At 38.9% G+C, this 72089-nt stretch overlaps 2 pseudogenes; both read left to right on the forward strand.

Annotated features, from left to right (window-relative positions):
* Positions 1-12161: 12161 nt before the first annotated feature.
* On the forward strand, positions 12162-16129 carry LOC150042569 (periodic tryptophan protein 1 homolog; annotated as a pseudogene).
* Positions 16130-16614: 485 nt separating this feature from the next.
* LOC150042570 (vomeronasal type-2 receptor 116-like) lies at positions 16615-19354 on the forward strand (annotated as a pseudogene).
* Positions 19355-72089: the final 52735 nt, after the last annotated feature.

The raw sequence follows: 72089 nt of genomic DNA on the forward strand, positions 1-72089 counted from the left end.
AAGAATAAAGTGGATCCAAATAGGGAAAGAGGAATCAAAACGACATGATTCTGTATTTAAAGAATCCTGTACACTCTATTCCCAAGCTTCTTGAGCTGATTCAAAACTTTGGAAGTGTAGCAGGGTATAAAAATAACCCTCAAAAATCAACTGCCTTCCTCTACACCAACAGTGAGAGGAACAAAGCAATAATCAGGAAAGCAACTCCTTTCACAATAGCCTCAAAGAAAATAAAGTACCTAGGAATTAGCTTAACTAAGAATGTAAAGGACCTTTTTGATGAAAACTTTATAACACTAAAAAAGGAAATTATTTCCAAACTAAGGGAATGGAAAAACTTCCCATGCTCCTGGATTGGAAGAATCAACATTGTGAAAACGGCAATCTTGCCAAGGGCTAGCTAGAAATTCAACGCAATACCCATCAATATCCCAATGGCATACTTTAAAGAAATAGAAGAGGCAATTCAAAATTTCATATGGAATAATAAAACACCTTGTATAGCAAAAACACTACTTAGCAGAAAGAACAGCGCAGGAGGAATTTCAATTCCAAACTTTAAACTCTAATACAGAGCTATAATTCTCAAAACAGCTTGGTACTGGCACAAGAACAGGCCTGGAGACCAATAGAATAGAATTGAGGACCCAGATATGAAACCACAGACCTATGGCCACCTAATCTTTGACAAGGGACTCAAAAAAATAGACTGGAGGAAAGACAGCCTCTTCAACAAGTTGTGCTGGCAGAACCGGTTAAGCACCTGCAGAAAACTAAAGTTGGATCGTTCTTTGTCACCCTGCACTACAATTAACTCCAAATTGATCAAGACATGGAGGTAAAAGCTGACACACTGAAAACTTTACAAGAAGTAATAGGAGATACAGTAGGCCTCCTTGGCACAGGTCGAAACTTTCTAAATAAAGAACAAGAATCACAGCAAATAAGAGAAAGGCTGGATAAGTGGGACTGCATTAAACTTCAGAGCTTTTGTTTTGCCAAGGGCATAGCTAGTAAATTAATTAGGAAGCCTACAGAATGGGAGAAGGACCATGTTACAGACAAAGGCCTCATATCTAAAATATATCAACAGCTCAAAAAATTGAATCCCTCCAAAATTAATCTCCAAAGTAACAACCATCCCATTAAAAGATGGGCCAAGACATAAAAAAGAGTCTTCGCTGAAGAAGAAATAAATATGGCCTGTAGACACATGAAAAAATGCTCAACATCTCTGGTCATAAAAGAAATGCAAATCAAAACAACTCTAAGATTCCATCTCACTCCAGTTAGAATGGCCAGGATCAAGAAAACTAATAACAACAGATGCTAGAGGGGACATGGCCAGGAGGGATCACTAGTACACTGTTGGTAGGAGTGAACCGTGTTCAACCACTATGGAAAGCAGTATGGCATTTCCTCAACAGACCAAAATAGAGCTCCCCAATGACCCAGCATTTCCACTACTTGGCATTTACCCAATCATCCAGAAATAAGGACATATTAAATCCATCAGCACCACAATGTTCATTGCAGCAGTATTTACCCTAGCAAAGATAGGGAACAAACCTAGATGTCCCTCAGCGGATGAATGGATCAACAAGATGTGGTAGTTGTACACAATGGAATACTATGCTCCTGTCAGAAAGAACGACATTGCCCCATTTGTTAGGAAATGGAAAGACTTAGAAAAAATCATGTTAAGTGTAGTAAGGGAGACTCGAAGGAACATAGGCTCAATGGTTTTCCTCATTTGCCATAATTAGTAGAAACCTTGGGCTCTCCTAGCAGAGATCTGCAATAGAGAAAAACCTTGATACCAAAGGCCATGTAATGTGTCAATAAATGAAAGGGTCTCTAGGATATATAAACATAAGCCATATAACGAATGATTGTTCTCCTTACGGTACTATGTTATCTCTTATCTCTTTTGTTGTCCCTTGGTTATCTAATATTGTTAGAGTATCTCGCTTTGTTACCTGATATAATGGATATATTTGTATTTGGTTATTTGAAATTGTATAGGGAAGGGGGGAAAACAAGATAGGGGGTGGGGGTGTGGAGGAGGGAAATGGGACCATGACAGGTGGAAGGGAATCAATGTATGTGAATTAATGCACCTTCTATCTGGCAAATATCATGTAACCTTCTATTAATTACAATAAAAACATATGAAAAAAGAATCTCTCCTTGAATAGTTGTTTATTAAACATGAAAAAAGCAAGCCAATATTACTTGACTTCTATAACTGTAACCTCTTGTATATGAACTTTACAATAAAAATATTTGTAGCATGAAAAAATTTAAATAAAGAAGGATTCATTCATACATCATATTCTTAGTTTTATATCCTTATCACACATCTGTGTATGCAAGTGCGCGCGCTGTGTGTGTGTGTGTGTGTGTGTGTGTGTGTGTGTGTGTGTGTGTGTGTGTGCCAGTACTGGAGCTTGAATTCAAAGCCTAAATTCTGTCTCTTAGCTTTTTCACTCAAGGATGGTACTTCACTCTTGAGCCATAGCTCCAATTTAGGCTTTTTGATAGTTAGTGCTAAATAAGAGCCTCATGATCCACTCTACCCAGTCTCCTGAATAACTACGATTACAAATATGAACCTCCAATGCCTAGCATTCAATGTACTTTCAAGGAACTGAATTCATTAGTATTATGTCTTTAAGAAATGTCTAGTATGAGGATGTCTTTTAAAAGAAACCACACTAAGGGATAGCAAAAATGATGAGAGGTAACATAGTACATTAAGGACAACAATCACACATCATGTGGCTCTTGTTTCTATATCCTGGAAGTCTTTCATTTAGCGTCATACTCTATGGTCTTATGTACCTAGGTTTTGTTCTATAGTAAATATCTGATAGGAGAGTCCAAGGTTTCTACTGATTATGACAAATGAGGGAAACCATTGAGCCTAAGTTCCTTTGAGTCTGGCTTACTTCACTTAATATGATTTTTTCTAAGTCTTTCCATTTCCTTACAAATGGGGGGATGTCATTCTATCTGATAGCAGCATAGAAGTCCATTGTGAATAAATAACACAGGTAGCATTGTACCACTTGAACCACATATTTCTCCTTTCTTTTTGCTAGTGAATTAAGAACATATATCCTGAGTAGCTAAGATTCCGTTTGTGAGCCAAAATCACCACTCAACATGCCTTTATATTCTATTTTCATTTCCTGGTAGGTTAAAGAAAATAATTCATAAAGCTAAAGCTTAAAAAACTCCATTTCTATGCTCCACTTCTCTTTCATCTTTGCCAAGAAATTGCACAATATTTCCCATTATCTTGAATTCTTTTTTTTTGCCATTCCTTGGCTTGAGCTCAGGGCCTGAGCAACATATTTGGACTTTCTCAAGGATAAAGCTCTACCATTTGCGCCTCAGCACCACTTCAGGCTCTTTTCTATGTATGTGGTACTGAGGAATCGAACCCGGGTCTTCATGAATGCTAAGCAAGCACTTTAACCACTAGGCAAACTCCCGCCCCCCCATTATCTTGAAATCTTATTTTTTTATATTACCACTTTGATATGCTCATAAATCCAGTCTCTTTACATAATTTTCTAATACCAAACTTGACATTTAAACAATATCACTCCACTCCTCCTACCCTTACTTGTGGAAAACAGTAGAGGTCCAAAAGTGTCCCAATTGAGCAGTTGTTAATCTCAATGATCCTGTAAGTGGTGCTAGAGATTTGGTCTCTCTCTCTCTCATATAGGAGTAGTTTGAAATATTATAGTTCCCCAAGAGGCTGTAGAAGGGATTTTTAAATGTTTTCCAAGCCTCACAGTGAACATTACATACATCAAACCCCAGACTCAAGTTATGTAAAGATCAGGTTTTCATTGATCTCTTCATAGCAAAAGTCAAGGCCAAAGCAAATTGGTAGTTCTTAAACATAAATCTGTGAACAGAGCACTGGAATTTACAAGTACTTCAATAAAGATAAATCTGTGAATAGAGTATAGAAAATTAGGAGTACTTCAAAGCTCACAATTTTGATGGATTGAATGTTTGCTCCTTTGCCAATGAGAATGTATAAACTTGACCCACAATGGGAATGGAACATTAATGCAGTGTATGTAGGATTATGTAAGGACTTGAAGAGAATTCTTCATGAATGAGATTCAGAAACTTATTTCAGCAGAGAAAGTGCTCTATTAACAGATGCACATCCACAAAACCTGTCATCCATTAACAACAGAGAAGGTTTTCATCAGATACCATGTATTCTATTACCATTATCTCGGAGTCACTAGCTCTACCTGTGTGAAAAATCTTGTTTTGAGACACTCCAGTTTATGTTATGTTGACATGAATCCTTTCAAAATGAAGGGCTATGATCTGAGCTGGAGTTGCATGCTAGACACAAGGTATTTAAGTGCTGTTCCTCTGTTGTAGACGTTAAGATGTATATATTTCTGGTATAGTATTTAATTTTTAATTAAATACCTGCAACCTCAAGTGAAGAAATAACATTGTAAGGAGAGAACTTGCACATTAGTACCTCAAAGAGTCCCACAGAGATAGTAGGAGTTTACATTTTCATTGCTTATATGCATGTCGGTAAAGTTTGTCATGCAAATGCCATGAAAGCTAGAGGCTTCTCATTTCATTGATAACATTAAAAATATATTCATAGGTAGATAATTTACAGTCCAACTAGTCATTCATGCACATTTGTATCTGGAATTATCTCCATAAAATGAAACAGTCAGTGTTCATGCTAATGTTCTGGATCACAGAGCTTGATTCTGAAAATCATTGCTTAATTTCTTTAATATAAAATATCTGAAGGAGAACGTAAATTTAGAAATTAAATTTATTCCAAATGTACTAAGCATTTCTGTGGAAAATATCACAGTGGAACCCTTTCAAAATATAATTTGTACTAAGTCACAGAAAAAATAAAAATTATAAAAAACGAATTGCAGCTTTTTTGATGGTAAAAATTACAAATTGGGGATATCTCAAGAAATTAAAACTATTTGTTCCTGTAATCATAGCTGACCAAGAGGATGATATCCAAAGAGCCTTAATGAAGACAATCTGGAGCAGAAAATTCCATGATACTCTTTTTCAAAATTTTTTAAATTTTTTTCATATATTTTTATTGTAATTAATACAAGGGATACATTATATTGGCCAGATAGAAGGTGCATTAATTCACATACATTGATACCCTTTCTCCTGTCTTGGTCCCCATTTAGCTCCCCCTCACCCACACCTCTCGTCTTGTTTTCCCCGCTTACCTAACCAATTTCAAATAACCGAATACAAATATAGCCAATATATCAGATATCAAAGTGAGATAGTGTAACAATATGAGATAACTAAGGGACAACAAAAGAGATGAGAGATTACATAGTACATTAAGGTCAACAATCACTCATTATATGGCTTTTGTTTCTATATCCTAGACGTCCTTTCATTTTGCATCCTACTGTGTGGTCTTATGTATCTAGGTTTTGCTCTATTGCCAATCTCTCCAAGACACTCATATATGCAGTTAACCAATGGTAAGCCAGAAGTAGATGGGTGGCTCAAGTGATATTAGAGAGAAAACAGGATGTGTGACAAGGTATAAATATGGCCATAAATGCAATCAAAGTACGTGGCATCTAAGGTAGAAAAATACGAATCAGTTAGGAGGCAAAAGTTCCCTATTTTATAACAATTGAGAAAAACTTTGTAGCATCATTGGATGTAGAGTTGAGTCAAATCTCTAACTTACCAATTTCTAGTTGCAGCAATACACTTATCTATATGAATAACTTCATGAATAAATAATTATGTCTGTAATCAATACCAAACATAAAATTTTACCTAACCCAGACCATACTTTTCTTCATTTCTGCAGATAGATAAGAAACATCAATCTGTTGGAACTATACTGCTTAATATTTCTATCTTAGCACTAATGTGCAAAAGGACTAAAATATGTTTGGGGAAATTTAAGAGAAGGAAAATTAGAAAAAACATAGGCAGAGAGTGGTGAAGAAACAAAATAAGCTAAGGCAAAGATGTGTTATGTCTGTAGACTTTACTACTCAGAAATCAGAAATTTGAGGACCATATTTGAACCCATCCTCAGTAGGTGTGTCTAAGAGACTCAATCTCTATTTAACATCCAAAATATGGCAGTTGTGGAGCTGTGGCTCAAGTGGTAGAGCACTGGCCTTCATCCAAAAAGCTCATGGAGAGTGTGCAGGTGCTGGGATGCCAGGGCCAGCACAAAAGAAATAAAGATAAGGAAGCATCGGTGACATATAAGATAAAGACATATATGTAATATATCAGGTTTATCACTGCCATTTTAGCTCCCAAATGTGGGCAAATACCCAATGACACACTTGTCACGCAAGCAGTTAAAAAATAATGAAAATGATAGAGGCAGAGACATGTTTGCTTAAAATACATGTGGACTAGGCTGTTAGAGTTTCTTAGAGCTCCAAATAGCCATTTTCTTATGCTTCCCCCATCCCATTCCCTCCTTTCAGCTCCCCTTCTCATCCCTTCCACGTTCTTTGTTTAGGCATTTATTACTGAGGCCCTCTATTCCAGGACAAGAGCCAAGGATATATACGCATATGAGTAAACCAAAACTTACTGAGTGCAGACAAAAGTCTATCATATAAGATCTTTTACAATGCCTGGTCATGCCTGGATCATGAAGCATATCTGACATGAAATAGTGTTACAGTGGTTAGTTTTTAATAGTAACTATTTGTCTGCAGTAAAAGAGAAGTGTGTGTGTGTGTGTGTGTGTGTGTGTGTGTGTGTGTGTGTGTGTGTGTTAGGGCATGTAATCAGAGGCCAGATACTGTCATTGAGCTTATTTTCTCAAGGCTAGAACACTGCCATCTGACCCACAGCTCGCCTTCCAGATGTGGACGGTTAATTGGAGAGAAAAGTGTCACGGATTTTTATGTTGGTGCTAGCTTCAGACCTTAATCCTCAAATACCAGCTGCCAATATAGTGAAGAATAGACAGTTATGAGCCACCACCCTAAAATAAGAATTTTTATTGATGTCCCCACAATACAAGTTACCAAACAGATCTTCTCACACCACTTGTTTGTGAGGAAGGAAATGTTTAAGAAGCCTTTTATTATAGAACTTATGCCACTGACTCTGGATTGTAGTAATAACATCAATTAATCCCCTGCAATGACAACTTGGATGGAGTGGATAAAGTAATGCTGGAAGTGAGGAGCTTACAGACATGGAAGGAAAGGAAACCAGAGTGCTCTCCTACTAGCAGGCAGAATAGTACCACAAACAGATTAAAAATAAAACAATGAAAATAAACTGTTTCCAGTGCATAGGGAGTAGAATGTCATAGTATTACAGATGGATAACCTAGACTTCCCTCACCTGCTTCCCATCTTGAGAACAAAATGGTAAATGGAAATAAAATATTGTGTTACTTATGGCTTGTATGCTCATCCCTGGTAGCATTACTGTTACTGCCATCTGTTTCCCGAGTGTAAAGAAGGAAAAACCCAGACATCACATTTCCATCCACATATGCTCAATATTTCATTGTAGAAAAGCAGCTAGTTCCAGCCAAGGACCTGACAGGAAGGGGAAGCTGGAGAAGACTGAGAGTAAAAATCAAAGGACACATCTCTGAAATATCTGTCCAGCTGAAATTCTGGGTAGAAGTTGCCCACACTGTCAGGTATATACGCTCATATATCTTTGTATAGGTGCAGTTTTGTCTTTGTATTGACACTGTAGCTCATCTTCCACCAAATCCTTTGGTGAAGCCACAGGCGGGATATGTAAAACTCTTTTATTACGGTTCCGCAGCTGTGGCTATGCATGCTGGAGAATACCACAACTTGGAAAACAAGTTTTCAGATGCTCCTTGTGCATCTCAGGTGATATGGATTTCCTCCAAAATCACAGTGGAGCCCCAGGAAGGAAGTTAACTTTGACAAATTTGGTTAAAAATCTGTGCCAAGGAACTACTTTCCTGAAACTGGATTGCATCAGAGGATGATGCATCAGATGCACATAGAGATGGCTAAAAAATTCTTTCCCAGTGACATGTCAACCAAAGTTATTAGGGCATTATACACAGATGGTCAGTTTGCAAACCAAATTGCCATAAGATCCACAGATTACTATTTGATTCAAGCTATTGGACAGAGGCCTCCACAAAAGCAGCCATATGCTATTGCCTAATTCAGCAATGACGTTGGTGAAACCAGCAATTTCATGTCAATAAAGTCATTGTCATAAATGTGTTGCATGTTTGTATTCTGAAATTGCTCATTCAAACTGTGCCAAGGCCAGCCGGCATCAAGGCAGGATTCCTGATTTAGGGGGTGAGGATGAGAAGAAAAACACAAGAAACACATGGGGTCAGGAGGTCTACAGCTTAAGACTAGAGCCTAAAGAGACTGCAGATTTGTATCGTAGCACCATTATTTTTGGTTCTAGTCTTATATACTATCTTAGAAACAGGAAACAACCAGGGGTTACTTTCATACAAAACAACAAGCAAGTATTCAGACATAGCACCCCAGCAAGAAGGGATAAAGACAAAAAGTTCACAGTACTGTTGACACTGCTCAAAGTTGGTAAGAATGGCATCATTCATTATGATACATGTTGTTTTTCATGGCAGCTCATCTCCTTGTGTGCTTAGCTCTAAGCAGTACTGCAGGTGCAAGCTCAGTCTGACTCCACACTCAGCCCCCAACAAAACTGGTAACTTTTACAGAACTTTCTACACACACAACTCAGTTTTATTTCATGATGTACTTGTCTGAAAACGTGTGATAATTGAAGAAAATATTCTCTATTACAAGCCTTAATATTATAGCTAACTATGATTTCTACTTATCAAAATATATTAGACACATTTTCAATGAAAATATCTCAATGGCCCTTGAAAAGAGATTTACTTCAGTATTGTAATCCCTTTCTGTACTTTCTAATGAGAATTCCATTCTATTGTAATAGCCTATTCATTGCATTTTGTATGATCATAATTGACAGTCACAATTTTTTGTGTATATATTTGTGTTTATATTTCTAAGACCTTGTCCATAACATTGGGTATGGAAATATGGAGTCACTGCTCTTTTACTGTTGGGATCAAATAGCCCAATATTAAGGACAGCATGCATCCTTTGTTCTTGACTTATCTCACTCAACATGGTTCCCTCTAGATTCATCCACATACCACCAAATGCCATTATTTTGTCTGTTGGTTATGTAGTATTCCATTATATATATATGTATAATATATATGTGTGTATCTATCTATCTATCTATCTATCCATCTATCTATCATATTTTTTATCCATTCATCTGCAATAGGGCATCTGGATTTTTTCCATCCCTTGGCTATTGTGAATAGTGCAGAGATGTACATAGCGGAGCAGGTATCCTTATCATATCCTGGGTTATGATGTTCAGGATAGAAAAGATACACTTATGAAAAGAAGAGGTTAAAATGGCAGAAATCATATTAGAAAATTCTCATCATCCATGTTCATAAAGGAAATGCCAATAAAAACAACCCTAAGATACCATCTTACCCCAACAAGAATGGCCAAGATTTTGAACTCAGACAATGACAGATGCTTGTGGGGTTATGGAGATAAAGGAACCCTACTGCACTGCTTGTGGGATTGTAAGCTAATTTGGCCACTCTGGAAAGCAGTGTGGAGGTTTCTTATAGGATCTTTTTATCACTTAAAATTTTAATTTTTCATTATTTTAAGTTAACCATACGAAGAGGTTATATAGAAAAAATACATATATATGTGCAATGGGTCTCATTCCCACAAGTTAGTTGCCATGCTTAATATCATAAAGCTCTTTATACTTCCTTGTGTAATCTACTTGAATCATGTTTAATGTTCCTTTGCCCTTAATTTTGGCAGCATTTGTTATTAGACTTCCTGAAAGACATCATGATCAGAGTGAGAAAAAATTCTATGTCAAGTAGAAGATGATGGAAAGAGAGCAGGTAAGAAATTATGTCTCCAATGAGCAACTAGTATTTCTCCATAGAAGAATTTTAGGTGGGTATTAGGCTTTCCAGTCTATGGAGTCACATCAAGGAAGCTATAATGATACAGAGTTCTTCTCCAAAGTAATGGTGAGCTAAGTCAGCTGTGGCAACAGTAGCAGAGACAGCCCAGCTGGTGGGCTTTGCATGAATTTAAATGGGTGGAATAGGAGCCCACTGCTCAGTCAGCCAAAGTCCAACATAGAAACCGTTCAACTATCCGGTGAGGACCAGTTCTACAGATCAGGGAGGTCTCAGTGTGAATCATGTCTATTTCCCTGATCAAGTGTTTTATCTTCCAAGATTGCTCTCCTACAATTCTCCACCCACTTCTGACACCTATCCAAGTTCCGTGGGATCCTGAAAAAAGCCAGGTCGGAGTGCAAGCTCTTCCTCCCATTTTGAGGCCTCCCATTAATTCAGCATTGTTGCTGGCCTGCTGCCAACGTTGCTCTCCCTTCCCCACCACCGCGGGGTCATTGCCACCTGTTGGGGTTGGGGAGGGGAACCAGGACATCGGGGGGCTGAGCAACCAACTGTATGGATGAGCTTTGATCTCCCTTTTTTCTGGTTAAATTCAAACTGAAGATACAGCTGAAGACCACATGCTAGGCCAATGTTGTCGTAGTTACTTTCCCTTACTCAGCTCATCTATTCTTTGGTTTATATCTGGAGAATTAAATCTTACTTGGTGTGAATTCCTAGATGTATAAATCCTGAGAGGAAACTAAAACTCTGCTTCTGTGGAGAGAATTTTACTTTTCCCTATTCTCTTTTGGCCATCATCTCCTACTCAACATTGAAATTTGTATTGCTAGTCTTGCAGCTTGAACTCAGGGCACTATCCTTGAGGTTTTCCAAAGCTAGAAAGGCACTATTGTCATCTCTGGGTCTGATTTACTGATCATAATAAAAAATAGTTCCCAGTTTTTCCATTTACAAAATTTGCAAAGGCTTTCTTTCTGATAGAAACATAGAAATCTATTGTGTATAAATAATATACATAGTCAAAGCACCACTTCCAGATTTTTCTGTTTCCATTGAAATGTCCAGATTGAGGTAATGTCAAAGAACACCAGGAGACCTCCACAGGTGCCAAAAGCAAAAGGGTCTTTATTGCAGGGCAAGCGCCAGCCTGGACTCATTCCAGCACATCCTAAAGTAGCAGGGCCAGCTGGGAGTGAATCTCAAAACGTGTGGGGAAGTGTTTTTTATTCATGATGGTAGGAGGTTGGGGGAGATCCCATCACAGTATACCCTGGATGGATAGAATTTCAACAAAAAGATCATTTGTGTTTGATTGGTTCAGAAGTCTTCCCCAAACCATTGTTTTTATGCCCATATTCTCTGCCTTCCTGTGGTTGTTGCAGGGGGACCTAATATTATGGTATGGCAGAGGACTTTAAGGAAACTGCAACTCATTGGCAGGGAAGCAAAACCTAGGCTTGAGCCTAGTTCTATATTCTTTGCAAATTTACAGCGTGTCATGGCAGCACTTTTAGCAGCTTTGTTCCTTTACAGGAAAGCTAGATGAATTAAAATAGTTCATCCTGATCCCTCACTGTGGCACCAAGGACTCAAATCCAGGGCTTTGTGCATACTATGTAAGCACTCTAGAACTAGGTCACCCTCCCAGCCCTCAACACTGTCTTTTATCGCACTCCAGTGACAATCTCTAGGAAGAATATTAAGAATATATGCTTCCAAAAATAAGATAAAGGTTAAGGCAGCACATGATTCATGCAAATTAATGCATGTGCTAAGGAAATTGGTATGTATTTTTTACAAGAAACTAATTTTTTGTGGTCTGAGTTCCCATTACATGCACACAGACATGCATATGTCTTAATAACATATGATGAGAATTTTAGAAATAAGTATAGATAGATAGATAGATAGATAGATAGATAGATAGATAGATAGATAGATAGATAGATTGAGATACATATCTGACATTATGGGCCTCAGTTCTAGTCAGAATTTCACCTGTGTAGATGCTTCGGGGATGTGCCTTTTGATTTTCACCCTCATTATTCTCCAGCTTTGATGCTCTGTCAGGTCCTTGGCTGGCACTACCTGCTTTTCTACATTGAAACACCGAGCACACATGGATGGAGATGTGATGATTTCTGGGTTTTTCCCTCTCTACACTTTGGGAAGAGAAGGCAATACCAGTGATGCTTCTAGTCATGAAGAGAACAAGCTGTAAGTAACTCAATGTTGCTTTTTCATGTACTGTTTTGTTTTCAGTATGAGCTATAGCTGTGAGAACTCCAAGTGCACACATGAATGTTCTGTGTTCTCTACTCTGAACTCCCATCCCTATGCACAAGTAGTAGATTACTTTCATTGTATTATCCTGTATCTATTGTGGAGTAATTTTCTATCTGGTGTTAGGAGAGGATTTGGGGCTTGCTGTCTTTCCAGGACTGTAACCTCCACATTTTATTCCAGGCTCCCTGTATCTCCTCCATACCAGCTGTCAATATAGAATACAAGGAAATGCAATTACAAACAAACTGAATTAGGGGCATGAGTTCTGTTCTAAAAGGCTGCAGACACATTTCTCTCCATGATGACCAGTGGTCTGAGATTTATTTGCTAATACTTACATTGTGAGGGTAGTTATAAAATTATTACTGTAGGGTGGTGGCTTATGCCTGTGATCCTAAGTACTAAGAAGGCTTCTGCCTGATGATGGAAGTTTGTAGCCAGCCTATGAGACTTATCTCCAATTAAACACTCAAATATGGAAGGAGACCTGTAATTGAAATGCCAAAATCCTAGCTTGAGAAAATAAACTCACAAAGAACATTTTGGCCACTCATTTAATGGTCTAGAACACACACACACACACTTTATTGTAGGCAAGTAATCACTGTTTCCAACTAAGCATTGCATCTTTATTTTGTCAGATATGCTTCACAATCTAGACATAAACTGTAATAAATACCTCTCACTAATAAATTGCTGTATAAAAATAAAGAACTTCAAGAAAAGAATATAATTTCAAGATAATCTGGAAATATATTCCTTGCCTGTTGCAAGATAAGATGTCATTGCCTCTATATTTTCATTCTTCTCAAACGCTTTTTTGACAAGTGTATCCTGAGATTGCCTCCCATGGTTTGAAGACAAGGTGGCAGTGCTAAAAATTATTCTCTTCCCTGGTATAGAAAATATATATCTTGGGGCTGGGAGTTTAGGCTAGTGGTTAAAGTGCTTACCAAGCATGCATGAAAACCCGGGCTCGATTCCTCGGTACCACATACATAGATAAAAGCTGGAAGTGGTGCTGAGGCTCAAGTGGTAGAGCTCTAGCCTTGAGAAAGTCCAAGGACAGTATTCAGGCCCTGAGCTCAAGCCCAGGACTGGCAAAAAAACAAAAAAAAAACAAACAAAAAAAAGAAAATATATATCTTTATATGGTGCTGCTATATTTCCTTATCTTTATTTCTGTTCTGTTGCTTTTGGGATTTTTATCTTGCAAGACTGTGGTTTCTCTTATTCAAATGTTCAGTTTCTGAGCCAGACTGTGTTACATGGGAGAATTGTCTTCATGATTCTTTCTTGTGGTGGTCGACGCATATTTTTGACATGGCCATGTCTGAAGAGAGTTACAACATATATAATGCTGTGTATGTTGTGGCCCATGCCCTCCATGAAACCTTTGTTGATCACACAGAATCGACACTGATGAGTAGTGGGAAAGGGATGCTGCCTTCCCCTACACAGGTAATTCCCTTTGTTGGAACAGCAGAGTCATATTTTTTTTGTTCATTTCCTGTCTGTTTTTTTCTGGTAAATAATTTAGCTTTTAATTTATGCTTTATTTTTATTTTTAAATTTTTATTGTAAAGATCATGTATTATCACATTTATTTTTTAAAAGTATTACCCTACCCCCTTTTCCCCCTTATCCCCCATTCCTACTGTCCTCTCCCCAAATTGTAAACTTCATTTCTAACATAGAGTGTACTGAGTATCATGTTTGTATTTGTCCACAACATTCTGTAAGGGGACTTTATAGAGAATTAAATGAAGTACTTTCAGATCATTTTTGTAAAGCTCAAGAGCAGCTTCTTTCCTTTTTATTTTCTTTGTCAGTCTTGGGGCTTGAACTCTGGATACTTTCCCTGAGCTCTTTTTCCTCAAGGCTAGAGCACTACCATTTTGAGCCACATCTTTCACTACCAGTTTTTGAGTAGTTACTTGGAAATAGCATTCTCAAAGGGTCTTTTTTGACTGGGTTGGCTTCAAATTTCAATTCTCATATTTTAGCTTCTTGAGTAGCTAGGGTGATAGAAGTGTGAGACACTTGCAACTAACAGAAGATACTTTTGTTTGTTTAAATATTTGAAGGTACTCCTAACCTGTGTTCATGTGCACTTGAAAACAAAATTGACATAAAAGAAACGAATGTCACATCCCATTTAATTTTTTGTGTTTCAAATGAATCAGTATGCACAGAGTTATTATATTCTAAATTAGGTATCTGGTTGTAGTGTTTGAGTTTGTGTAATATTATCTGCAAATATAATCTGTAATTATATATACCTTTAATAAGCCTAAAGTAATTACAGTTTATTTTCTTTTTTATAGGTCATGGGGCTTGAATTCAGCCTGGATAGTGTCCCTGCGCTCTTCATCTCAAGGCTACTATAAGACCATTGGGCCAGGGCATTACCCCTGAGCTCTTCACCTCTAGTCTACCACCCTACCCTTTGGCCAAGCCCCACTTCCCATTTTCTGGGTTAATTGGAGATAAGAGTCTCAGGCTCGCTTTGAACCTTAATTCTCAGATCTCGGCCTCCTGAATAGCTAGGATTACAGATGTGAGACACCACACATGGTTTAATAACTGCACCCTTTTTTAAAGAGTATCCAGTTTCACAATCTTGCTGGAAACAATTATATTTTGGATGAAGAAAGAAATTAAAGGCAGAGTATGATATTTTCAACATTTGGAATTTTCCAGAAGGTCTTCAACATAAAGTGATGCCCCACATGGTCATCAGCTGTTATTATCAGAATATAGGGTAGAGTGGGCCTTAGGAAGTAACAAGGTGGGTTTGATAAAAAATCATCATAATTTCAATTATACAGAAGTAAGCGAAAAATCTGAAATTTATGCCCCTCTTTCTCATTTATGCCCCACCATTGTACATTTAAATATATCCAACTTCAAAAATTTTCTATTCTTGAGTCTTGGGTGGAAAGGACCAGTAAGTTTGGGAATGTTGGTGTATAATCAAAGATAAAGCCTGCTTTAACAAGTTTCCATCTTTGTGACAATATTCCTGAGTATAAATTTATAAAGCTGAAAGGTTCATTTGTTTGCTTTTATGGGCAAGTCATTCAGTGGTTTGTTGGCCTGTTAAAGGGGTATCTGTGGTGACAGAAATTAATGTCATGTAAAGATGTTGCTTGTCTTTGTACATATCTTCACCTGTACAGGATGCAAGAGGCTTGTTGGAATATTTGAAAACAAGTAAAATGAATTCCTCTGTCAAAAATGGAAGAACTCCTCAGCAGTAGGGCATATTGATGTTTTCCTTGACTGTTCATGGCAGAATGTGTTGGTAAGGGCACTGGCTGACAACCACATACTCCCATCACATATGTCCATAGGGAAAGCAGTGTCCACCATTTATGCACACAAAGTCCAGACTTGACAATTTCATCCACTCAAAGCACAGACACTGATTTCTGAATTAGATTATAAATCAGTGCCACTGTATGACTTCCAAAGTCCAGACTAAATCCAGAAAATGTGGCAATTCATTGTGCAGATGATGAGTCACTTAGAATCACCTTTCACCTGTGCATTTTTTAGCTAGCATGGGACATGGATTTGTATTTATATGTAATGCCAATTCAAACAAGACAGTTTATATACTTAAAGCACACAATAATGAAATTTCTAATGTTGACCTGAATAGTCAAATCAAAGCACTATCTTGTGACTGCTTCAGCAGACAAATACATGAAGATCACAGACCTCTTAGGAGACATGCCAAGTCTTATGCATTCCAGGAGCATGCAAATGGGAGTTCTATTCTTTATGTTGCCATAATCTAATGTTTATACTTTGTGAGGTCAGAAAGCAGGGTTTCACGTCTAGAATGTAACCATTCTATCCATAGTATTTGAAACATCTGAATGACGTGAGAGGCTTAGTAATTCCCAAAGCTCATCAAATAGTAGACCTCTGATGAGCATTAATTCACAGACACTAATAAAGTCTTTATTAATGAAGATCACAGGATTTTCTTACGTTGAAGCTGGCCTAAAAATGTCTCATCTGTACCTAGAGCTGAGCAGAGGACCAGAAATAAAATTCATTTCCTACTGCCTGGTGTGTATTTATGGTGGAAGATACTGATAATACAGAGCTTGATTTTTTTGTGGCTGCCACTACCTGGGTAGTATGTAGTGTTTGTTGGATTTCTTGTCCAAAAAAGAACAATCTCATCACATGGTAACTGTGAAGCATAAAGAAAGATATGAAGGGCCCAGGGTTCATTTGTCACTATAAAAGTAATATCTGTTATGTAGACCATGCGTTGAAAGCTTCAATTTGGGTTCTTTCTCATAGTCCTTCAGTATGCAACATATGAGCAAGACACAATATATAATAACATAAACTCAAGGAAGTTTCATAGTGTTGGCTAGAAAGACATACACTTTCACCATTATCCACTTTCCTCAGTAGTTCAATAGGCTGAATGTCAGACTGTAGTATACGAGTTATGTTGAATTTTTATTTTGGAATCAGTAGCAGAATTTAATGCAATGATTAGATTTAGGCACGAAGTATTATGCTTGACAGTTGAATTAATTCACAACAGTGAACATTTGGGATTTCTAAGTAATTTCTAAGTAGCTACTTATGTCTTTCTTTCTTTTTTTCTCATATAACTCATTCAGTTTGCAGTGACAGTTGTGAATCTGGATTCAGGAAATCACCCCAGGAGGGAAAGTCTGCGTGTTGTTTTGATTGCATCTCTTCCCCAGAGAATGAAATTGCTAATGTGACTGGAAAGCATATGTCCTATGTAGTCATTCTGCAACTCTCCACATTTTTCTCAATTCACCTAAGTAGATAAAATAGTTCTAAATTACGATGGTAGGAAAAGAATAGTTCTTTCCTCATGATATTTCTTCTGTGTGTGTGTGTGTGTGTGTGTGTGTGTGTGTTGTGTGTGTGTGTGTCTTGTGCCTGGGCACTGTCCCTAATCTTTTTTACTCAAGGTTAATATTCTAACATTTTTAGGCACAATTCTACTTACAGCCCTTTTGGTTGTTAATTGAGGATAATGCTCACAGAATTTTCTTTCCCACTGAATTCAAACTGAGATCTTGAAAATATCTTTCTAAGTTTCCATAAGGCCTGAGCCACTGGCACTTGGGAAAACTGCTTTTTATAATAACACAATCTGTGGGGTTTGAATGTATAGGTGTTTATTTCAAGAAATTCTCTCCTCTCTCTATTCAGCATGTTCATTTAACCTCTATCAAAATAATGTGAAGTATTATTTAGAATAATGTCTCCATGTTTTTTTAAAATTATGTTTCAATTACAATAAAGCCCATAAAATTTATTCCCACTTCTTACAACTGCTGTTTCCACCGAGCAAGTAATCAGAAAGCTGAGTTTACTTAACAAAGTAGATACAAGTGTTATGCATACATAACATGACTATAGAGCTTTAATGAGTTCTTTGGTTCTTTTTCTACAGTACATGAGATGAGAAATATAACGTGCTAAATTCAAGGGAGGGCTAAAAGGCTTCTATTAATGTTAGCCCAAAACATAGGAAAGTATAAGTTTTATTATCGGTAATTTTGAATGGTGTTCACTGCCTTGTGTATGCCATAAAGAACATTAATATTGTAGCATCATAAATTGTAATAATTATTGTCAAGATACTAGAAATTACAAAACTAGCACAATATCACTATGTATGATAAGAACTAAAGGTAAAAAGGAGTTGCATTTAGAAAGTAAAAAGTAGAGCATGGTGTCCCTCTCCATTTGACAGAAACGAAAATCTGACAGAGTGTTTCCCTGCATTTCTGCTTATCCATGTGCTTCTTTGCTTACATTCTTGCTTATTTATTCACTTACTAAAGACCTGGAAAGGTTTCTTAACACTAAAAAATAGAACACAGGAATAAAGGTGAATGATGGTGGTAGAGAGAGATAGAAATAAAATAGCAGATATTTCTTGAAGTATCTGAGAACTCTTGCTTTTACCATCATCAATACTACCATGTTACATTTACCTCTAAATGCTGATTGCCAAATTTCCTTTGAAGAAAGGAAACTATGGAACACAGGCTAATGATAATTCATATTCCTCACAAGATATGGAGCAATATGTGAGGTGTCCAGATAATCAAGATGGCAACCCAAAGAGAAACCATTGTCTCCTAAAATCTGTAGGTTTCATGGCTCATGGAGAAACCTTATGGATGGCCCTGGACTCTATGACTATTTGCTTCTCTATTCTCACTTCTATTGTTCTAAGAGTTTTAGTGAAACACCACAAAACTCCAGTGGTTAAGGCCAATAACAAGGCTCTCAGCTACATCATTCTAATTTCCCTTATGTTCTGTTTCCTCTGCTCCCTTCTGTTTATTGGCCGTCCCAACCCAATCACCTGCATGTTGCAGCAGATACATTTGGAATTGTGTTCACCTTAGCAATTTCCACAGTGCTCGCAAAAACTATGACTGTGGTCCAAGAATTCAAGGTCACTTCTCTAGGAAAAAGAATAAAGTGGCTGTTGTTATCAGGGGCTCTTAATTTCATTATTCCCCTCTGCACACTTACCAAGTTGGCAATCTGTGGATTGCGGGTCACAGCCACTCCTCCTTCATTGACACAGATGCACACTATGAATATGGCCACACACTCATCGTGTACAATGAAGGTTCCTTTGCTCCTTTCTATTGTGTTCTGGGATACCTTGGCTCCCTGGCCCTGGCCAGCTTCGCTGTTGCTTTCCTTGACAGGAACCTACCTGATGCTTCCAGTGAACCCAAGTTCCTAACATTCAGCACGCTGGTGTTCTGCAGTGTCTGGGCTAATTTTCTGCCAGTATATCATAGCACCAAGGGGAAGATCATGGTAGCTGTGAAGATATTCTCTATTTTGGCTTCCAGTGCAGGGTTCTTAGGCTGCATCTTTGCCCCCAAATGTTACCTCATCATGTTAAGACCAGAAAGAAATTCTGTCCATGGCTTCAGATATAAAACACATACTAATGGAACAAAGCCTACCCTACATGACTAATGTGAATGGTCATGTGATAGAAGATCTGAACTTAATCCATATTTCTTTCCTGGAATTACATTAGAAAAAATATAGAAATTACTTCAATGAGGAGGAGATCGGGGGAAGATGGTAGCGGATCAGTGTGAGTCGTTCTGAGCTCCTGCCAACTTCTGGTTGCCTAGGGGACAGTTGTCTACCTTGATTGGTGCAGAAATGCTGAATGCAGACAGAGGCGCACAGAGCCTGCGGGAGCCAAGAGCCAACAACTGGCCGTGCACGGAGCTGCCAGCTTCACGGAACCAAAGAATCCAGAAATTTGTGAGTACCTCCGAGGAGAAGTTTCCACTTCTGCTCACAGAACGACATTGGGAGGGTGCCCCCTTATGCACCAGCTGAGAGCAGCACCATCTTGACTGCTGGCTAAGACCCGGACAAAGCAATTAGAGCCTGATAGGTGGTACTGGCAGTGCCACCATTCTAACTGGCAAAGGATTTCCCAGGCATAACTTAGCCGGAAATCCGACCCTGGTGATTCTGAAGTCCGTCCCCAGAGCTGCGCCACAGACCTGGTAAACAAAGCCGCCAGCAAATCTTTCAGCTTTGTTTTCCCAAACAAGCAATCTGATCCAAAAAACCATAAAGAAAAATCAGAAAAAAAAAAGACTTGTGAAGTGTTTGGATCCCGAATTTAGTGGAGACACTAGTTTCCTACCCTGACCACCACCCCCCCCTAAAAAATTGAAGAGTACCCTTTTTTGTTGTTGTTGTTTTTGTTCTACTCCTATTCATTTGCATTTTTGGAGTTCTTATTTTCTCTTTTCCATTTTACCTCACCTTTTATTAAACGTTACGATTCATTCTTTTTTTTTTTTCTTTTCCCGCATTCCTTCTGCAACTCTGATCGTTCCTGGAAACACAGTGACAGCTCTGGGTGTAGTCAAATTAAAAATGATATCTGTCACATGATTTTTAATCTCCTGGTTCTCAACCCTAGAATCTCTTGGGTAAGAACTCACAATACTGAGGAATCTCCCCAACCTTTTTTTTTTCTTTTTTGTTGTGTTCTCTTTTGTTTTGTTTTGTAGCTGTTTTATTTCTTTTTTCTTTTTCAAATTTGTATCATGGAAATCTCCAATATCTACCTCCCTCTTTTCTCTACATATTCTTCTTATTACATTTCTTATTTTCTTACTTTTATCTAAGTTCTTCTAAACTTTGGACAAAAATATTATACCTGTCTATCACCCTAGGTCAATTATCCTTACACTATACCTTTTATTCATTACTATAATAACTTACGTTCCTGCATTATTTTTTTCCTACCCCCCTTATTGTATTTCATATTATTTTTCTATCTCTGGTCCTCTGTTCATCCTTCAACTCTTATAATGCATGGATCTACAATTGATGGTTGTTGAGCAATGCTGTGTATCTAGGTGTTGAATTACATTCTAGAGTAGCAGTGGCTTAAATACAATAGAGATTGAATTGAGGGGCTTTCTGTTTTGGTCATAAATCGGTAATCTGTGGTTGTATTAGATTTGTATGTAAGTGCACAAAAAGAAAGAGAGAGTGATATTACCAATCTAAAAGTGTGAACATCTATTGTCAGCCAACTAAAAAGGTCTAGGTTTGTTATATCTGAAAAATTATAATCTTGTTTAGTATTAATCTTGCTCCCATTTTCAAATGGACAGAACAAGAAACTCAAGAAAATTGTCAAATCAAGGAATAGCATCTACCACCCAATACAAACAGGCAACGGAGCTATCAGTGGCAAATCTAGAGGAGAGTATTGCAAGTGCTATACAAATGCAATTGAAAAACATCATTAATGAAAAGTGTGAAAACTTAAAGAAAAACATAAGGGAGGAAGCCATAGCTAAAGAAGTGCAAATCACAAACAAGGTGATATGTGACAAAGGAGAAGCCATAAAGGAGGCCATAATAAAGGCTTTTCAAAGAAAAATGGATGAATTCATAGAATCCACAATAAAAAGTTGACTGAAATGCAACAAATGTCCAAAGAGAATAAAGCTGCTGAGATAACCATTCAAAGGAAAATCAAGGAGCAAAAGAAATCCATACATGATCTAAAACAAGAATTGCAAGGCATCAAAAATTAGCAATTAGAAGCAAGGGAGATGAAGAATACAGTACAAACCAGGTTATACAATGGAGAAGAGAGAATTTTGGGGATTGAAGATAATTTAGTTGTTATAGACAATGAAGAGGAAATGAGTCAATTCAAATCCAGGAAATATAAAAAAGCTTTAGGAGGTCCAAAATACAATTCGGAAGCCTAATTTAAGGCTAATTGGTATTGAAGAGAGTCTAGACAAAAAGGTCAATTGTACTGGAAATATACTTCAGGGAATCATCTCAGAGAACTTCCCAAATATCCGGAAGTGCAGGCCCATCCAGATACAAGAAGCTTTTAGAAGCCCTAAGAGACCTGACCAGAAAAGAACATCCCACAGCCACACTATAATCCAAAGTGGATCAATAGAGACCAAAGAAAGGATCATAAAGACAGCCAGGGAGAAGGGATCAAACACCTACAAAGGCAAACCAGTCAGAACAACCACAGATTTCTCAGCAGAGACCATGCAAGCAAGAAGAGATTGGATGGATATATGTCATGCCCTGAAGTCAAATAACTACCAACCAAGAATACTGTACCCAGATAAGCTCTCATTCATAACTGAGGGAACAATAAAAACATTCCATTCCAGCGAAAAGCTTCAACATTACTTAGCAACCAAATCAACATTACAGAAAATTCTTAAAGATGTTGTACACATAGAAAACCAACACAAATGTAATACAGAGAAAGAAATGTCACATAAAACTGATACCATCTAAGTACCACAAGAATTGTAAAGACACAGGGCCTAATGAAAGCTTTCTAAAATGGCAGGAACTAATAAATATTTCTCAATCCTGACTCTCAGTATCAATGGACTAAACTCCCCAATTAAATGACATAGACTATCTAGTTGGATCAAAAAGCAAGGTCCATCATTCTGCTGTCATCAAGAGACACATGTTACCCAAAAAACAAACATTTTGGAAAGTGAGAGGTTGGAAGAAAGTCTATCAGGCTAAGGGCCCCCATAAATAGGCTGGAGTTGCCATCCTAATATTAGATAAAATGGACTTCAAACTTAAATTAGTGAGAAAAGACAAAGAAGGTTACTACATGCAACTAAAGGGGTCTTTCGTCCAGGAGGATATAACCATCCTAAATATTTACACACCTAACTCGTAAAACCTAACTTCATCAAGCAAACTTTACTTTCACTGAAAACATACATAGAATGAAACACACAGATTGTTGGTGACTTAACACAACACTCTCACCTATGGACACATTAACCAGGCAAAAACTCAACAGAGAAATCTTACATTTGAACAACTGTATAGAGCAACTAGATCTAAGAGACATCTACAGATTACTCCACATAGCAACAATACAATATACGTTTTTTTCAGCAGCACAGGGAACATTTTCCAAAATAGACCACATTTTAGGACATAAAACAAACCTGGGCTGAATCAGAAGCACTGAAATTATTCCCTCCACTCTCTCAGAACACAAGGGCATCAAATTGGAACTAAACACCCATCTACACCAGTGAAAACCCTGTAACACATGGAGACTGAACAACACATTGTTGAATCACCAATGAGTCATCAAGGATATCAGAACAGAAATCCAACAGTTTAGGAGATTTAGCAAAAAGGAGTACACAAAATATCATCTCCTTTCAGACACGGCAAAGGCAGTACTCAGAGGTAAATTTATAGCTCTGAGTGCCTACAATAACAAATTGAAAATATCACAAACAAACAATTTAATGTGTCACTGCAAGCTCCTGGGAAAAGAGGAACAAACCAACCCTAATCACAGTAGAAGGAAGAAATTATTAAAAATCAAAGTAGAATTAAATGAATTGGAGTCCAAAAAAAGTTATAGAAAGAATGAACAAAACAAGGAGTTGGTTCTTTGAAAAAATTAAAAAACTGACAGACCCTTACCAAATCTTACCAAAAAAAAGAGGGTAGCATACCGAAAGAAACAAAATCACAGACGAAAATGGTAATATCACGACAGAAATTACCAAGGTCCAGAGCATCATGAGGGAATACTTCTCAAAACTTTTTGCCAACAAATTTGAGAATCTAGAAGAAATGGATGAATTTCTAGACAATATTAACATACCCATACTGAACCAAGAAGAACTAACCCAACTAAACAGGCTTATTTCAAGCACTAAAACAGAAACTGCAATAAGAGACCTTCCACCTAACAAAAGCCCAGGGCCGGATGGATTCACAGCTGAATTCTATAAGGTATTCAAAGCAGAGCTCACACCAATACTCTTCAAGCACTTCAATGAAATTAAAAATGAAGGCTCTTTACCAAGCTGATTCTATGAAGCCAGTATAACCCTCATCCCCAAACCAGACAGACATTCATCAAAGACAGAGAATTATTGACCCATTTCTTTGATGAACATTGATGGAATACTTCTCAACAAAATACTGGCCAAAAGTCTACAACAACTCATCAAAAAAATTATACACTCTAATTATACACATCAAAAGGAGCAAGGACAAAAATCACATAATTCTCTCCAAAGAAGCAACCATCCCATTAAAAGATGGGTCAAAGAATTAAAGAGAGTCTTCTCTGAAGAAGAAACAAAAATGGCCTATAGAAACACGAAGAGATGCTCAACAGCTCTGGTCATAAAAAATGCAAATCAAAACAACTCTAAGATTCCACGTCACTCCAGTTAGAATGGTCATGATATTACCATTTTCATCTGCGATTTTGTTTATTTTGGTATGCTCACCTCTTTTTTTAGTATGATTTCCTAAGGGTTTGTCAATTTGTTAATTATTTCAAAGAACCAACTCCTTGGTTTGTTGATTCTTTCTATAGTTTTTTTTTGGGGATTCCAAATCATTTAATTCTGCCTTGATTTTAATAATTTGCTGGTTGGTGGTTGGTGTGTTGCTCTTTTTCCAGGAGCTTAAGGTTACACATTTACTTGTTTGTTTCCGATTTTTCCAACTTGTTGTTGTAGGAACTCAGAGCTATAAATTTTCCTCTGAGTAATGCCTTTGCCATGTCCCAAAGGAGCTGGTATTTTGTGTGCTTCTTTTTGTTAAATTTCTTGTGAGATACAGAGACCTGAGTCACAGAGGAAAAATGTAGAAATCCGGCACGAAGAAGACAGCTGGGACCGGTTCCAGCCACTCAGAGTGGCTGCGGAGACAAAGTGGCTCTTCTGAATCTAAGCAGAACTGCTGCTCAGCGCTGCAAACCTATCGGCTGCAGACAGACCAACACGGAGCCTGCAGGAGACCAGAGCTGACACCCGGCCGTGCAGGGACCTGCCAGCTTCATGGAACGGGAAAATTCAGGAATTTGTGAGTACCTCTGAGGAGAAGTTTCCACTTCTGCTCGACGATTGGCATTGGGAGGGAGCCCCTCCCCAACAAGCTGAGAGCAGCGCCATCTTGAATACTAGCAAGGACCTGGCCAAAGCAATTATAACATGGGAGGTGTTGCTGGCTGCACCATCTTTCTTACTGGCAAAGGATTTCCCAGAAATCCTTTAGCCAGAAATCCGGCCCCAGCAATGCTTAAGTCCATCCCCTGTGCCAGCCACAAGCCTGGTAAACAAAACCCGCCTACAAATCTTTCAGCTTGTTTTCACAAACAATCAGAACTGAAAGACCTCACAGCCAAATCACAAAAGAAAGACTTTCTGAAGTATTTGGATCCCAAATTTAGTGGAGACACAAGTTTCCTTTCCTGCGCTGACCCTCTGCAGAAAAAAAAATCCTGAAGAATATACTTTTTTATTTTTTTTGTTCTTTTTCTTTGTTTGGGTTTTTTTTCTTTTTTTTTCTTCCATCCCTTTTTTATTTGCATTTTTAGGTGTTCTTAATTTCTCTGTACCACCCTACCAAAAACTTTTTTGTCTCTTTCCTCTCCAGCATCCCTCTGTCACTGTGGTTGTTCCTGGGAACATAGTGACAGCTCTGGGTACAGTCTGAATACAAACGATATCTATACTGGTACAGTCACCTGCTTTTTAATCTCCTGGTCTCAACCCTAGTATTTCTTAAGTAAGAGCATAGAATAGTGAGGAATCTCCCCCCACCTTTTTATTTTTCTTTTCGTTTTTTGATTTTGTTTTTTTTTTCTTGTTGGTGTTGTTGTTCTTGATTTTGTTTGTTTCTTTTTGTTTTTTCTTTCTCTATTTTTCGTTCTGTATGGGTTTTTTTTTGTTTTTCTGCGCTTGTTGTTGTTTTTTTCTTACTTTGCTTTTTCTTTCTTTCTTCTTAAAATTTTTCATCATTGAAATCTCCTATATCTACCTCCTTCTTTTCTTGATATATTCTTCTTATTACCCTTCTTATTTTCATAAGTTTTATCTAATCCTTTCCAAATTTGTACTCAAATACGCTACCCGTTTATCAACTTAGGTTAGTTACCCTTATGCTATATCTATTCTTCATTACTATAATAATCTTACACTCCTACCTTATTCCCTCGTACCTCCCCTATTCTCTCTCATACTATTTTTCTATCTCTGGTCCTCTGTTCATCTTTCAACCCTTATAATGCACAGATCTACATTTGATGGTTGTTGATCAATACTGTTTATCTAGGTGTTCAATTACATTTTAGGTCCAGAGGGACCTAAATACAGTAGAGATTGGATTGAGAGGCTTATTGTTTTGGTCATAAATCAGTTATAAGTCGTTATATTAGAGGGGTCTGTAAGTGCACAAACAGAAAGAGTGATAATACCGATCAAAAACTGTGAATATCTAGTGTCTGCCAGCTAAAGAGGTCTAGGTTGTTATATCTGAAAAATTATAATCTTGTTTAGTATTAAGCTATTTTTGTCTATTCTTTCCTTGGCTATTAATCTATAAATGTTTTACATTCTGAGCATATGAAAATATGGAACATCTTTTTTAACCATCTAATTTTATTGTAATTAATAGAAGAGTTACATTGTATACACCAGATGGTAGGTGCATTACTTCACAAATATTCATACCCTTTCTCATGTCTTGGTCCCCAGTTCTCTTCCTCCACCCATGCCCCTCATCTTGTTTACCCCCTTCCCTATCCTATCTGAAATAACCAAATAAGCTTATGTACAATTTATCACATAACAGGGTAAAATACTGTAACAGCATGAGAAAACCAAGGGAGAGCAAAAGAGAAGAGAGATAACATATTACATTAAGGACAACAATCAGTCATTATATGGCTTTTGTTTCTATAACCTAGATACATAAGTCCATATAGGAGCATTCTTAAGGGGAAAATGCTAACAAAATATATGTAAGGATTAAACAGCATAGTGAAGTATAGGCAGAAAGTTAGTGTAATTTAAAATATAGAATAATATCTATAATTCTAGACACTCAGGAAACTGTTGATTGGTGATCATGGTTTGAATACAACCAGAAGAATAATTCTTATCTCTAATTGCCCAGCAAATAGCCAAATATGATGTTGGTAGTTGAAGTAGTAAAGCCACAGCTTTAATCAAACACCCAGGGATGATAGGCAGGTTTTAAGTTCAAGCTCCAGGACAGGTAATTTAAACACAAATTTTAGCAAAGAATTATGAAAGAAACAGTAAAAGAAGTGGCATTGAAAGCCAGAACAACAGTTGGAATTTTAGCCAAGACTGCAGGAACAGTTACAATGAATGCAACTCCAAATGCAGTTTGTTGTAGCATGCAGGTGACTGTGTTGGAAAGGCCAATAAAGAGCAAACGACAGAGAAATCAGAAGATGAGGGAGATGAGCAGGTTGTTGTTGAGAGCCTGGTTATTACCCTTAACAATACGGGTGTTCTGATGTTTCACAAACACCCCAAGAACAACTGCTGTGACTGTAGATAAAACAAGAGATATACATGTTAAGATATCCGTAACGGCCCTCCATAACCAGCATACTTGTTGCTCTTTGCAAGCACTTGTTTCTCTCTCTTGGCAACTCAGACATTGCTCCACATAGGGTGCAGAACTCAAATTACAACCAGGCCCCCTTAAAGAATTTAAAGGGAGGAGAAGGAAGATGGCGCCGAGACGATAGGGACGCTGCCTAGCTTTCTCTGACAAAAAGACAGAACCAGGGAGTCCCACGAGCCAACTACCTAAAGAAATCCACAACAACAAACTCAAAAAGCAACGGAGAAGGACTCAAACCGGAAAAGAAATCCAGACAAAGCTCACATCCAACTTTCTCAAAGAATTCGGAACGCGAGGACCCCTCCCCCACCTCTCTCCCAAAGCCGCGGAAAGCCGCGGCCTGGACCTCTGCACGTCTTTCAAGGCTTATACTGCATGAATCTACACTTGATGGCTGTTGAGCAACACTGTATATCTAGGTGTTTAATTATTCTCTAGGCTCAGAGGGACTTAAAGACAATAGAGATTGGATTGAGAGGCTTATTGTTAGGGATATAAATCGCTTATCAGTGAATTATTAGACTAGTCGGTAACTGCACAAAAAGAAAGAGTGATAACACCAATCAAAACTTGTGAACATCTAGAGTGTGCCAGCTACAGAGGTCTAGGTTGTTTATATCTGAAAAACGATAATCATGTTTAGTATTAATCTTGCTCCCATTTTCAAATGGGCAGAACAAGAAACTCAAGAAAAATGTCAAATCAAGAAACAACATCCCCCAGCCCCCCTAACCCAATGTAAACAGCCAATGGAACAGTCAATGGCAAACCTAGAGGAGAGTCTTCCAAGTGCTTTACAAATGCAATTGATAAACATCATTAATGAAAAATGTGAAAATATAAAGAAAGAGATAAGGGAGGAAGCCATAGCTGAACAAAAGGAAACCACAAACAAGGTGATAAGTGAAAAAGAAGAAGCCATAAAGGAGGTCATAACAAAGGTTTTTCAAAGAAAGATGAATGAATTCATAGAATCCACAAATAAAAAGGTGACCGAACTCCAGCAAATGTTCAAAGAAAATAAAGCTACTGAGCTAACCACTCAAATGGAAATCAAGGAGCTAAAGAAATCCATACATGATCTAAAAGAAGAGATGCAAGGCATCAAAAATGAGCAATTAGAAGCAAGGGAGATGAAAAATAAAGTAGATAGCTTTGATAGCATGTTAGACAATGTAGAGGAGAGAATTTCCGGGGCTGAAGATAACTTAGTTATTATAGAGAAGGAACAGAAAATGAGTCAATCCAATCTAGGAAAAATGAGAGAGCGCTACAGGAGGTCCAAGATACAATTAGGAAGCCTAATTTAAGGCTAATTGGTATTGAGGAGGGTGTGGAGAAAGAGGTCAATGGTATTGGAAGTATACTTCAGGGAATCATCACAGAGAATTTCCCAAATATCCAGAAGGACAGACCCATCCAGATACAAGAAGCTTTTAGAACCCCAAACAGACCTGACCAGAAAAGAACATCCCATCGCCACATTGTAATCCGAACTGGATCAATAGAAACCAAAAAAAGGATCCTAAAGGCAGCCAGGGAAAAGGGTTCAGTAACCTATAAAGAAAACCAATCAGAATAACCACAGATTACTCAGGAGAGACCATGCATGCAAGAAGTGACTGGAAGCATATATGTCATGCCCTTAAGTCAAATAACTACCAACAAAGAATACTGAAGCCAGCTAAGCTCTCATTCATAACTGAGGGAACAATAAAAACATTCCATTCCAGGGAAAAGCTGCAACAATATGTCGCAATAAAACCAACACTACAGAGAATTCTGAAAGATGTTCTATACATAGAAAACCAAAATAAATGCAATATAGGGAAAGAAATGGCACCTAAACAGCATACCATCTAAGGACCACAAGAACTGTCAAGACGCAGGCCCAAATAATAGCTTTTAAAAATGGTGGGACATAATAAATATCTCTCAAACCTAACTCTCAATATCAATGGACTTAACTCTCCAATTAAACAGCATAGGCTGTCTAGTTGGATCAAAAAGCAAGAGCCATCGTTCTGCTGTGTTCAAGAGACACATCTTACCCAAAAATACAATCATCTTTTGAAAGTGAGAGGTTGGAATAAACTCTATCAAGCTAACGGCCCCCATAAACAGGCTGGAGTTGCCATCCTCATGTCAGATAAAATAGACTTCAAACCAAAATTAGTAAGAAAAGACAAAGAAGGTTACTACATACTACTAAAGGGATCTTTCCTCCAGGAAGACATAAAGATCCTAAATATTTACACACCCAATCCCGGAGCTCCAAACTTCATCAAGCAAACTTTTTTTTACACTGAAACCATACATAGATCGAAATACAGTGATTGTCGGTGACTTTAACACACCACTCTCACCTATGGACAGATCAACAAGGCAAAAACTCAACAGAGAAACCTTAGAACTGAACTACTATATAGAACAATTAGATCTTACAGACATCTGCAGAATATTCCACCCAGCAACAACACAATATCCGTTTTTCTCAGCAGCACATGGAACATTTTCCAAAATAGATCACATCTTAGGCCATATAACAAACCTGGACAGATTCAGAATCACAGAAATTATTCCATGCACACTCTCAGACCACAAAGGCATCAAACTGGATCTGAACACACATCTCCACCAACGAAAACCATGTAACTCATGGAGACTGAGCAACACATTGTTGAATCACCAATGGGTTATCGAAGAGATCAGAACAGAAATCCAACAGTTTATGAAATTTAACATTAAGGAACACACAAAATACCAACTCCTTTGGGACACAGCAAAGGCAGTACTCAGAGGAAAATTTATAGCGCTGAGTGCCTACAACAACAAGTTGGAACAATTGTAAACCAACAAGTTAATGTCTCACCTTAAGCTCCTGGAAAAAGAGCAACAAACCAACCCTAATCCCAGTAGAAGAAAGCAAATTATTAAAATCAAAGCAGAATTAAATAATTTGAAAACCAAAGAAAAACTATAGAAAGAATCAACAAACAAGGAGTTGGTTCTTTGAAAGAATTAACAAAAGTGACAAGCCCTTAGCAAATCTTACCAAAAAAAGAAGAGAGTATATCGAAATAAACAAAATCGCAGATGAAAATGGTAATATCATGACAGAAATTACCAAGATCCAGAATATCATGAGGGAATACTTCTCAAACCTTTATACAAACAAATTTGAGAATCTAGATGAAATGAATGAATTCCTAGCAAATATTAACATTCCCACACTGAACCAAGAAGAACTAAGCCAACTCAACAGGCCTATTTCAAGCTCTAAAATAGAAATGGCAATTAGAGAACTTCCACCTTAGAAAAGCCCAGGGCCAGATGGATTCACAGCTGAATTCTATAAGGTCTTCAAAGCAGAGCTCACACCAATACTCCTCGAGCTCTTCAAAGAAATTGAAAATGAAGGTTCCTTACCAAATTCATTCTATGAAGCCAGTATAACCCTAATCCCCAAACCAGACAGAGATTCATCAAAGAAAGAGAACTATAGACCTATATCTTTGATGAGCATCTATGCCAAACTTCTCAACAAAATACTGGCCAACCATCTACAACAACTCATCAAAAAAATTATACACTATGATCAAACTGGATTCATCACAGAGAGGCAAAGCTGGTTCAACATACGCAAATCAATTAATATAATTCAAACACATCAACAGGAGCAAGGACAAAAATCAAATGATTGTCTCAATAGACGAGGAAAAGGCATTTGACAAGATCCAACACCCCTTTATGTTAAAAGCTCTGGAGAAACTAGGAATCCATGGAACATTCCTCAATGTAGTAAAGGCTGTGTATGAGAAACCTACTGCTAGTATTACACTTAATGGTGAACATCTAAAGCCATTCCCTCTAAAATCAGGAACGAGACCAGGATGCCCACTCTCTCCACTCCTCTTTAACATAGTACTAGAATTCCTAGCCAGTGCAATAAGGCAAGAAGCAAACATAAAGGGGATCCAAGTAAGGAAAGAGGAAATAAAACTATCCCTCTTTGCAGATGACATGATTCTGTATTTAAAGAATCCTATAGACTCTACTCCCAAGCTTTTGAGCTGATTCAAAGCTTTGGAAGAGTACCAGGCTATAAAATCAATCTTCAAAAATCGAATGAGGCAATAATCAGGAAAGAAACTCCTTTCACAATAGCCTCAAAGAAAATAAAGCACCTAGGAATTAGCTTAAATAAGAATGTAAAGGACCTTTTTTGACGAAAACTTTAAAACGCTAAAAAAGGAAATTAAAGCAGAAATAAGGAAATGGAAAAACCTCCCATGCTCCTGGATTGGAAGAATCAACATTGTGAAAATGACAATCTTGCCAAGAGCTATCTACAAATTCAATGCAATACCCATCAACAGCCCAATGTCATTCTTTAAAGAAATAGAAGAGGCAATCCAAAATTTCATATGGAATAATAAAAGACCCAGTATAACAAAAACACTTCTTAGCAGAAAGAACAGCGCTGGAGCAATTTCAATTCAAAACTTTAGACTCTATTATAGAGCTATAATTCTCAAAACAGCTTGGTACTGGCACAGGAACAGGCCTGAAGACCAATGGAATAGAAGTGAGGACCCAAATATTAAAACACAGACCTATTGCCACCTAATCTTTGACAAGGGAGCCAAAAAAATATAATGGAAGAAAGACAGCCTCTTCAACAAGTTGTGCTGGCAGAACTGGTTAAGCACCTGCAGAAAACTAAAGCTGGATCCTTCTTTGTCACCTTGAACTAGAATTAAGTCCAAATGGATCAAAGACCTGGAGGTAAAAGCTGACACACTGAAAACTCTACAGGAAGGAATAGGAGATACACTAGGCCTCCTTGGCACAGGTCGAAACTTTCTTAATAAGGAACAAGAATCACAACAAATCAGAGAAAGGCTGGATAAGTGGGACTGCATTAAACTGCAGAGCTTTTGTATGGCGAAGGACGTAGCTAGTAAACTAATCAGGAAGCCTACAGAGTGGGAGAAGTTCTTCACCAACCACACAATGGACAAAGGCCTCATATCTAAAATATATCAACAACTCAAAAAATTGAATCACTCCAAAACTAACCTCCAAAGTAACAACCATCCCATTAAAAAATGGGCCAAAGGCTTAAAGAGAGTCTTCTCTGAAGAAGAAACAAAAATGACCTATAGTCACATGAAGAAATGGTCAACATCTCTGGTCATAAAAGAAATGCAAATCAAAACAACTCTAAGATTCCACCTCACTCCAGCTAGAATGGCCAGGATCAGGAAAACGAATGCCAACAGATGCTGGAGGGGATGTGGCCAGGAGGGATCACTACTACACTGTTGGTGGGAGTGCAACCTCGTTCAACCACTATGGAAAGCAGTGTGGCAGTGCCTCAAAAGGCTAAACATAGAACTCCCCTGTGATCCAGCAATTCCATTACTTGGCATTTACCCAACCACCCAGAAACAAGGACATACTAAACCCACGAGCACAACAATGTTCATTGCAGCACTATTCACCATAGCAAAGATATGGAACCAACCTAGATGTCCCTCAGTTGATGAGTGGATCAACAAGTTGTGGTATTTGTACACAATGGAATTCTATGCTGCTGTCAGAAAGAATGACATCGCCCCATTTGTTAGGAAATGGAAAGACTTAGAAAAAATCATATTAAGTGAAGTAAGCCAGACTCAAAGGAACTTAGGCTCAATGGTTTCCCTCATTCGTCATAATCAGTAGAAACCTTGGGCTCTACTAGCAGAGATTTGCAATAGAGCAAAATCTTGATACATAAGGACATATAATGTGAAGCTAATTGAAAGGACCTCCAGGATAGTGAAACAAAAGCCATATAATGAATGATTGTTGTCCTTAATGTACTATGTTGTCTCTCATCTCCTTTGCTGTCCCTTGGTTATCTCATATTGGTATAGTATCTCACTTTGTTATCTGATATATTGAATTTATTTGTATTTGGATATTTGAAATTTGATAGGGAAGGGGGGAAAACCAAGATGCCAAGAGCTATCTACAAATTCAATGCAATACCCATCAACAGCCCAATGTCATTCTTTAAAGAAATAGAAGAGGCAATCCAAAATTTCATATGGAATAATAAAAGACCCCGTATAACAAAAACACTTCTTAGCAGAAAGAACAGCGCTGGAGCAATTTCAATTCAAAACTTTAGACTCTGTTATAGAGCTATAATTCTCAAAACAGCTTGGTACTGGCACAGGAACAGGCCTGAAGACCAATGGAATAGAAGTGAGGACCCAAATATTAAAACACAGACCTATTGCCACCTAATCTTTGACAAGGGAGCCAAAAAAATATAATGGAAGAAAGACAGCCTCTTCAACAAGTTGTGCTGGCAGAACTGGTTAAGCACCTGCAGAAAACTAAAGCTGGATCCTTCTTTTTCACCTTGCACTAGAATTAAGTCCAAATGGATCAAAGACCTGGAGGTAAAAGCTGACACACTGAAAACTCTACAGGAAGGAATAGGAGATACACTAGGCCTCCTTGGCACAGGTCGAAACTTTCTTAATAAGGAACAAGAATCACAACAAATCAGAGAAAGGCTGGATAAGTGGGACTGCATTAAACTGCAGAGCTTTTGTATGGCAAAGGACATAGCTAGTAAACTAATCAGGAAGCCTACAGAGTGGGAGAAGTTCTTCACCAACCACACAATGGACAAAGGCCTCATATCTAAAATATGTCAACAACTCAAAAAATTGAATCACTCCAAAACTAACCTCCAAAGTAACAACCATTCCATTAAAAAATGGGCCAAAGGCTTAAAGAGAGTCTTCTCTGAAGAAGAAACAAAAATGGCCTATAGACACATGAAGAAATGGTCAACATCTCTGGTCATAAAAGAAATGCAAATCAAAACAACTCTAAGATTCCACCTCACTCCAGCTAGAATGGCCAGGATCAGGAAAACGAATGCCAACAGATGCTGGAGGGGATGTGGCCAGGAGGGATCACTACTACACTGTTGGTGGGAGTGCAACCTCGTTCAACCACTATGGAAAGCAGTGTGGCAGTGCCTCAAAAGGCTAAACATAGAACTCCCCTATGATCCAGCAATTCCACTACTTGGCATTTACCCAACCACCCAGAAACAAGGACATACTAAACCCACGAGCACAACAATATTCATTGCAGCACTATTCACCATAGCAAAGATATGGAACCAACCTAGATGTCCCTCAGTTGATGAGTGGATCAACAAGTTGTGGTATTTGTACACAATGGAATTCTATGCTGCTGTCAGAAAGAATGACATCGCCCCATTTGTTAGGAAATGGAAAGACTTAGAAAAAATCATATTAAGTGAAGTAAGCCAGACTCAAAGGAACTTAGGCTCAATGGTTTCCCTCATTCGTCATAATCAGTAGAAACCTTGGGCTCTACTAGCAGAGATTTGCAATAGAGCAAAATCTTGATACATAAGGACATATAATGTGAAGCTAATTGAAAGGACCTCCAGGATAGTGAAACAAAAGCCATATAATGAATGATTGTTGTCCTTAATGTACTATGTTGTCTCTCATCTCCTTTGCTGTCCCTTGGTTATCTCATATTGGTATAGTATCTCACTTTGTTATCTGATATATTGAATTTATTTGTATTTGGATATTTGAAATTTGATAGGGAAGGGGGGAAAACCAAGATGGGTGAGGGGTGTGGGGGGGGAGGGAAACGGGTACCAAGACATGTGAAAGAGTATCAATGTATGTGAATTAATGCACCTTCTATCTGGCAAATATCATGTAACCCTTTTACTAATTACAATAAAAAAGAAACTAATAACAACAGATGCTGGAGGGGATGTGGCCAGGAGGGATCACTACTACACTCTTGGTAGGAGTGCAAATGCATTCAACCACTATGGAAAACAATATGGCAGTTCCTCAAAAGACTAAACATAGTGCTCACATATGACCCAGCAATTCTATTACTAGGCATTTACGTGATTGTCTATAAACAAGGACATACCTAATCCACGAGCACGATGTTCATTGCAACACTATTTACCATAGCAAAGCTATGGAACCGATCCAGATGCCCCTCAGTTGATGAGTGTATCAACAAGATGTGGTATTTGTACACAATGGAATTCTATGCTGCTATCAGAAAGAATGACATCATCCCATTTTTAGGAAATGTAAAGACTTAGAAAAAAATGTATTAAGTGAAGTAAGCCGGACTCAAAGGAACATATGCTTAATGGGTCATAATCAGTAGAAACCTTGGGCTCTCTTAACAGAGATTTACAATAGAAGAAAACCTAGATACATAAGGCCATATAGTATGGCACTAAATGCAAGGGCCTCCAGGATGTAGAAACAAAAGCCTTCTAATGAATGATTGTTGCCTTAATGTCCTATGTTACTTCTCATCACTTTTGCTGTCCCTTGGATTCTCCTGGTTATCTGCTATATTGTATATATACACATTTGGATATTTGAAATTGGATAGGGAAGGGAGGAAAACAAAATACAACATCCATTCATGTTGAAAGCTCTAGAAAAAATAGGAATAAGAGGTACATTCCTCAAAATAGTTAAAGCCATATATGAAAACCCTACAGCCAGTATTATACTAAATGGTGAAAGACTGGAAACATTTACCTTTAAATCAGGAACTAGACAGGCATGCCCACTTTCTCCACTTCTCTTCAATATAGTGTTGGGACCCTTAGCCAGAGAAATAATGCAAAAAAGGACATCAACGTATCCACAAAGGGAAAGAAGGAATTAAACTATCCCTATTTGCAGATACATTGATCCACCTACTTGAGTCACCCAATATACTCCACTCCCAAACTACTTTAGCAAAGTGGCAGGATACAAAATTAACCTTCAGAAGTCAATAGCATTTTTGTACACCAACAATTCACAAACGGAAGGCCAAATCAAGAAAATGAACCCATTCACAATAGCCCCCAAAAGAATAAAATACTTGGGAATAAACTTAATCAAAGATGTAAAGGAATTATTCAATGAAACTATAAAAGCCTAATGAGAAAATTAAAGAGGACACTAGGAAATGGAAAATCGTCCCATGCTCATGGCTAGGGAGAAGCAAGATAGTAGAAATGGATATATTGCCAAAATTAATATACAATTTCAATGCAATCCCTATCAAAATCCCAAAGACATTCTTTTTTATTGTAATTAATAAAAGGGTACATGATATTTGCCAGATAGAAGGTGCATTAATTCACATACATTGATACCCTTTCACATGTCTTGGTACCCGTTTCCCTCCCCCCTATCGCACCTCCCGTCTTGGTTTTCATCTCTTCCCTATCAAATTTCAAATAATCAAATACAAATAAATTCAATATATCAGATAACAAAGTGAGGTGCTGTAACAATATGAGATACCCAAGGGACAGCCAAGGAGATGAGAGATAACATAGTACCTTAAGGACAACAATCATTCATTATATGGCTTTTGTTTCAATATCCTGGAGGTCCTCTCAATTAGCTTCATACTATATGGCCTTATGTATCAAGGTTTTGCTGTATTGCAGATCTCTATTAAGAGAGCCCAAGGTTTCTACTGGTTATGACAAATGAGGGAAACCATTGAGCCTAAGTTCCTTTGAGTCTGGCTTACTTCACTTAATATGACTTTTTCTAAGTCTTTCCATTTCCTAACAAACGGGTCGATGTCATGTTTTCTGATAGCAGCATAGAATTCCATTGTGTACAAATACCACAACTTGTTGATCCACTCAAAATCCCAAAGACATTCTTATTGAAATAGAGGATTCTTAAAATTTTTATCGTATATTTAACTTACTATAAATGACATTATGAAGTAGTTCGTTCTGATAGTTCTATACATGTGCACAATACATTTGAACTGAATTTGCCCCTTTTCATAGATTTTCTACTAAAGAAATCTAGATGTGATTTTGAGTATCTACCTCTGTTTTACAGAACTTTTTCATGAAAACTGGCTGTTTGGTTTTATACAGATGTACATTCAGCACAAATGTGAATGGATTACAAATAAAAACGTTTGTTATCCAGGCTGGCACTCAGTCCTGACACCCAGCAGTGTGTATTCTTGGGGGAACATATTTTTTGCCACTCGTAGGGACTGAACTCAGGGCCTGAGCACTGTCCTTGGCCTTTCTCAAGGCTAGAATCCCACCACGTGAGCCATACCACCACTATTGGTTTTTTTTTCTATATATGTGGTGATTTCTGAATTGGGAGTTTTAATTTCTGCATTATAGATATTCTGATAATTAGGGGTCTTAAAAAGTGTACAGAAAATTATTTCTGAATAATTATAATAATCTGAGATAGTAATGGGGATGAGAGAAAAAGAGAAAACAATCACAAAAGCAATCAAATACATAAGTAAATAACAGAGATGTTACAGTGAAATTTTTTCATTTAAGATATTAAAATGAAACATTAAAGGCAAACAAATCTGCAATGGCATTATAATCCTCCAATCATTTGTAGTATTGGACATCTAATTTCATGCTGTTCTATAAAAATGTCCAAATATAGTTATATTAAAATTTACCCATTGCAAAAAGTTGTGTATGATTTTCTAGCATATTTACATTGTTAAAGTATTCTCAGCTCTCTTGTATATGCACTCTTACTAGTAAGTTTGATACATTCTTGTATATTCTTCTTGTTCATAGATGGTTCTGCTACTGGACAGGATAATTTCATATATCTTGTACAGGTCTGGTGAAATATATTCTCTTAACTTATCTTGTCTGGAAATATCATTATCCATTTAACCTTCCTATTGAAATGATATTTCTGTTAGGTACATCATCTAAGTGAATAGTTTGCAATTTTACCTTAGAGTTTTGCCTTAGAGTTTTTTTTATTTTGTCTGAATACATGTCTTACAATGCTCTTCTGCTTTTGAGATTTCTAGTGAAGAACCAGCTGTTACAGACATAGGTGCATGTAATTGTTATGGCTCTCTTTACTCTTCTAATCTTGAGAAGCTTCCATAAACATGTATACATATAAGGCACCTTGCTGTAGATGTGCAGATGTCTTGGTTAAGTACTTGATGACCTTTCTGCTTTACAGAGGTTATATAAGCATCCTTGTCTACATTTGGAATTTCAAATTTTGTCATTACTTATAATAAAAATCATTTCAACTTTTGCTTTCATAACCATTTACTGAATCTCCAAAACAGAAATATTTACTTTTGGAAATAATGTTGTCAGGTTGCTTCTCCACATGTGTATGTTCTATTAGTTTTTCTTCACAATCACTATTTTCTTCTTCTTGGAATATATCATGAGAATGATAATCATTCATTTTGAAATGTGACATATACATACACTTTGTTTTGAGAAAATTCATCCTCTCTCTTGCATTTCTATCTTGCGTCCGTTGTTTCCTCTTTAAAAATGTGTTTTGATTTAATATTAATTTCTTCATAATGTCTGTGTATTCACACAAACCCTTGCACAGACGAAGGAAAGAAAAGTGATATTTACATCACCTTACTCATCTATTATTTTCATTCCAGTTTCTCTATTGATAAATATACTAGGAAGACAATAGTTATCATTGCATTTTACGATGGTGACCATGGCACTGGGATTTCAATGTAAAGCTTACTTACAATTCTCTCTTCTTCCCACATGTTGGAGGCTCTTTTCTCTATAAGGAAATACTGAAAGATGAATGAAAGTGTTTTGTTTCATTAGATAAACAAAAATAAAATTCACTGGCCTGACATATAAATTCTGTTTCTGGTTTATCTGGCAGGTGGAGCTGTTAAGTAATTTGGGTCTGCTAGTAGAGCTTTCTATAGATTCTTGCTTAAGGGATACTTTATATTCGAAAGATGCTCTACAAGAGAAGATTTGTTAATTAGCCTGGCGTGCCATATAACCACTTAACATAAACTTTGATTCAAAACACAAGAGTTTTAACAGACTTGAGTTACGTATTCAAGGGAAAGACAAAAGTATATTTGGTGTATCTGGTGAATTATATAGTATTCTAAATATTCACACCCAGAGGCTAAAGGATCATACGTAATGGAGTGCTTGAAAAAGCCTTAGGAGATATGTTCAATTGATCATATAAAATAATATTCTATGAAATTAACTCCAAAAAATGAGACAACAGATATTTCAGTTGCCATTGTTGCTTTTTTTGTTTTCATATCATTCAACCTTGTTTATTCTGCATAACCGTGTTTGTTCTACACAAATGGTAGAACATAATTGAAAAGTAAACTGTGTTACTCACTAGACACTATGTGGAAAATGAAGTGTATGTCTTGTGGGTGGAGACAGGAAGGAAAACCAGGAGAGAGCAACAAAAGGGGAGAGATGGTTCAAAAAGAATTATACTTGCTATTCACTCCTGATTCATGTAACTAATCCCACCACATATCAACTCCACAATAACAATAAAAGTAAAAATCATTAAATAAATAAAAATGTATTATCTGCAGGGAAAAATTGCTGTTCATGAAAGACTATTTTATGTTTAATACACAGCAGATTTATTGTGAAATGTAGTGTAGCAGGGACTAAGCAAGCTGTCTTCCTTGACTCAAGTATTTTTCTGAATGCCGTTCATAACAAATTCTCTTCATGTCCTTCTCTAATCATATATACAAGGATATGACACAAAATTCCCATTTGATCGTAATTGAGAGTAATGTTTTAATATTCCTTGGCAGAGAAGCAAGAATTCTATTCATCAAAATAATAAGTTGTGAAATAATTTTCCTAAATTTCTATACTAATCACATAGGTTAATCTTCAAGAACTACCAGTTTGTTTTGGCCTTGACATTTGCTATTGAAGAGATCAACCAAAACCCTGTTCTATTACATAAATTGGCTCTTGGATTTCATATGTGCAATATTCAATTTGGCTTTCCAATGGCATTTAAAAAATCCCTTCATTTGCTTATTTGGGAATTTCAATAGTCCAAACTTCTCCTGTATGAGCAACTGCAAGTCTATAGCAGTATTTATAGGACAATCAGGATTAACATCTGCACAGATAGGAACACTGCTGGGTCTCTACATGTTTCCACAGATGAGGGTGGGAAGAGTGGGGCAATATTTAAAGATGTGTAATTTGGTGCCATTTCAGGTGTTGAAAGAGAGTTAAAATAAGGGACCAGATTTTCAAATCTAGCAAATTTTATGATACCAAAGAGTGAGTATTCAAGGAAATGGGCTGAGTATGGTCCCATTCTTTGGAAAGGGATTGGAAATTTAGATCAGACAAAGGGATTATTTGGAATCTTTTGTCTTATCAATAATTTTCTTTAAAAGGAAATGGCTTGAATGTATAAAGATATGCTGGGTTCTTACATCTGTAATCATAGCTGCAAAGGAATTATCTAATTATCTAACAAAAAGCAGGTAATAGAGTGTGGTATACCATTATAATGTGTTCTAATCTTGAGGGAAAAAGCAAAGAAACTGCATGAGGTTCTGAGGGTCAGTGGAGCTGTGCTAGCAACCAAAAACACACATGTGTGCACACATGCACACAGAAACACATGCACAGGCACAGAGGCACATGCACATGTTATTATGTTGAATGAAGTAAGGCTCCTATTATGTAAATATTAAATAAAATCGATGAGGATAAAATAGGATATACATGCAGAACAGGGCCAGAGGGTGGCCTAGTGGTTGAGTGCTTGCCCAGCGTGCATGAACACCTGGGTTCACTTCTTCAGTATCATATACACAGAAAATAGCCAGAAGTGGTGCTGTTTTTCAAATGGTAGAGTGCTAGCCTTGAGAAAGCTCAAGGACAGTGCCCAGGCCCAGTATTCAATTTCCAGGATTAGAAAAAATCCAGAGAAACATAAAATTTACATTATTAGGTATACACAAACACACACACACATATGTATATGATTAATGTGGAAAGTATGTTACATATGGGGTGAGATTCCAGGGCATAATCTCTCCAATCAAATAACAAACAATATAAAAACAAACCAAACACCATATAAATGAGTCATATCTTATCTGAGGGGGGTTGGAGCTCATGGGTTGTGCATGGGTTCAGAGGAATAGGGAATATATATGTTGGAAAATACAACATATTATTCAATGTTCATATATGACAATGGAACTAGGTAAGTCAGAGAATAGGTTGGGTTGATATAGTAGGAAGGAGTTGACAAAATCAGTGACAAAGCTCAAGGGACAATTTACATGCAACGTAATATGTTGTAGAACTAAAACACTTTTTCATGTTTTTTGTAACCTGAAAGGAAAACCCAACTTTTGCTTACTTTAACTGATTACTTAACATGTAGCTTCACTGAGATTGTGTCAGGGTTTTTAGCACTCTTTGCCTCCTGACCAGCAGGCAGGGCAAAGAGAACACGCCCTGACTAAGTTGAGACTGAGAAAGGATAGGTCCAGCTGGTTGCCTTCACCCAGACCTCCCTTGTCCAAAGGGAAGACACATACGCACCAGGGAGAATGTCACAGCAGACTCCTCTAATGGGAAGATACCACGGGCTAAATTAAGAAGCAGGAATGTATTAGCATAGAAGTGGGCTGGGCAGGGGGAGGTAGGTCCTGTCAGAGAGGGCTGCAGAGCAATTCCAGGGGTTCGAGGTAGCCTTATTTACATCACAAACCACAGCCAAACCTCCCAACCAGGAGACAGGGTGGTTGGATCTCCAAACCCAGGAAGTGAACACTGGGTCATGAGGTAGGCCTTTTACCCTTGATGTGACATGCCCCACATCTCCTCCCTTTTTTTTATTATAATTAGTAAAAGGGTTACATGATATTTGCCAGATAGAAGGTGCATTAATTCACATACATTGATACCCTTTCACATGTCTTGGTACCCGTATCCCTCCCCCCCACACCCCTCCACCCGTCTTGGTTTTCCCCCTTCCCTATCAAATTTCAAATATCCAAATACAAATAAATTCAATATATCAGATAACAAAGTGAGATACTATACCAATATGAGATAACCAAGGGCCAGCAAAGGAGATGAGAGACATCACAGTACATTAAGGACAACAATCATTCATTATATGGCTTTTGTTTCACTATTCTGGAGGTCCTTTCAATTAGCTTCACATTATATGTCCTTATGTATCAACATTTTGCTCTATTGCAAATCTCTGCTAGTAGAGCCCAAGGTTTCTACTGATTATGACGAATGAGGGAAACCATTGAGCCTAAGTTCCTTTGAGTCTGGCTTACTTCACTTAATATGATTTTTTCTAAGTCTTTCCATTTCCTAACAAATGGGGCGATGTCATTCTTTCTGACAGCAGCATAGATTTCCATTGTGTACAAATACCACAACTTGTTGATCCACTCATCAACTGAGGGACATCTAGGTTGGTTCCATATCTTTGCTATGGTGAATAGTGCTGCAATGAACATTGTTGTGCTAGTGGGTTTACTATGTCCTTGTTTCTGGGTGGTTGGGTAAATGCCAAGTAGTGGAATTGCTGGATCCTACGGGATTTCTATGTTTAGCCTTTTGAGGCACTGCCACACTGCTTTCCATAGTGGTTGAATGAGTTTGCACTCCCACCAACAGTGTAGTAGTGATCCCTCCTGGCCACATCCCCTCCAGCATCTGTTGGCATTCGTTTTCCTGATCCTGGCCATTCTAGCTGGAGTGAGGTGGAATCTTAGAGTTGTTTTGATTTGCATTTCATTTATGACCAGAGATGTTGAGTATTTCTTCATGTGTCTATAGGCCATTTTTGTTTCTTCTTCAGAGAAGACTCTCTTTAAGTCTTTGGCCCATTTTTTAATGGGATGGTTGTTACTTTGGAGGTTAGTTTTGGAGTGATTCAATTTTTTGAGTTGTTGATATATTTTAGATATGAGGCCTTTGTCCGTTTTTTGGTTGGTGAATATCTTTGGTTGGTGAAGATCTTGGTTTTCTATGTATAGAACATCTTTCAGGATTCTCTGTAGTGTTGGTTTGTTGCGACATATTGTTGCAGCTTTTCCCTGGAATGGAATGTTTTTATTGTTCCCTCAGTTATGAATGAGAGCTTAGCTGGGTACAGTATTCTTGGTTGGTAGTTATTTGACTTAAGGGCATGACATATATGCTTCCAGTCACTTCTTGCTTGCATGGTCTCTGCTGAGTAATCTGGGGTTATTCTGATTGGTTTTCCTTTATAGGTTACTGAACCCTTTTCCCTGGCTGCCTTTAGGATCCTTTTTTTGGTTTCTACTGATTCAGTTCAGATTACGATGTGGCGGTGAGATGTTCTTTTCTGGTCAGGTCTGTTTGGGGTTATAAAAGCTTCTTGTATCTGGACTGGCCTGCCCTTCTGGATATTTGGAAAATTCTCTGAGATGATTCCCTGAATTATATTTCTAATACCATTGACTTCTTTCTCCAGGCCTTCCTCAATACCAATGAGCCTTAAATTAGGCTCCTCTTTCAACCCTTATACTGCATGGATCTACACTTGATGGCTGTTGAGCAACATTGTATATCTAGGTGTTTAATTATTCTCTAGGCTCAGAGGGACTTAAAGACAATAGAGATTGGATTGAGAGACTTATTGTTTTGGATATAAATCGCTTATCAGTGAATAATTAGACTAGTCGGTAACTGCAAAAAAGAAAACTGTTTTGAGAATTATAGCTCTGTAATAGAGTCTAAGGTTTGGAATTGAAATTCCTCCAGCACTGTTCTTTCTGCTAAGAAGTGCTTTTGCTATACGGGGTCTTTGATTATTCCATTTGAAATTTTGGATTGTCTCTTCTATTTCTTTAAAGAATGACATTGGGATGTTGATGGGTATTGCGATGAATTCTTGTTAAGCTAATTCCTAGGTGCTTTATTTTCTTTGAGGCTATTGTGAAAGGAGTTTCTTTCCTGATTATTGCCTCATTCCTCTCACTGTTGGCGTAAAGGAAGCCAGTCGATTTTTGAAGATTGATTTTATAGCCTGCTACTCTTCCAAAGCTTTGAATCAGCTCAAGGAGCTTGGGAGTAGAGTCTATCAGATTCTTTAAATACAGAATTATGTCATCTGCGAAGACGGATAGTTTTATTTCCTCTTTCCCTACTTGGATCCCCTTTATGCTTGCTTCTTGCCTTATTGCACTGGTAGCAATTCTAGTATTATATTAAACAGTAGTGGAGGGGCCGGGAGTTTGGCCTAGTGGTTAAAGTGCTTGCCTAGCATGCATGAAGACCCGGTTTCGATTCCTTGGTACCACATACATAGAAAAAAGCTGGGAGTGGTGCTGAGGCTCAAGTGGTAGAGCTCTAGCCATGAGAAAGTCCAAGGACAGGGCTTAGGCCCTGAGCTCAAGCCCAGGACTGGCAATAATAAACATAAAAAAATAAAGAGTAGTGGAGAGAGTGGGCATCCTTGTCTCGTTCCTGATTTTGGATTTGCCTAGGGCTATCTACAAATTCAATGCAGTACCCATCAATATCCCAATGGCATTCTTTAAAGAAACAGAAAAGGCAATCCAAAATTTCATATGGAATAATAAAGACCCGTTATAGCAAAAACACTTCTTAGCAGAAAGAACAGCAGTGGAGGAATTCCAATTCCAAACTTTAGACTATATTACAGGGCTATAATTCTCAAAACAGCTTGGTACTGGCACAAGAACAGGCCTGAAGACCAATGGAATAGAACTGATGACCCAGATATTAAACCACAAACCTATGGCCACCTAATCTTTGACAAGAAAGACAGTCTCTTCAACAAGTTGTGCTGGCAGAACTGGTTAAGCACCTGCAGAAAACTAAAGGTGGATCCTTCTTTGTCACCTTGCACTAGAATTAACTGCAAATGGATCAAAGACCTGGAGGTAAAAGCTGACACACTGAAAACTTTACAGGAAAGAATAGGAGATACACTAGGCCTCCTTGGCACAGGTCGAAACTTTCATAATAAGGAACAAGAATCACAACAAATCAGAGAAAGGCTGGATAAGTGAGACTGCATTAAACTGCAGAGCTTTTGTATGGCAAAGGACATAGCTAGTAAACTAATCAGGAAGCCTACAGAGTGCGAGAAGATCTTCACCAACCAAACAACGGACAAAGGCCTTATATCTAAAATATATCAACAACTCAAAAAATTGAATCACTCCAAAACTAACCCCCAAAGTAACAACCATCCCATTAAAAAATGGGCCTAAGACTTAAAGAGAGTCTTCTCTGAAGAAGAAACAAAAATGGCCTATAGACACATGAAGAAATGCTCAACATCTCTGGTCATAAAAGAAATGCAAATCAAAACAACTCTAAGATTCCACCTCACTCCAGCTAGAATGGCCAGGATCAGGAAAACGAATGCCAACAGATGCTGGAGGGGATGTGGCCAGGAGGGATCACTACTACACTGTTGGTGGGAGTGCAACCTCGTTCAACCACTATGGAAAGCAGTGTGGCAGTGCCTCAAAAGGCTAAACATAGAACTCCCCTATGACCCAGCAATTCCACTACTTGGCATATACCCAGCCACCCAGAATGTAGGGCATACTAAATCCACTACCACAACAATGTTCATTGCAGCATTATTCACCATAGCAAAGATATGGAACCAACCTAGATGTCCCTCAGTTGATGAGTGGATCAACAAGTTGTGGTATTTGTACACAATGGAATTCTATGCTGCTGTCAGAAAGAATGACATCGCCCCATTTGTTAGGAAATGGAAAGACTTAGAGAAAATCATATTAAGTGAAATAAGCCAGATTTAAAGGAACATAGGCTCAATGGTTTCCCTCATTCGTCATAATCAGTAGAAACCTTGGGCTCTACTAGCAGTATTTGCAATAGAGCAAAATCTTGATACATAAGGCCATATAATGTGAAGCTAATTGAAAGGACCTCCGGGATATTGAAACAAAAGCCATATAATGAATGATTGTTGTCCTTAATGTACTATGTTGTCTCTCATCTCCTTTGCAGTCCCTTGGTTATCTCATATTGATATGGTATGTCACTTTGTTATCTGATATATTGAATTTATTTGTATTTGGATATTTGAAATTTGATAGGGAAGGGGGGAAAACCAAGACGGGGAGGTTGGGGGGGGGAGGGAAATGGGTACCAAGACATGTGAAAGGGTATCAATGTATGTGAATTAATGCACCTTCTATCTGGCAAATATCATGTAACCCTTTCACTAATTACAATAAAAAAATAAAAAAATAAAATGCTGGTTACTGTATCAATATAGGTATCGATTGTATTCAAACTGTACCCAGAGCTGTCACTATGTTTCCAGGAACAACCACAGTGACAGAGGATGCTGGAGAGGAAAGAGGAAAAAAATGTGTAGGTAGGATGGTAAAGAAAAAATAAGAACACCTAAAAATGCAAATTAAAAAAGGGATGGAAGAAAAAAAAAGAAGAAAAACTCCAAAGCAAAGAAAAAGAACAAAAACAAAAAAAAATTAAAAAGGTTCTTCAGGATTTTTTGGTTGGGCGGGGCATCAGGGCAGGAAAGGAAACTTGTGTCTCCACTAAGTTCAGGATCGAAACACTTCGGAAAGTCTTTTTCTTTTGTGATTCGGCTATGAGGTTTTTCAGATCCGATTGTTTGTTTGTGAAAACAAGCTGAAAGATTGCAGGCAGGTTTTGTTTACCATGCTTGTGGCTGGCGCAGGGGATGGACTTTAGCAATGATGGGGCTGGATTTCTGGCTAAGGGATCTCTGGGAAATCCTTTTCCAGTAAAAAGATGGTGCTTTCAGCAGCACCTCCCAGGTTAGAATTGCTTTGGCCAGGTCCTTGTCAGTAGTCAAGATGGCGCTGCTCTCAGCTTGTGGGGGAGGGGCTCCCTCCCAATGCCAATCCTGGAGCAAAAGTGGAAACTTCTCCTCGGAGGTACTCACAAATTGCTGGATTTTCCGGTTCCGTGAAGCTGGCAGGTCTGCACGGCCGGGTGTTGCCTCTGGTCTGGCGCAGGCTCTGTGTGGCTCTATCTGCAGCCAGTTGGTTTGCGGCGCTGAGCAGCGGTTCTGCTCAGATTCAGAAGAGCCGCTTTGTCGCCACAACCGCTCTGAGTGGCTGGAACCAGTCCCAGCTGTCTTCTTTGTGCCGGATTTTTACATTTTTCCTCCAGTGACCCAGGTCTCTGTAAATCAGTAGAAATTTAACAAAAAGGAGCACATAAAATACCAGCTCCTTTGAGACACAGCAAAAGCAGTACTCAGAGGAAAATTTATAGCTCTGAGTGCCTACAACAACAATTTGGAAAATTTGCAAACCAGCAAGTTAATCTGTAACCTTAATCTCCTGGAAAAAGAGCAAGAAACCAACCCTAATCCCAGTAGAAGAAAGCAAATTATTAAAATCAAAGCAGAATTAAATGATTTGCAATCCAAAAAACTATAGAAAGAATGAACAAACCAAGGAGGTGGTTCTTTGAACGAATTAACAAATTGACAAACCCTTAGCATCTCTTACTAAAAAAACAGGAGAGCATACCGAAATAAAGAAAATTGCAGACGAAAATGGTAATACCACAACAGAAATTACGAAGATCCACACTATCATGAGGGAATAATTCTCAAATCTTTACGCCAACAAATTTGAGAATCTAGAAGAAATGGATGAATTCCTAGCCCATATTAATGTACACACAGTGAACCAAGAAGTACTAACCCAACACAACAGGCCTATTTCAAGCACTGAAATAGAAATATCAGTTAGAGCCCTTCCACCTAAGAAAAGCCCCGGGCCAGATGGATTCACAGCTGAATTTTATAAGGTCTTCAAAACAGAGATCACACCAATACTCCTCATGTTTCAAATAAATTGAAAAATGAAGGTTATTTACCAAAATCATTCTATGAAGCCAGTATAACAGTCATCCCCAAACCAGACAGAGATTCATCAAAGATAGAGAAATATGAACCTATTTCTTTAATGAACATCGATGCAAATCTTCTCATCAAAATACTGGCCAACATTCTACAACAACTCATCAAAAAGATTATGCATTATGATAAAACAGGATTCATCCCAGGGAGGCAAAGCTGGTTCAAACTACACAAATCAATTAATATCATTCAGCATATCAACATGAGCCAGGACAAAAATCACGTGATTGTCTCAATATATGCGGAAAAAGCATTTGATATGATCCAACATGCCTTTATTTTAAAATTTCTGGAGATACTAGGAATCCATGGAAATTCCTCAAAATAATAAAGGCTGTGTATGACAAATCCACAGATAGTACGATACATAATGGTGAAAAGCTGAAGCCATTCCGTCTAAAATCAGGAATGAGACAAGGATGAACACTCTCTACTCCTCTTTAACATAGTATAAGAATTTCTAGCCACTGCAATAAGGCAAGATGCAAATATATAGGGGATCCAAGTAGGGAAAGAGGAAGTAAAACTAACCCTCCTTGCAGATGACATGATTCTCTATTTAAAGAATCCTATAGATTCTACTCCCAAGCTCCTTGAGCAGATAGAAAGCTTTGGAAGGGTAGCAGGCTATAAAATTAACCCTCAAAAATCAACTGCCATCCTCTACGCAAACAGTGAGAGGAATGAGGCAATAATAAGGAAAGCAACTCCTTTTGAAACAGCCTCAAAGGAAATAAAGTACCTAGGAATTACCTTAACTAAGAATGTAAAGAACCATTTTGATGAAAACTTTAAAACCCTGAAAAAGGAAATTAAAGCTGAACTGAGGAAATGGAAAAACCTCCCATGCTCCTGGATTGGAAGAATCAACATTGTGAAAATGACTACCTTGCCAAGGGCTATATCCGAATTCAACACAAGAACCATCAATATCCCAATGCCATTCTTTAAAGAATAGAAGAGGCCTATCCAAAATTTCATATGGAATAATAAAAGACCCCAAAGAGCAAGAAAACTTCTTAGTAGAAAGAACAGCGCAGGAGGAATTTGTGTACCAAACTTTAGAGTCTATTACAGAGGTATAATTAACAAAACAGGTTGGTACTGGCACATGAACAAGCCTGAAGAACAATGGCATAGAACTGAGGACCCAGGTATTAAACCACAGACCTATGGCCACCTAATCTTTGACAAGGGAGCCAAAAATATAGAATGGAAGAAAGGCAGCCTCTTCAACAACGGGTGCTGGGAGAACTGGCTAAGCACCTGCAGAAAACTAAAGTTGGATCGTTTTTGTCACCCTGCACTAGAATTTTCTCCAAATGGATCAAAGACTTGGAGGTAAAAGAGGACACACTGAAAACTTTACAAGAAGAAATAGGAGATACACTAGGCCTATTTGGCATAGGTCGAAACTTTCTTAATATGGTCAAGAATCACAACAAATCAGAGAAAACCTGAATAAATTGGACTGCATTAAACTGCAGAGCTTTTGTATGGCAAAGGACATAGCTAGTAAACTAGTTAGGAAGCCCACAGAGTGGGAGAAGATCTTCACCAACCATACAACAGACAAAGGCCTCATATCTAAAACATATCAAGAGCACAAAAAAATTGAATCACTCCAAAACTAATCTCCAAAGTAACAACCATTCCATTAAAAATGGGCCAAAGACTTAAAGAGAGACTTCTCTGAAGAAGATACAAAAATGGCCTATAGACACATGAAAAAATGCTCAACATTTCTGGTCATAAAAGAAATGCCAATCAAAACAACACTAAGATTCCACCTCTATCCAGTTAGAATGGCCAGGATCAGAAAAACTAATAACAACAGATGCTCGAGGTTATGTGGCCATAAGGGATCACTTCTACACTGTGAGTGGGAGTGCAAATTCATTCAACCACTATAGAAAGCAGTATGGCAGTGCCTCAGAAGGCTAAAAACAGAGCTCCCCTATGACCCAGCAATTCCACTATGTGGCATTTACCCAACTATCCAGAAAAAAGGACATACTAAATCCACTAGCACAACAATGCTCATTGCAGCACTATTTACCATAGTAAATATATGGAACCAAACTAGATTTCCCTCAGATGATGCATGGATCAACAAGATGTGGTATTTGTACACAATGGAATTCTATGCTGGTGTCAGAAAGAACGACATCGCCCCATTTGTCAGGAAATGGAAAGACTTAGAAAAAAAATCATAGTTAGTGAAGTAAGCCAGACTCAAAGGAACTTAGGCTCAATGGTTTCCCTCATTTGTCATAATCAGTACAAACCTTGGGCTCTCATAGCAGAGATTTACAATAGAACAAAATCTAGATACCTAAGGTCATATAGTATGATTCTAAATGAAAGGATCTCCAGGATAAAGAAACAAAGGCCGTGTAATGAGTGATTGTTTTCCTTAATGTACTATGTTATCTCTCATCTCTTTTGCTGTACCTTGGTTATCTCATATTGTTACAGTATCTCACTTTGTTATCTGATATATTGGATATATTTGTATTTGGTTATTTGAAATTGGATAGGGAAGGGGGGAAAGCAAGATGGGCAGTTGGGGGGAAGGTAATGGGGACCAAGACATGTGAAAGGGCATCAATGTATGTGAATTAATGCTCCTTCTATATGGCAAATGTCATGTAACTCTTTCATTAATTACAATAAAAAAGAGAAAAAAACAAACAAGATGAAGGGCAGGTGTGGGGGGTGGGAAATGGGGATGAAGACATGAGAAGGGCTATCAATGTTTGTAAAGTAATGCACCTTCTATGTGGTAAATATAATGTAACCCTTCTTTTAATTACACTAAAAATATATATGTAAAAATAAAAAAATAAAATTGAGATATGAGGAGAAAAAAACAAAAAAATGGCTGAATGCATTTTTCAATTTTTTTAAACACTTTATATTTTATATACATAAAATTACATATGTTTTTTGTTATTTTTCCTTTTTTATTTCAATGTATAGAGGAGTTACAGTCATATTCGCAGATAGAAGTTGCATTACTTTTCACACATTGATATCCCTTCTTACGTTTTTGTCCCCATTTCCCTCACCTAACCCCTCCCCTCATTTTTCCCTTCCTATTTTAAATAAACAAGTAAACATCTATATCATATGTCATGTAACAAAGTGGGATACTGTCCTAGATATATAAGGCTATATATAGGGTGAGGCCAAATTAATAAGACCTCCAGGACATGGAAAAAAGAGCTTAATTATAAATGACTGTTATTCTTTCTGCATTATATTTTTCTCTCTTCTCTTGTGTTGCCCTTTGGTTAATCTCATATTGTTACAATTATATATGTTATATATACATATTTTTTCTTTTTATGTTATCAATTAGTGTTGTTACAGTTTATACCAAGAAGACATTATATTTCCTGTACTTTATTATTCGTTATTTTAAACAGATGGAATTATTGTGTTCTACACATTTAAAGAAACATATGACTCTTTAACACATGTAATTACATAATGTCTGCTTTATACTGGAAATATAATAATGTATTTGTCAAAAAAACCATTGTGTTTATGTTTGTTTTAAATGGCACACTACTGAGTAAATATTTCTAAATTGTTAGCATTTTCATTAAATATATGGTGACAATATTTCAGTTTCTATTGAAGTTCATAATTTATTTTCTAATTTATTTTAATAATTTATTAAATAGTGTTGGATTATTATTCAAAAGTAAAACAGTGATGTCTCATTTAGTAACAATCAACTCATACTCGTCAGAACACATGAATTCCGAATAGCAACTATTCATATGTCAGTATGCATGTTGGCCATCAGAAAGGAAATAAGGTTATCAAGTCTAATTAAGACAATGACACAAGAGAGGGTGCTTTAGATATCCCATCAATGATGTGCAAATATTATAGTCATTAGAGAGGTGAAGTTCTGATGTTGACATTGGTGATAATCAAACATCAAAAAACGACAGAATATTCAAAAGTTTGCTGCTCACCAAGATGAGGACTCACCGGTCACTCAATCTTGTAACATATATTCCAGGCTTTGGCTCACCTTATTTTCAAAAGAGGCACAAAAACAGAGCAAAACTCTGTACTTTTAGAGTTAAATGCTGTCACACAATTTTACTTTATATTGCCTGTTGTGAGGATACAGAAAGCCATATGCTCATGCACATAAGGAGAACAATTGAAATAAAAATCAACAACTCTTTTAGACACAGAGTTGTAAGCTCAAATGAAATCCCTAGTATCAAGGTTGATGGAAATTACTAGAATCAGCGGAGCTCTGTGGCTCACACTACTAATCCTAATTATTCAGGGGGCTGAGATCTGAGGTTCGAATACAGCCCTGGCAGGAGGTCTGAGAAACATATCTTCACTTAACCACCAGAGCACTAGATGTAGAACTGTATTTCAAAGTGGTAGGATACAAGCCTTGAGCCAAAACCATTCAGTTAAATGGTGTCTATTCTGATGAAGTTTTTACTGAAAAAATTATGTTCAACCCTATTGATTCCTTTGACTGAAAGGAAGATTTTCATATCATTTACAGTAGAAGCACTGAGTATATGGCCAAAGTTTGCATGCTTAGTTTGAACTGAATTTCAAACACAAGAACTTTAAATCTTACATTATCTGAAATGTTGAAATACAGAGATTTAAACATATGTGTTTATAAATAATAGCTTTATACAGAGAAAAAGTCCTTAATCATGTTTCACATCAGCTAGTGACAAAATTCCCTGAGTACTCCCGACACAAGAAAGAAGACAGCAATAATTCCCAACTGAAACTTTGGTGTTTTGTCTAAATTCCTCCAAGAAAACCTATTTCCTACATGCCTAAGCATCTCCTAAATGTCTACATCCAAAGATTCCTATAGTAGAACAAAGTGTATCTCATGTCTAAATGTATGCCAATTTACTATTACAATGTCCACTCCCCAATAACAATGGAGAAATAAATAAGAAAATAAGATGTTAAAATTTGACTATCCAATGGATGTACTGATGTTGTAAGGTATGGTTATGGTGGGAAGGGTTGTTTTTTTTAGATAGAAATAAGAATGGCCAACACATAAAGAAGTGTTCAACATCTCTACCCATGAAAGAACTGCAAACTAAAACATCACTGATATTCCACCTCATTTCAATTAGAATGGCCCTAATCAGGAAACATAACAACAAATGCTGGTGGGGATGTGGCTTATATGAAACTCTACTGGACTGTTGGTAAGAATAACCCTAACACTAACCTGATACCCAAACCTAACACTAACCTTAACACTAACCCTAACCCTAACCAGAACCCTAACCCTAGCACAAATTCAAACCCAAATCCTAACCATGATCTGAATCCTAACCCTATCCTGAACCCTAACCATAACCCTAACAGGAACTCAAATCCTAAGCCTACTCCAACATGAACCCAAATTCTAACACTAAACTGAACTAGAACTGGAACCCCAATCCTAACAATAACCCAAACCATAACCATAACCTGAAAACTAAACCTAACCCTAACCCTAACCCTAATCCTAACCTGAACCTGAACCTGAACCTGAGGCAGAACACTATCCCTAACCCTAACCATAATCTGAAACATAATCTGAATCCTAACCTTAACCCTAACCCTTACCTAACCCTAAACCAAAAGCTACACTGAATCCTAAGCCTAACCCAAACTTGAACCCAAACCCTAATTCTACCCCTAAACCTAACTCTGACCCCAACAAGAACCCTAACCCTAATTCTAAACCTATCCCTGTGAGAACCCCAAACCCAAATCTAAACCTAACATTAAACTTAACTGACACCAACCCTAACCAGAAACCTAAACCTAAACCTACCCCTAATTGTAAACATTACCTAAACCAAAGAGCCTAATCTGAATCCTAACTGTCAAATGAAACCTAAACCAAATCCTGGCCCTAACCCTATATTGAATATGAACCCGAACCTAACCTTTATCCTAACCCTAACTCAAACACGGATCCTAACATTAACCATAATCCAAACCCTAACCCTAACTTGAACAACCCAATCCCTAAACGTAACCCTAACCATAACCTGAAACTGTAACCCTAACCCTAACCTGAAAGCTAACCCTAAATCTAACCCAAACTCTAACCCAAAACTTAATCCTAGGCATAACCCAAACCATAACCTGAAACTGTAACCCTAACCCTAACCTGATACCTAACCCTAAATCTAACCTGACCCTAACCCAAATCCTAACCCTAAACCTAACACTAACACTAACACTAACCCAAACCTGAAGAGAAACCCTAAGCAGAACCGTAAGGCTAACCGTAATATGAATCCTAACCCTAACACGAAACTTATCCCTAACATGAACAACAACCGTAGGCCTAACCCAAACCCTAGCCATAATTCTAACCATACCAAAACCCAAACCAGAACTCTAACACTAACCTGAAACCAAACCCGAACCCTAACCCGAACACTAACACTAACATGAACCCTAACCATACCCCTAAAACGAAACCAAAAGCTAACCCTAAAACGAACGTGAATTGAACAAGAGCCAAACCCTCACACTAACCCTAATCTTAACTGTAACCTGCAAACTAATTCTAACTCTAAACAGAACCCCGACCCTATCCCTAACCGGAACCTGAACCTGACCCTGAAACTGGAACCTATCCTTAATGTGACATCTAATCCAAATCCTAACAGTACCCTCAACCCAATCCATAACCCTAACCCATACCCTAATCCAGACGCTAACCCTAATCCTAAAACAAACCTGAACCCAAAACTGTACCCTAATCTGAACACTAAGCCTAACCTTAACCTGCACTCTAAACCTAACCGGACCCGAATGCTAACCCTAACCCTAACCAGAACCCTAATCCTATCCTGATTTTGAACCCTATCTCTAACCCTAAAACAAACTCTAACCTGTATCCTAATCCAAATACAAAGCCTAACCCTAACAGAACCCTACTTCGACTCCTAACCCGATCCAAACTTGAACACAATTCCTAATCCTATCCCTAAACCTAATTCTAAACATAAACTTAATCCAAAAGCGAAACCTAACCCTAATCTAACACAAAAATGAACCCTAACTCAAACCCAAAACCAAACTTAAACCAAAACCAAAACCTAACTCTAACCTAAGTAGAAACTGAAAATTGACCCCAAATATAAGACAAACTCTACTCCTAACCCTAACCTTGAACCTTACCCAAACCCTAAACCTATCAATAACCCTAACCTGGACTCTAAACCTAACCCTAAAACAAACCTAATAAAAAACCCAAACCCTAATTGGAACTTGAACCCAAACCCAACCCTAACCCTAACCCTTACCGTAATCCTAATCCTAACCCTATCCAGAACCCAAAACTTACCTGAATCCTAACTCAAACCCTAAAATGAACACTAATCCAAACCCTAAAACGAACACTAACCCAAACCTTAAACCTAACTCTAACCCTAAGCAGTCCCCTACCCCTAACCCGAACCAGAAAACGAACCCAACCCTAACCATAACTATAACCTGAACCCGAACTTAACCTACCCTAACAATAATCCTAACCCTAACCCTAACCTAAGAGTAACCCTAACCAGAGTCCTAACGCTAACCCCAACCAGAACTCGAATATGAAACCTAACCCTAACACTACCTGTAATCCTAAACTATATCCTAACAAAGCATCCGAACTCAAACCCAAACCCTAATCTGGCCCAAACCAAAACCAAACCCTAACTTGAAACCTAACCCTAACCTGAACTCTAACCTGAAAACTAATGCTAACACAAAATCTAACCCTAACCTGAACACTAACTCTAACCGTAACCCAAGCCTTAAACTAAACCCTAATCATCAGAGGAAACCTTACTCTAAACCTAACCCAAACTTGAACCCTTACTCTAAACAGAACCCTAAAACAAGCCCTAAACCTAAACCAAACCATAACACAAACTGTAACCCTAACCATAACCATAACTATAAACCAAACTCTAACCCTAACTCTAACCTGAACCCTAAACATAACCCCCTTTCCAAACTCTAACCCGAATCCAAACCCTGACCCTAACACTAACCCTAAGTCTAACCCGAATCCTAACATTAAACCAAACTCTAAACCTAACCATAACCCTTACAGAAACCTAACCTTTTTTATTTTTATTGTAATTAATAAAAGGGTTACATGATATATGCTAGATAGAAGGTGCATTAATTCACATATGTTTATACCCTTTCACATGTCTTGGTCCCCATTTCCCTTCCCTCCACCCCCCCCCATCTTGGTTTTCTCCCCTTCCCTATCCAATTTCAAATAACCAAACACAAATAAATCCAATATATCAGATAACAAAGTGAAATACTGTAACAATATGAGATAACCAACGGACAGCAAAAGAGATGAGAGATAACATAGTACATTAAGGACAACAATCGTTCATTATGTGGCTTTTGTTTCAATATCCTGGAGGTCTTTTCAATTAGCTTCATACTATATGGCCTTATGTATCAAGGTTTTGCTCTATTGCAGATCTCTGCTATTAGAGCCCAAGTTTTCTACTGATTATGACAAATGAGGGAAACCATTGAGCCTAAGTTCCTTTGAGTCTGGCTTACTTCACTTAATATGATTTTTTCTAAGACTTTCCATTTCCTTACTCTAAACCTAACCCAAACTTGAACCCTTACTCTAAACAGAACCCTAAAACAAGCCCTAAACCTAAACCAAACCATAACACAAACTGTAACCCTAACCCTAACCATAACTATAAACCAAACTCTAACCCTAACTCTAACCTGAACCCTAAACATAACCCCCTTTCCAAAATCTAACCAGAATCCAAACCCTGACCCTAACACTAACCCTAAGTCTAACCCAAACCCTAACACTAAACCAAAATCTAAACCTAACCCTAACCCTTACAGAAAACTAACCTTAACTTGAAATGCATTCTGAAACATAACCATAACCCTAACCTGAACGACAAACCTAAATCTAACCTAAACCCTACCCCTAAACAGAACCCAAACCCTAACTCAAACCCAAATCCTAAATCGAAAACTAACCCTAACCCAAAACCTAACCCTAACCATAATCCTAACCCAAACCTGACCCCAACCCGAGGCTAACCGAATCCTAACCCTAACTGTAACCTGAACTTAATGCTAAACTTAAACCCAAAGCCTAACCCTAAGCTGAACCAGAAATATAGGCCAAACCTGATCCCTCACCCTAACCCTAACCCTATCCTGAACCCTAACCCAAACCCTAACAATAACTCAAACCCAAACTGTAAACTTTACTCTAATCCTAACCCCAAAAGTAATCCTAAACCTAAACCTAACGCTAATCCAAACACTTACCATAAGCAGAATCTGAATGCTAACCCTGTCTAACCCTAACACTACCCGGAACACTAACCCTAAACCAAACCCTAATCCTAAACATAACCCTAACCCTAAACCTAACCCAAACCCTAACTCTACATCTAATTCTAAACCTAACCAAAAAAATAACTCAAACACAAATCGAACACTAACCCGTACACTAACCCTAACCTAACATGAGACCTGATCTTAACCTCAACTCAAAACCTAACCCAAACCCTAACACTACCTCTAAACCATAAACCTACCACCACCCCTAAACCAAAACCAACACCAAACCCTAACCATAACCCAAACGTGAACCCTAACTCTAATCCTATCCCTAAGCCTATGGCTAACCCTAATCCCACCTGAACCCAAACCCAAACTTAACCAGAACAGTAACCCTAACTGTAATCCTAAACCTAAACAAAACCCTAACCCTAACCAAAACTGTAATCCTATCCCTAACCTGAACCCTTCACCACACACTAAAGCAAACCCTAAACCTGACCTGAACCCTAACCCTAACATTAACACTAACCCTTACCGTAATATGAACCTGAGCTTGAACCCTAACCCTAACTCTACACGAAGCTGAACCCTAAAGCGAACCACAAAACGAAAACTGTCCATAACCCTAACCTGAACCCGAAGCCTAACCCTTACTTGAAGCCTAACCCTACCCCAAATGCTAACTCTAACCCGAACATGAATCCAAACCTGAAAACCAATCCTAACCTGAACGCTAATCCAAACCCTAACGATATACCTAACCCAAAGCCTAACACGAAAACTATCAGTAACTGTAACCCTAACACAAACCCTAACCCAAAAATGAATCCAAACCCCAAACCTAACCTTAACCTGAACCCTAACACTAGCCCTAACCCTAACCTGAAACTGAAACCTAAACCCAAACCTAACCTGAATCCTAACCCTAACCATAATCCTAACATGAACCCAAAAACTAACCCTATCCAGAAACAAACCCTAACCCTAACCCTAAACCGAACTCTAATCCTAACCCCAACGAAAACTTAAACCCTAACCCTATCAGTAACCTGAAACCTAAACCTAAACGAACCCTGAACCCTAACCCTAAACAGAACCCTAACCCTAACTCTAACCTAAATCTCAACCCAAAGCCAAATAATAACCCTAACCTGAAACCTACCTATAACCCGAACATAACCATACTCTGAAACCTAATCTTAAGCCCTAACACTAACCTGAACACTAAACCTAAACCACCTGAACCTGAACCCAAAATCTAACGCTAACCCTAACCCTAAACTGAAACCTAATTTAAAACCTAACCATAATTCTAAACTGTAACGTATATCACATCCTAACCATAACCATAACCCTAAGGGGAACCTAAAACTAACCACCCGAATCCGAATTAAAACCATAAAGCGAATCCTAAACCTAACCGAAACCTAACCCTAATACGAACCCGAATGGTAAACCTAACCCTAACACTAACCCTAAACCAAAACCAAAACCAAACTTGAATCCTAACCCTAAAACTAACACCCTTCCCGAACTCTAACCCTAACACTAACCAGAACCCTAACCCAAATCCTACCTCTAACCCTTAACCTAAGACTAAACCGGATCTCAACCTTAACCCTAAACCTAAACCAAACCCTAATCCTAACAATATCCAGAACCCAAATCTGAAACCTTAACTTAACTAGAATCTGAAGCATACTCCTAACCCAAACGATAACACTAATCCTAACCCGATACCTAACAGAAATCCTAAACCTTGTCTGAACCCAATCCTGAACCCCTACAGTAACCCTCACCCTAAATCTAAACCTAATCCTACCCCAAACACTAGCCACAATCAAAACTAACCTAAACCCTAAACATGACCCTAACCTGAATTTTAACACAACAATTAACATGAACCCAAACCCAAACCCTAAAACGAATACTAACAAATCCTAAACTTGAACCTAACCCTAACTCTAACCCAAACTCTAACCCTAACCCTAATATTAATCCTTACCCAAACCCTAACCAAAAATCTATCCCTAAGTGTAACCCAAACCCCAAACCTAACCTGAAAGCTAACCTGAACGCGAACCATAATTCTAACCCTTACCATACCCTGAAACCTCAACATTATCCTAACCCTTAATCAAAACCGACACGGAAACCTAACCCTATCCCTAACTTGAATACAAACCCTAATCCTATCCCTACACCTAACTGTAAATTTAACCCTAAATCTAATATTAATCCTTATCTAATACCTATCTCAGACCCAAACCATAACCCTAACAATAAACTCAACCCAAAACCTAACCAGAACCTAACCCAAAACTTAAACTCAACCTTAATATTAAGGTAAACTGAACACTAAACAAAAAACTATACCTAACCATAACATCGATTCGAACAGTACCCCAATCCTGAACCCTAATCCTAACCCTACCCTAAACCTAACTCAAACACTAACCATAATCCGAATCGAACCTAACCCAAATACGAACCCTTACCCAATACCTAAACCGAACCTGAAAATTCAGAATAACCCTAAACCTAACGTGAATACTAACCTGAACTCTCAATCTAACCCAGACCAGAACACTGTCCCTAACATTAACCAAACAGGAAAGTAAAACCACAAATTCTACATCATTCTGAAGAGCCTGGTGGTCCTTGCCACAAAAGCCAGCCTCTGCTATTCCTGAGCTCGGAGGAGCACAAGTGTGGCCCACACAAGGAGACAAGGCACATCATCTGCCAGGTGGACAAGGATCTGTTCTGTCCGCAGTGTTCCCACTCTCAGGAGCACGAGTCTCACAGCCACCAGCCCGAGGAAAGGGCTGCTGAAGAGCAGCGGGAGGCCATTTGCAAGCTGATGCCAACCATCTGCAACATGATACAAGAAAACCGGAAGAACATCCACAAGAGCAGGAGACTCATCATCCTGTGGGTTCGCTATGTGAACCTGTACCACCAAGGAGGTTTATACAATCCTAGATTGGGAAGCCACGAGGAGGAAAAGCAGCATCAGAGAGACTTCTCAGCCAAGGAAGACAGGGTTTATGGCAACTCAGCCAAATGGAGACCCAGATGATTCAGAAGAGGCGCCAGCTCAGAGAAACCTACCAGGAGCTGATCCAGATGTACCAAAGCCAGACCTGGAACTTCTCCAGGCTGTCGACTTGACACTGGAGAGTTGTAAGGGAGTACTGGACTTCGTGCCTGGCCCTCTGAGACCACAGCTCCATGCTCTTCCATTCCCTGGAATACTGGAGAGACTCAACTAGTACCGAATGGGCATTTCCTTGTGAGAGGCTGCCCTCAGTCAAGATGAGCTGCACGCTCCTCCACAAGAGGTTGAAGCCGCCTTTGGAGACGTGCTTGGGAATCCTGCTGAACACTCACTTGACTTGACCACCTTCGGGGCCCAGGTCTTCAGTTCCAGGAATCATTACTGGGAGCTCAGTGCCAATGGTTCTTCCACCTGGGCTGCAGGAGTCTTTAGGGACTCAGCGGTGGGGAGAGAATGCCCCATGGACGTATGTCAGAACCACTTTCTTCCCTCAACTCTGAAATCCAACACCTATGACAGTCTTTTCATCACTTCTCCACCTGTGTCTCACTAAATGGAGATTGCATGTAGGGCAGTAGCCATGAGCTGAAGATTTCAGGGAATGTGTAAAGAGTTCAAGCCCTACAACCCACAAAGCAAACAATGAAGCAAAGAAACCAGACAAGAAAAAGGACAAAAAGGGACGAAAAGAAACCTTTTATCCATGGCGTCAAACCTCACTTTCACTGAAAATTCACCTGAAATGGACAGAGTAGAAAGAAGTTTTCAGAACCATTTGTATGAAGAAGGATTTGAAAGGTGTTCCTGCTGCTGCAATGTAAATTCTAGCACCTACTGATATGTCAATCAAGTTGCCTGACACTGTGAGTTGTTGCAAGTCCTTCTGGGGACCCCGCCCCTCTCAGCGTATATAAGAGTGCTGGTCAGCGTTACAGGCCTCTCGGAGAAAGGGCCACCCCAGCGAGAACGTCTGTGTTGGGAGCTTGGATAGCGCCGCTGAGTGTGAGAGCTTTTCGAACTTTGGTTTGGTCTTTTATCTGATAGCTTGGAGGATTGGTTCATTCTTTCATTCGGTCGTTTTGTAGGTTGTTCTCGGTCGATTGTGGGGCTAGCACCGGAGCCTGAGGGCTATCCCTGAGATCCTCTGGGCTCAGGGCTAGCGCAGTGCCACAGCTCTGTGGCTGATAACTGAGTGGTTGATAGAAGGGAAGATAGAAGGTGGTCAGGTGCGCTTTCCTGCATGGGCAGGCCGGGAAGCAGGACCTTCAGTTTTCAGCCCCAGAGTACCTGAGATCAGCGGTGTGAGCAGGTGATGCCGGACTCCCCAGTTTCAACTATGGACGACGACACTCTGCAAGCCTTCCAGAAGGAGCTGAGCTGCAAAGACTGCAGAAATGCCTTCCTAGACCCAGTCACCATAGACTGCGGCCACAGTTTCTGTCGACCTTGTCTCTGCCTGTCCTGGGAAGAAAAGCAGACCCTCCCAGTAACGTGCCCTGCCTGCCACGAACCCACCCAGCAGGGAGACCTCAAGTCTGACGTTCTTCCGAAGAGCCTGGCGGCCCTTGCCAGAAAAACCAGCCTCTGGCGATTCCCGAGCTCGGAGGAACACAAATGTGGCCCACACAAAGAGACAAGGCACATCTTCAGTCAGGTCGACAAGGACCTGCTCTGTGCACAATGCTCCCACTCTCAGGAGCATGAGTCTCAAAGCCACCAGCCCGTGGAAAGGGCTGCTGAAGGGCAGCGGGAGGCCATTTGCAAGCTGATGCCAACCATCTGGAACAAGATACAAGAAATCCAGAGGAACATCCACAAGAACAGGAGACTCATCATTGCTGGGAAACCTACAGCTGTTGCTATGACATCGAGAAACTGTAAGTTTCTCTAAGCTGAACTTAGTAACTGTAAGACTCTGTAACTGAAAATATTGCTTATTGTTTCTACTACCCCTTCCTTGACCATCCAACTGCAATATTCTGTAAGGTAAAGTAACTTGATTTATGAATCCTGTTTGGCAAACACTTTGACCACCTCCTGACTCCTTTCCCAGGTTTGTTTCAGGTACATATTGTATAGAGATGGTTACTCAGCAATATCACTAGGCAACCTGCTTGCCTCAATCACCTTTCTGCTAAACCTGTATTTTCTGCTGTGCAAATATAAAGATTGAGACCTTGATCAGAATACTGTCTTGGTCTCCTTTCTCATGTCTGGTTTGTCTCTCATTCAGGTCCACTCTTCCTCGAGCTCTTGTTGACAACCCTGGAGGCCGGGTCAAGTGGCTCCCAAAATGGGGCTCGAGGCACGGAAAACTGAGGTGAACGTCTCTAGAAAGCTGGTTATTTTCTTTAGGTCGCCCTCCTGTGTAAGAGAGGACATGCATAACAGCCACCACAGAGGGACTCATCGGTGATACCGGCCCAGGTAGGTAAGAGAAGACCCACATAAGGACCACAAGAGAAACCATCTATGACACAGGCACAGGAATAAGGACCACCACAGAGAGACCCATCTGTGGCACAGGCCCAAGTAAGGTAGGGAGAGCAACGATTATGGGACAAAGAGGAAGCATGATTTATTTATTCAAGGGCTTAAAACCTCACTCAAGGCCTTAGGAAAAAGGGTTAAGAAAAAAGATTTGGTAGATTCCTTTATGTTTCTGGTGGATATTAGTCCTTGGTTCCCACATGAGGGAACTATAGATGAAAACAGATGGCAGAGTGTAGGTGATTGTCTTAAAGACATTTACCTCAATTTTGACCTTGAAAAAGGTGCCTGTTCAAGCCTTCTCCTCGTGGAACCTCCTAAATGAGGTCCGCCACTATCAAGCAGATGTCTCTGAGGTAGTGAAAAATAGTGAAACTTCCCTAAAGGATAAATGTAAGGGAAGCCAGTCTTCTCCTCAAAAAGAATCTTCCAAAACATCCCATCCCCTCCTCCTGCTTCTCCTTGTCCCTCTGTCATCATCCCTATGCCCACAAATAGTAGTGGTGCTCAGCCCGATGAGCCAAAATCCATTTATCCTGTTATTTTGGGTATAGACTTTGATGATATTGGTGATGATGTCCTCTCCCCAGAAGAGGAGGCCTCACTAGAGGAAGAGGCAGCCAAATATCATAGCTCCGATAAGCCTCCAACAGCCTCCCTTTCAACCAAGCCCCCATCCTATAAAACGGCCCCTCCCTTCTGTGCTCCAGCCCTTGCCTCTGTGCCCGTAGATGATTTGACAGAAGTTACTGGATATGCCATTGTAAGAGTTGCTAGAGAAGCCCAGTTCTTAAAAATTCATATTCAAATTAAAAAGGAAAAGTCTGCTTTGCTTAAACAGCCTTGAGTACTAGATATAGAAATAAGTTCCTCATCCAATACCTCACTGAAAACTAAGACAAAGGATAGACGAACTCTTCAGGCCTTTCCTGTACCTCGATCTCAGGAAAAGTCAGCCAAGAGGCCCCTAATAAAACAGAAATCCAAAGAGACAGTGAAGGGATAGAAAAGGAGGAAGAGAATGGGAAGGAAAGAAAGCCAGGTAGTAAAGAATCAGAAACCTCTGGAGAAGAGGAAGAAAATAACACCCTAATTATTAAAGCCCCAAAATATCATCCCTTAAAATTCAAATATATTAAGGAACTTAAAGCACTGTCTCCATGTATGGCCCAGTTGCCCCTTTTACTCTCTCTCTTTCAGAATCCATGAGTGAAGACCGGCTTACAGTAAATGACTGGGGAATGCTAGCTAAAGCTGCACTTAGCAAAGGCCATTATCTGTGTTGGTAGGCTGATTATGCTGAAAGATATCAGGACAGTGCACGTCGCAATATAACTGCTAGAGGTCCGTCTAAGACAGGGACGTTAACTAACTTATTAGGACAAAGCCCCTATGATAACAATCAAAAACAACTCAAATTTCGCACAGGGCCACTTGTTCAAATTCAGCATGCAGGCTTTCAGGCTCGGAAGAGCCTCCTTCCTGAAGAGTCGACTGTTTCTTCTATAGCAAAAATTCATCAGGGATCCCAGGAGCCATTCAGTGAATTTGTGGGGTGCCTTACTGAGGCTATGGAGCTACGAGCTCATTAGACATCTTGCATTTGAAAATGCCAATTCTGCCTGTCAGGCTGCAATACCTCCTCATCGCCATGGCAAAACTCTTTCTGATTATGTCAGATTTGTGCTGATGTTGACCCAGGTTCACATAATATTGGATTGGCTATTGGAGTCGCCTTCAAAGATTTTACCCAGGGACCCAAGGCTAAGACATGCTTTTACCGCAAATAGCCTGGTCATTTTTTGAAAGAGTGCCCGGCCCTTAAGGTAGAGTGGCCTCCCCTTTCATCAATTTGTCCCCGAGGAAAACAAGGAAAACATGGGCCTCGGAGTGTAAATCCAAAACTGATAACCAGAGAAAACCATTGCCCCCAAAGCAGGGAAACTTGATGAGGGGCCCTCCCCAGGGACCCAAGCCAACACTGGGATTGAACCCTGGGGCTGTCAGGTTCGTCCCCCAATTTCCAGCTCATCTAACGTCATCCCCCTCATGTGAGCAATGCCAGGTAGTGCAGGACTGGACCTCTGTGCCACTTCCCACTCAATACTGACTCCTGATTCTGGGACTCAGATCCTTTCCACTGGAATTTTGGCCCGTGCCCCCAAACACGTTTGGCTTAATTTTGGACGCAGAAGCTCCAACATCTAGGGTCTTAATATTTCACCAAGCATTATTGATAATGATTATACTGGGGAAATCAAAATAGTGGCAACTGCTTCTCAAGGACCTATAACTATTTTCCTTGGCCAGAGGATTGCTCAATTGGTACTGCTTCCTCTCATTACTAATAACCCCAGTCACGAACGCTGGAGAGACACTCATAATTTTGGTTCATCACATACCTATTGTGTGCAGGAAATTACATGTAAGAAAACTTTATTAAAGGTAAAATTAGATGGAAGGATTTTTGAGGGCATAGTTGATACAGGAGCAGAAGCTACTATCATCTCCAATAGGGATTGGCCATCAGCCTGGCCCCTTAACCCTGCTATGACTCACTTAAAAAAGGAATAGGACAGACTTCCAACCCTCTTCAAACTTCTAAAATTATTTTGTGGGAAGACGAGGAATGAAACAAAGGCACGGTGCAGCCTTATGTGGTCACCAGCCTACCAGTTAACTTATGGGGTAGAGACATTGTTTCTGAGATGGGACTCATTATGTGCAGCCCCAATGAATTAATTACTCAACAGATACTTAATCAAGGATATCGCCAAGTTCAAGGGCTGGGAAAAAATTCTCAGGGTCTTACGGCGCCCATACAGACGGATGCTAAGTCTGATCACGCTGGCATATGCTATAAAATTTTCCTTAGTGGCCATTGACATGCCTGTACTCTATGCAAACAAAATTTCTTGGAAAAGGACAGAGCCTGTGTGGGTTGATCAGTGGCCATTAACAATTGGAAAGTTGGCTGCAGCCACAGAGTTGGTACAGGAACAGCTTGCTGCCAGCCACACTGAATCTACTGTGTCCCCTTGGAACACACCCATTTTTGTAATAAAAAGTAATCAGGAAAGTGGATACATCTTAAAGATATTAGGGAAATTAATAAGGCCCTGATTCCCATGGGTGCCCTTCAACCTGGCTTTCCTACTCCAGTTGCCATTCCCAAGGGATACTATATAATTGATATTGATGTAAAGGATTGCTTTCTCACCATCCCTCTCCATATGGAGGATTGCCAATACTTTCATTCAGTCTACCAGTAGTGAATTTTAAAGGCCCTATGCCTAGGTTTCAGTGGAAAGTTTTGCCCCAGGGGATGGACAATAGCCCTACATTATGTCAAAAATTTGTTGCTCAGATTATAGATCCATTCAGATGAAAGGATCCCTCTCTCTATGTATGGATGATATTCTTCTTGCTGGACCAGATGCTGATTGCCTTCTCCACTTTTCTCAGCAACTATCAAATGCTATTACCAGTGCAGGTCTTCAATTTGCACCAGACAAGATTCAGTTAAAACCTCCATATCTATTTTTAGACTTTGAGCTTTTTTCCAACAAAATATTATCCCAAAAATTCAACTTAGGATTAATAATCTTAAAACCTTAAATGATTTCCAAAAACACTTAGGTGACATCAACTGGCTCCGCCCCTATCTTAAACTGACTACGGCTCAGGTTAAACCCTTGTTTGATAGTCTAAGAGGAGATTCCGACCCCCTTTCTAAACGCTCTTTGGATGCTCCTGCTTGAGAAGCTCTCTCAAGAATAGAGGCAGCCATTTCTAACTACCATTACAGTGTGTCATTTGTGCATCTAGTTTCACAACCACTGGAGTCTTTTGGCAGAAAGACCACCTTTCTTGGGTACACCTGCCTGCTGCACCAGCTAAGGTGATTACACCCTCCACTATGTGGGTGATGGAGCTAATTAAAATAGGAAGGGAACAAAGCAGAAAATATTTTGTCAAAGACCCAGATAAAATAATTTTACCATATACTCCCTCCCAGATTCAATGGTTAATTCAAAATGATGATGATTGGGCTGTTTCATGCATTTCCTTTTTAGGCACTTTTGATCGTCATTATCCTGTTGAGAAACTTCTTCAGTTTTTGCGATATCAACCCATTACCTTCGCTGTACAGACCTTCCAAAAGCCCCTTCCTAATGCCTCCCTTCTGTTCACAGATGGCTCCTCCAATGGGCAAGCAGCCTTTTCTATTAATGGCAAAATTACTTCCTTAAAGTCCCCCTATTGTTCTGCCCAGTTGGTTGAGTTGTTTGCAATCTTACAAGTTTTTGCTCAGTTACATACTTCTTCTTTTAATCTGTACACTGATAGTGACTATATTGCTCATTCTATACCATTGCTTGAAACAGTGCCTTTTATTAAGCCAACTACAAATGCTGCTCCCCTATTTTTCTTAATTCAACGATATCTTCGAACTAGAAGTTGCCCTTTCTTTACAGGCCACATTTTGCCTACTCTGGCCTCCATGGACCTTTGACAAAGGGCAATGAAACAATAGACCAAGCTACCCAATTGGTAGTTTTAGCTAAAAATGACCTGATAGCCCAGGCCAGAAAAGCTCATTGCTACATCACCTTAATGCCCAGACCCTTTGTCTTCTTTTTAAAATCACCAGAGAGCAGGCACGGCAAATTGTTAAACAGTGCCAAAATTGTATTACCCTGTTGCCAATACCCAATTTGCGTGTTAATCCCTGAGGATTGGTTCCAAATGAATTGTGGCAAATGGATGTTACTCAGGTTCCCTTTTTTTGGTACTCTTAAATATCTTCATGTTACTGTAGATACCTTAATTGGATTTATTTTTGCCACATCACATTCTGGTGAGGCCTCCAAAAATGTTATCGCTCATGTACTTCATTGCATGGCAACTATGGGAAAGCCTAAGATTATTAAGAATGATAATGGCCCCGGATATACTGGCATAAATTTTCAACATTTCTGCCGCCAGATACAAATAAAACACATCCCTGGTATTCCCTATAATCGTCAAGGTCAAGGAATTGTTGAATGAGCTCATCAAACCCTTGAAAATACTTTTCAAAAGTTAAGAACACAGAAATTTTCTCCCACAAAGGAAATCCAAAAATATTCTTCAGCATGCTCCATTTGTTCTTAATTTTTTAACACTGGATATTAATGAAAATTCTTAGCTGATTGCCTTTGGCACCCCCAAACTATTAATAATTATGCAACTGCTATGTGGAAGGATCCTCTGACTACCCAATGGAAGGGCCCTGACCCAGTGTTGATCTGGGGAAGAGGATCAGTCTATATATTTGATAATAAAGAATGAACTGCTAGTTAGCTCTCAGAACGCCTCGTAAAGCCTATTGATAACCCACCTTCCAGGGAAGGCTACCTCCCTGAAAACAAAAACCCTTTCTTCTATTCTAGAAAATCGTCAAAACTGCTGTTGATCTTACAATTGTCAGTCTTGCTGTTGCTGCTGTCATCATCGGAGGACATAGACCTCTACTAGATAAAGAAACCCTCCTACTTTCCCTTTTTGACAACCCCTTTGATTGCCATGGGCCACAACAATCCCGATTGCCATTCGAAGCAATAATTCCCTTAGCCCTATTAATTCTGCCTATTAATTCTTTGTGCTTTTTAGTCAATCTCAGAATAATATCTTTTATATACATGTAGGAGTAATTTCTTTTAGTAATTGTTTAGCAGTAATTAATTACTCTTCTTCTACTATTTCCCTTTGCCCTCCTGTAGGAAAAGTATTTGTCTGTGGAGGCAACCTGGCCTTTACCCAACTCCCTGTAAAATGGACTGGAGTTTGTTTACTTGCTTCACTGCTCCCTGATATAGACATTATTCCTGGAAGTGAAGTTCTGCCAATTCCCAGCCTAGAAATGGTAGGAGGAAGACATAAGAGGGCTCCTTTTATTCCCTTCCAGGCAGGATTCGGAAGGACTGCAGCCCGAGGTGCAGGAATGGCAGGATTGGGAGTGTCACTACACTCTCACGCCAAATTGTCCAATCAGTTAATAGAGGATGTTCAGGCATTGTCCAGTACTATTAGTGACCTTCAGGATCAGATGGACTCCCTAGCTGAGTTAGTTCTTCAGAATAGAAGAGGCTAGATCTACTCACCGCAGAACATGGAGGAATTTCTTTGGCTTTACAGGAGCGGTGCTGCTTTTATGCAAACAAATCTGGTATTGTGCGAGACAAGATTAAGAATCTGCAGGAGGACTTCATCAAACATCACTGAGAATTGTTTGATAACCCCTTTTGGACTGGATTAAATGGAATGTTGCCTTACCTCCTCCCCCTCTTAGTTCCTTTGTTTGGTATTTTGATTATTGTATCCATAGGACCATGCATATTCAATAGAATCATGAGCTTTGTAAAACAGCCAATTGACTCCCTGGCATCTAAACCCCTTCAAATTCATTATCATAGGCTAGATTTGGCCACTCAAGAGGCAGGTGAAGGCACAGAGGCCATCATTTCCTACTACCCAAGCAGATCAACAAAGAACAGCAGTTCTACAAAGGCAGCCGGAACCCGAACCGGCTAGATGTAGGCCATTGGCAGCTATGGAAGGGTAGAACTGAGCAGTATCTACAGTCTTGGGATCAATGCAAAAGTGCCGGTCGGGCTTGTGGAAGCAAACCCATCTGCATAGGGGTTGGATCCGGGTAAAAAATCCCCTCCCCTCAAAAAAGATCCTGGAAATCTTTCCAGGGGGATTTGTTAATGCCAATCATGCTTAAAAAATTGATTTCTCTAAGATATGGTTTCGCTTATAGCTGCTTCCAAATGTATTATAACAATATCTGGCCATTTAATAAATTAAATAACGAGGGAGGAGAGGCTGGGACCAAACAACTCTTGCTATGACATGCATAAACCATAAGATTCTGTAACCTGAAAGAATTAAGTAATAAATTAAAAGAACTTATTAACTGTAAGACTCTGTAACTTGAAAGAATTGTTAATTGTTTCTACTACCCGTTCAATGACAAACCAACTGCAATATTCTGTAAGCAAAAAGAACTTGATTTATGTATCCCGCTTGGAAAACAGGAAGATCACAGTCCAGAAGAGACCATGCCAAAACACAAGAGCCTCTTCCAAAAACAAAAGCCAAAACAAAGCAACACCAAAGCTACAACACACCCCACCCCAAGAAACCAGAATCCAAAAAGTGAACGACTCCTCCGCCCAAAACCCTAAGCAGAAAAACAGGAACACCAAAGGAAAAACAAAGAAAACCGGAACCACAACCAAAAGAAACCAACAAGTACACAAGGAAAGACAGGCTCCGGTCGTTTGGCCCAGTGCAACGGAGTGCTTCCCTTGCTGGATCCCATTCCTTGGGACCACATTCCATGATAACACTGACTGAGATCCTCCTGATCACCGTTTCCCCATAGCTGAGATGACCCTAGTGCCCTGAGGGCCCTAGTTCTCTGGACTTCCCTCTCTGTTGAGTTGGGATGGTGAGAACTTGTGAGAAGAGGGCAGGCTTAAGGGGTGAAGACCCTGCCCAACAGAGGTTTCTACGGAGTTCCAAAAATAAACTGTAGGATGATGCCTCTATACCATGACATAAACTCCCTCAGCTATCTATAGGAAGAAAAGGTATGATGGATGTTTCCAGCAAGCTTGCCCACCTTGTGTGGTTAAGTCATAAAGTATGAGATGGAGAGAAATGAGTTGGGGGAGGAGGGAGGAAAAAAGTCGGTTTGAGGAGGGGTGTCTCAAGTATGAACCTTCTAGCTACTCAGGAGGCTGAGATCTGAGAACTGCAGTTCAAAGCCAGCCTGGCAACTACAGGACCTGAGGCTCTCACCTCCAAGGAATGATTAGAAAAATGGGAAGTTGGGCTGTGGCTCCAGGGGTAGGGCAGTAGCCATGAGCTGAAGAGTTCAGGGCCGGGGCCCAGAGTTCAACCCCCATAACCCACAAAGCAAGGAAGCAAAGAAACCAGACAAGAAAAAGGTCAAACAAGGGAAGAAAAGAAAGAGCCTTTTGGCCATGGGGTCAAACCTCACTTTCACTGAAAATTCCCCTGAAATGGCCAGTGTAGAAAGAAGTCGTCAGAAGAATCTGCCTGAAGAAGGAATTGAAAGGTATTGCTGCTGCTGCTGCAATGTAAATTCCAGCACATATTGATATGTACATCAAGTTGCCTGGCACAGGTGCATCCTTGCAAGCCCTTCCTGGGGCTCTCTGCCCCTCTCAGCATAAATAAGAGCGCTGGTCAGCCTCTCAGGCCTCTCAGAGGAAGGGCCACCCCAGTGAGACCGTCTGGTTGGGAGCTTGGATAGCGCCTCTGAGTGTGAGACCGGTAGGATCTGCTCACAACTTGTCGCCATCCCAACTCAACCAACCGGTAAGCCAGGGGCTCTATTGCCGGTCGTCTCATTACGGGAAAGTGTGATGACTGTTCTAGACAAACCTGAGTTCAAGCGGCCTGGGGCAAGTTGCATTAGGGATTAAGGATTTTAGGAGTTTCATTAAAAGTAACTCGGCAAAGAAATTGTTAGTGTCAAAACTTGGCATAATGAAAGTGCTAACAAAAGCTTAGCTATTGTCATATTTTAAAAGAATTCCCTTCACATACAATGAGGCATATTTTTGTCCAAATTTTTATGTGTCATTTCACTGATTAGTTTCAAAAAATACAAAGAATACTTCATTTTTAATAGGATTTCATGATCTGATCTAAGTGTCATATAGATAGGAATTATTTTATCTAAAGGCAAGAAAAAAGAATGAATGTCTTTTCTACCTGTTGCCACCTCACCTCATCTGTTAGACCTGGGACTTGAACTCAGGACCTGGGCATTGTCCCTGAGCTTTTTGTCCCTCAAGGCTGGCACTCTATATATCACTTAAGCTATGTTTCCACTTCCAGATTTTTTCATATATTTTTATTG

The sequence above is a fragment of the Megascapheus bottae genome, chromosome 35 (assembly GCF_031878675.1).
Source record: "Megascapheus bottae isolate mThoBot1 chromosome 35, mThoBot2.hap1, whole genome shotgun sequence".
NCBI classification, from domain to species: domain Eukaryota; kingdom Metazoa; phylum Chordata; class Mammalia; order Rodentia; family Geomyidae; genus Megascapheus; species Megascapheus bottae.